This window comes from Phoxinus phoxinus (assembly GCF_949152265.1).
Source record: "Phoxinus phoxinus genome assembly, chromosome: 20".
Classification (NCBI taxonomy): domain Eukaryota; kingdom Metazoa; phylum Chordata; class Actinopteri; order Cypriniformes; family Leuciscidae; genus Phoxinus; species Phoxinus phoxinus.
In genome coordinates, this window is record NC_136895.1 from 21,344,309 (window position 1) to 21,405,256 (window position 60,948).

Sequence of the window (60,948 nt, forward strand, 5' to 3'; positions counted from 1 at the left end):
AAAGGTAAAAACTCGAAAATATATTTCTTTAAACTGGTGCAAGGTAAGCTCCATCCCCACACAAAATAAAATAAGATTTTTTTAAGCCACTACAACACCTCATAATGGGAGTGGGGGAACGGATTCCAACAGCTGTTTATTTTACAGGGGGAACAGAATCCGACGGCCAAAAAACAGCCGTCGAAATCCGTTCCCCCTGCATTTTTTTACACAAGGAGGATCTTCTAATATCTATCAAAGTGCTTTGAATTCCAAAGTTTCCACAGCCTAGTGGTCCAGACATTAATAGCTGAAGATTTTTAGGAGACACAAGTTCAAATCCCAGCTCGCTGGCTTTTTTTAAATCCAATATTTTCTTTTCACAATAAAAGGTAAAAAAATCGAAAATATATTTATTTAAACTGGTGCAAAGTAAGCTCCATCCCCACACAAAATAAAATACGATTTTTTTAAGCCACTACAACACCTCATAATGGGAGTGGGGGAACGGATTCCAACAGCTGTTTATTTTACAGGGGGAACAGAATCCGATGGCCAAAAAACAGCCGTCGAAATCCGTTCCCCCTGCATTTTTTACACAAGGAGGATCTTCTAATATCTATCAAAATGCTTTATTTTCAAGGTTGCCACAGCCTAGTGGTCCAGGCACTGACATTTAGAGCCAAAGATTTTTAGGTGACCCAAGTTCAAGTCCCGGCTCGCTGGCTTTTTTTTATCCAATATTTTCCTTTCACAATAAAAGGTAAAAACTCAAAAATATATTTCTTTAAACTGGTGCCAGGTAAGCTCCATCCCCACACAAAATAAAATAAGATTTTTTAAGCCACTACAACACCTCATAATGGGAGTGGGGGAACGGATTCCAACAGCTGTTTATTTTACAGGGGGAACAGAATCCGACGGCCAAAAAACAACCGTCGAAATCCGTTCCCCCTGCATTTTTTACACAAGGAGGATCTTCTAATATCTATCAAAGTGCTTTTAATTCCAAGGTTGCTACAGCCTAGTGGTCCAGGCACTGACATTTAGAGGTATAGATTTTTAGGTGACCCAAGTTCAAGTCCCGGCTCGCTGGCTTTTTTTAATCCAATATTTTCCTTTCACAATAAAAGGTAAAAAAATCGAAAATATATTTCTTTAAACTGGTGCAAGGTAAGCTCCATCCCCACACAAAATAAATTTTTTAAGCCACTACAACACCTCATAATGGGAGTGGGGGAACGGATTCCAACAGCTGTTTATTTTACAGGGGGAACAGAATCCGACGGCCAAAAAACAGCCGTCGAAATCCGTTCCCCCTGCATTTTTTTTTACACAAGGAGGATCTTCTAATATCTATCAAAGTGCTTTGAATTCCAAGGTTGCCACAGCCTAGTGGTCCAGACATTAAGAGCTGAAGATTTTTAGGAGACACAAGTTCAAATCCCAGCTCGCTGGCTTTTTTTAAATCCAATATTTTCTTTTCACAATAAAAGGTAAAAAAATCGAAAATATATTTATTTAAACTGGTGCCAGGTAAGCTCCATCCCCACACAAAATAAAATAAGTTTTTTTAAGCCACTACAACACCTCATAATGTGAGTGGGGGAACGGATTCCAACAGCTGTTTATTTTACAGGGGGAACAGAATCCACGGCCAAAAAACAGCCGTCGAAATCCGTTCCCCCTGCATTTTTTACACAAGGAGGATCTTCTAATATCTATCAAAGTGCTTTGAATTCCAAGGTTGCCACAGCCTAGTGGTCCAGACATTAAGAGCTGAAGATTTTTAGGAGACACAAGTTCAAATCCCGGCTTGCTGGCTTTTTTTAAATCCAATATTTTCCTTTCACAATAAAAGGTAAAAACTCAAAAATATATTTCTTTAAACTGGTGCCAGGTAAGCTCCATCCCCACACAAAATAAAATAAGATTTTTTAAGCCACTACAACACCTCATAATGGGAGTGGGGGAACGGATTCCAACAGCTGTTTATTTTACAGGGGGAACAGAATCCGACGGCCAAAAAACAACCGTCGAAATCCGTTCCCCCTGCATTTTTTACACAAGGAGGATCTTCTAATATCTATCAAAGTGCTTTTAATTCCAAGGTTGCCACAGCCTAGTGGTCCAGGCACTGACATTTAGAGGTATAGATTTTTAGGTGACCCAAGTTCAAGTCCCGGCTCGCTGGCTTTTTTTAATCCAATATTTTCCTTTCACAATAAAAGGTAAAAAAATCGAAAATATATTTCTTTAAACTGGTGCAAGGTAAGCTCCATCCCCACACAAAATAATTTTTTTAAGCCACTACAACACCTCATAATGGGAGTGGGGGAACGGATTCCAACAGCTGTTTATTTTACAGGGGGAACAGAATCCGACGGCCAAAAAACAGCCGTCGAAATCCGTTCCCCCTGCATTTTTTTTACACAAGGAGGATCTTCTAATATCTATCAAAGTGCTTTGAATTCCAAGGTTGCCACAGCCTAGTGGTCCAGACATTAAGAGCTGAAGATTTTTAGGAGACACAAGTTCAAATCCCGGCTCGCTGGCTTTTTTTAAATCCAATATTTTCCTTTCACAATAAAAGGTAAAAACTCGAAAATATATTTATTTAAACTGGTGCCAGGTAAGCTCCATCCCCACACAAAATAAAATAAGTTTTTTTAAGCCACTACAACACCTCATAATGGGAGTGGGGGAACGGATTCCAACAGCTGTTTATTTTACAGGGGGAACAGAATCCGACGGCCAAAAAACAGCCGTCGAAATCCGTTCCCCCTGCATTTTTTTTTACACAAGGAGGATCTTCTAATATCTATCAAAGTGCTTAGAATTCCAAGGTTGCCACAGCCTAGTGGTCCAGACATTAAGAGCTGAAGATTTTTAGGAGACACAAGTTCAAAATCCCGGCTCGCTGGCTTTTTTTAAATCCAATATTTTCCTTTCACAATAAAAGGTAAAAACTCGAAAATATATTTCTTTAAACTGGTGCCAGGTAAGCTCCATCCCCACACAAAATAAAATACGATTTTTTTAAGCCACTACAACGCCTCTCATAATGGGAGTGGGGGAACGGATTCCAACAGCTGTTTATTTTACAGGGGGAACAGAATCCGACGGCCAAAAAACAGCCGTCGAAATCCGTTCCCCCTGCATTTTTTTACACAAGGAGGATCTTCTAATATCTATCAAAGTGCTTTGAATTCCAAGGTTGCCACAGCCTAGTGGTCCAGACATGAAGAATTAAAGATTTTTAAGGAGACACAAGTTCAAATCCCGGCTTGCTGGCTTTTTTTAAATCCAATATTTTCCTTTCACAATAAAAGGTAAAAACTCGAAAATATATTTCTTTAAACTGGTGCCAGGTAAGCTCCATCCCCACACAATATAAAATAAGTTTTTTTAAGCCACTACAACACCTCATAATGGGAGTGGGGGAACGGATTCCAACAGCTGTTTATTTTACAGGGGGAACAGAATCCGACGGCCAAAAAACAGCCGTCGAAATCCGTTCCCCCTGCATTTTTTACACAAGGAGGATCTTCTAATATCTATCAAAGTGCTTTTAATTCCAAGGTTGCCACAGCCTAGTGGTCCAGGCACTGACATTTAGAGGTATAGATTTTTAGGTGACCCAAGTTCAAGTCCCGGCTCGCTGGCTTTTTTTAATCCAATATTTTCCTTTCACAATAAAAGGTAAAAAAATCGAAAATATATTTCTTTAAACTGGTGCAAGGTAAGCTCCATCCCCACACAAAATAAAATACGATTTTTTTAAGCCACTACAACACCTCATAGTGGGAGTGGGGGAACGGATTCCAACAGCTGTTTATTTTACAGGGGGAACAGAATCCGACGGCCAAAAAACAGCCGTCGAAATCCGTTCCCCCTGCATTTTTTTTACACAAGCAGGATCTTCTAATATCTATCAAAGTGCTTTGAATTCCAAGGTTGCCACAGCCTAGTGGTCCAGACATTAAGAGCTGAAGATTTGTAGGAGACACAAGTTCAAATCCCGGCTCGCTGGCTTTTTTTAAATCCAATATTTTCCTTTCACAATAAAAGGTAAAAACTCGAAAATATATTTCTTTAAACTGGTGCCAGGTAAGCTCCATCCCCACACAAAATAAAATAAGTTTTTTTTTAAGCCACTACAACACCTCATAATGGGAGTGGGGGAACGGATTCCAACAGCTGTTTATTTTACAGGGGGAACAGAATCCGACGGCCAAAAAACAGCCGTCGAAATCCGTTCCCCCTGCATTTTTTTTACACAAGGAGGATCTTCTAATATCTATCAAAGTGCTTTGAATTCCAAGGTTGCCACAGCCTAGTGGTCCAGACATTAAGAGCTGAAGATTTTTAGGAGACACAAGTTCAAATCCCGGCTCGCTGGCTTTTTTTAAATCCAATATTTTCCTTTCACAATAAAAGGTAAAAACTCGAAAATATATTTCTTGAAACTGGTGCCAGGTAAGCTCCATCCCCACACAAAATAAAATAAGATTTTTTTAAGCCACTACAACGCCTCTCATAATGGGAGTGGGGGAACGGATTCCAACAGCTGTTTATTTTACAGGGGGAACAGAATCCGACGGCCAAAAAACAGCCGTCGAAATCCGTTCCCCCTGCATTTTTTTACACAAGGAGGATCTTCTAATATCTATCAAAGTGCTTTGAATTCCAAGGTTGCCACAGCCTAGTGGTCCAGACATGAAGAATTGAAGATTTTTAAGGAGACACAAGTTCAAATCCCGGCTCGCTGGCTTTTTTTAAATCCAATATTTTCCTTTCACAATAAAAGGTAAAAACTCGAAAATATATTTCTTTAAACTGGTGCCAGGTAAGCTCCATCCCCACACAAAATAAAATAAGTTTTTTTAAGCCACTACAACACCTCATAATGGGAGTGGGGGAACGGATTCCAACAGCTGTTTATTTTACAGGGGGAACAGAATCCGACGGCCAAAAAACAGCCGTCGAAATCCGTTCCCCCTGCATTTTTTTTTACACAAGGAGGATCTTCTAATATCTATCAAAGTGCTTTGAATTCCAAGGTTGCCACAGCCTAGTGGTCCAGACATTAAGAGCTGAAGATTTTTAGGAGACACAAGTTCAAATCCCAGCTCGCTGGCTTTTTTTAAATCCAATATTTTCTTTTCACAATAAAAGGTAAAAAAATCGAAAATATATTTATTTAAACTGGTGCAAGGTAAGCTCCATCCCCACACAAAATAAAATACGATTTTTTTAAGCCACTACAACACCTCATAATGGGAGTGGAGGAACGGATTCCAACAGCTGTTTATTTTACAGGGGGAACAGAATCCGACGGCCAAAAAACAGCCGTCGAAATCCGTTCCCCCTGCATTTTTTTTACACAAGGAGGATCTTCTAATATCTATCAAAGTGCTTTGAATTCCAAGGTTGCCACAGCCTAGTGGTCCAGACATTAAGAGCTGAAGATTTTTAGGAGACACAAGTTCAAATCCCGGCTCGCTGGCTTTTTTTAAATCCAATATTTTCCTTTCACAATAAAAGGTTAAAAACTCGAAAATATATTTTTTTAAACTGGTGCCAGGTAAGCTCCATCCCCACACAAAATAAAATAAGTTTTTTTAAGCCACTACAACACCTCATAATGGGAGTGGGGGAACGGATTCCAACAGCTGTTTATTTTACAGGGGGAACAGAATCCGACGGCCAAAAAACAGCCGTCGAAATCCGTTCCCCCTGCATTTTTTTTTTACACAAGGAGGATCTTCTAATATCTATCAAAGTGCTTTGAATTCCAAGGTTGCCACAGCCTAGTGGTCCAGACATTAAGAGCTGAAGATTTTTAGGAGACACAAGTTCAAATCCCGGCTTGCTGGCTTTTTTTAAATCCAATATTTTCCTTTCACAATAAAAGGTAAAAACTCAAAAATATATTTCTTTAAACTGGTGCCAGGTAAGCTCCATCCCCACACAAAATAAAATAAGATTTTTTAAGCCACTACAACACCTCATAATGGGAGTGGGGGAACGGATTCCAACAGCTGTTTATTTTACAGGGGGAACAGAATCCGACGGCCAAAAAACAACCGTCGAAATCCGTTCCCCCTGCATTTTTTACACAAGGAGGATCTTCTAATATCTATCAAAGTGCTTTTAATTCCAAGGTTGCCACAGCCTAGTGGTCCAGGCACTGACATTTAGAGGTATAGATTTTTAGGTGACCCAAGTTCAAGTCCCGGCTCGCTGGCTTTTTTTAATCCAATATTTTCCTTTCACAATAAAAGGTAAAAAAATCGAAAATATATTTCTTTAAACTGGTGCAAGGTAAGCTCCATCCCCACACAAAATAAAATACGATTTTTTTAAGCCACTACAACACCTCATAATGGGAGTGGGGGAACGGATTCCAACAGCTGTTTATTTTACAGGGGGAACAGAATCCGACGGCCAAAAAACAGCCGTCGAAATCCGTTCCCCCTGCATTTTTTTTACACAAGGAGGATCTTCTAATATCTATCAAAGTGCTTTGAATTCCAAGGTTGCCACAGCCTAGTGGTCCAGACATTAAGAGCTGAAGATTTGTAGGAGACACAAGTTCAAATCCCGGCTCGCTGGCTTTTTTTAAATCCAATATTTTCCTTTCACAATAAAAGGTAAAAAAATCGAAAATATATTTATTTAAACTGGTGCAAGGTAAGCTCCATCCCCACACAAAATAAAATACGATTTTTTTAAGCCACTACAACACCTCATAGTGGGAGTGGGGGAACGGATTCCAACAGCTGTTTATTTTACAGGGGGAACAGAATCCGACGGCCAAAAAACAGCCGTCGAAATCCGTTCCCCCTGCATTTTTTTTACACAAGCAGGATCTTCTAATATCTATCAAAGTGCTTTGAATTCCAAGTTTGCCACAGCCTAGTGGTCCAGACATTAAGAGCTGAAGATTTGTAAGAGACACAAGTTCAAATCCCGGCTCGCTGGCTTTTTTTAAATCCAATATTTTCCTTTCACAATAAAAGGTAAAAACTCGAAAATATATTTCTTTAAACTGGTGCCAGGTAAGCTCCATCCCCACACAAAATAAAATAAGTTTTTTTTTAAGCCACTACAACACCTCATAATGGGAGTGGGGGAACGGATTCCAACAGCTGTTTATTTTACAGGGGGAACAGAATCCGACGGCCAAAAAACAGCCGTCGAAATCCGTTCCCCCTGCATTTTTTTTACACAAGGAGGATCTTCTAATATCTATCAAAGTGCTTTGAATTCCAAGGTTGCCACAGCCTAGTGGTCCAGACATTAAGAGCTGAAGATTTTTAGGAGACACAAGTTCAAATCCCGGCTCGCTGGCTTTTTTTAAATCCAATATTTTCCTTTCACAATAAAAGGTAAAAACTCGAAAATATATTTCTTGAAACTGGTGCCAGGTAAGCTCCATCCCCACACAAAATAAAATAAGATTTTTTTAAGCCACTACAACGCCTCTCATAATGGGAGTGGGGGAACGGATTCCAACAGCTGTTTATTTTACAGGGGGAACAGAATCCGACGGCCAAAAAACAGCCGTCGAAATCCGTTCCCCCTGCATTTTTTTTACACAAGGAGGATCTTCTAATATCTATCAAAGTGCTTTGAATTCCAAGGTTGCCACAGCCTAGTGGTCCAGACATTAAGAGCTGAAGATTTTTAGGAGACACAAGTTCAAATCCCAGCTCGCTGGCTTTTTTTAAATCCAATATTTTCTTTTCACAATAAAAGGTAAAAAAATCGAAAATATATTTCTTTAAACTGGTGCAAGGTAAGCTCCATCCCCACACAAAATAAAATACGATTTTTTTAAGCCACTACAACACCTCATAATGGGAGTGGAGGAACGGATTCCAACAGCTGTTTATTTTACAGGGGGAACAGAATCCGACGGCCAAAAAACAGCCGTCGAAATCCGTTCCCCCTGCATTTTTTTTACACAAGGAGGATCTTCTAATATCTATCAAAGTGCTTTGAATTCCAAGGTTGCCACAGCCTAGTGGTCCAGACATTAAGAGCTGAAGATTTTTAGGAGACACAAGTTCAAATCCCGGCTCGCTGGCTTTTTTTAAATCCAATATTTTCCTTTCACAATAAAAGGTAAAAACTCGAAAATATATTTCTTTAAACTGGTGCCAGGTAAGCTCCATCCCCACACAAAATAAAATAAGTTTTTTTAAGCCACTACAACACCTCATAATGGGAGTGGGGGAACGGATTCCAACAGCTGTTTATTTTACAGGGGGAACAGAATCCGACGGCCAAAAAACAGCCGTCGAAATCCGTTCCCCCTGCATTTTTTTACACAAGGAGGATCTTCTAATATCTATCAAAGTGCTTTGAATTCCAAAGTTTCCACAGCCTAGTGGTCCAGACATTAATAGCTGAAGATTTTTAGGAGACACAAGTTCAAATCCCAGCTCGATGGCTTTTTTTAAATCCAATATTTTCTTTTCACAATAAAAGGTAAAAAAATCGAAAATATATTTATTTAAACTGGTGCAAAGTAAGCTCCATCCCCACACAAAATAAAATACGATTTTTTTAAGCCACTACAACACCTCATAATGGGAGTGGGGGAACGGATTCCAACAGCTGTTTATTTTACAGGGGGAACAGAATCCGACGGCCAAAAAACAGCCGTCGAAATCCGTTCCCCCTGCATTTTTTACACAAGGAGGATCTTCTAATATCTATCAAAATGCTTTATTTTCAAGGTTGCCACAGCCTAGTGGTCCAGGCACTGACATTTAGAGCCAAAGATTTTTAGGTGACCCAAGTTCAAGTCCCGGCTCGCTGGCTTTTTTTTATCCAATATTTTCCTTTCACAATAAAAGCTAAAAACTCAAAAATATATTTCTTTAAACTGGTGCCAGGTAAGCTCCATCCCCACACAAAATAAAATAAGATTTTTTAAGCCACTACAACACCTCATAATGGGAGTGGGGGAACGGATTCCAACAGCTGTTTATTTTACAGGGGGAACAGAATCCGACTGCCAAAAAACAACCGTCGAAATCCGTTCCCCCTGCATTTTTTACACAAGGAGGATCTTCTAATATCTATCAAAGTGCTTTTAATTCCAAGGTTGCCACAGCCTAGTGGTCCAGACATGAAGAATTGAAGATTTTTAAGGAGACACAAGTTCAAATCCCGGCTCGCTGGCTTTTTTTAAATCCAATATTTTCCTTTCACAATAAAAGGTAAAAAAATCGAAAATATATTTCTTTAAACTGGTGCAAGGTAAGCTCCATCCCCACACAAAATAATTTTTTTAAGCCACTACAACACCTCATAATGGGAGTGGGGGAACGGATTCCAACAGCTGTTTATTTTACAGGGGGAACAGAATCCGACGGCCAAAAAACAGCCGTCGAAATCCGTTCCCCCTGCATTTTTTTACACAAGGAGGATCTTCTAATATCTATCAAAGTGCTTTGAATTCCAAGGTTGCCACAGCCTAGTGGTCCAGACATGAAGAATTGAAGATTTTTAAGGAGACACAAGTTCAAATCCCGGCTCGCTGGCTTTTTTTAAATCCAATATTTTCCTTTCACAATAAAAGGTAAAAACTCGAAAATATATTTCTTTAAACTGGTGCCAGGTAAGCTCCATCCCCACACAAAATAAAATAAGTTTTTTTAAGCCACTACAACACCTCATAATGGGAGTGGGGGAACGGATTCCAACAGCTGTTTATTTTACAGGGGGAACAGAATCCGACGGCCAAAAAACAGCCGTCGAAATCCGTTCCCCCTGCATTTTTTACACAAGGAGGATCTTCTAATATCTATCAAAGTGCTTTTAATTCCAAGGTTGCCACAGCCTAGTGGTCCAGGCACTGACATTTAGAGGTATAGATTTTTAGGTGACCCAAGTTCAAGTCCCGGCTCGCTGGCTTTTTTTAATCCAATATTTTCCTTTCACAATAAAAGGTAAAAAAATCGAAAATATATTTATTTAAACTGGTGCAAGGTAAGCTCCATCCCCACACAAAATAAAATACGATTTTTTTAAGCCACTACAACACCTCATAGTGGGAGTGGGGGAACGGATTCCAACAGCTGTTTATTTTACAGGGGGAACAGAATCCGACGGCCAAAAAACAGCCGTCGAAATCCGTTCCCCCTGCATTTTTTTTACACAAGCAGGATCTTCTAATATCTATCAAAGTGCTTTGAATTCCAAGTTTGCCACAGCCTAGTGGTCCAGACATTAAGAGCTGAAGATTTGTAAGAGACACAAGTTCAAATCCCGGCTCGCTGGCTTTTTTTAAATCCAATATTTTCCTTTCACAATAAAAGGTAAAAACTCGAAAATATATTTCTTTAAACTGGTGCCAGGTAAGCTCCATCCCCACACAAAATAAAATAAGTTTTTTTTTAAGCCACTACAACACCTCATAATGGGAGTGGGGGAACGGATTCCAACAGCTGTTTATTTCACAGGGGGAACAGAAACCGACGGCCAAAAAACAGCCGTCGAAATCCGTTCCCCCTGCATTTTTTTTACACAAGGAGGATCTTCTAATATCTATCAAAGTGCTTTGAATTCCAAGGTTGCCACAGCCTAGTGGTCCAGACATTAAGAGCTGAAGATTTTTAGGAGACACAAGTTCAAATCCCAGCTCGCTGGCTTTTTTTAAATCCAATATTTTCCTTTCACAATAAAAGGTAAAAACTCGAAAATATATTTCTTTAAACTGGTGCCAGGTAAGCTCCATCCCCACACAAAATAAAATAAGATTTTTTTAAGCCACTACAACGCCTCTCATAATGGGAGTGGGGGAACGGATTCCGACAGCTGTTTATTTCACAGGGGGAACAGAAACCGACGGCCAAAAAACAGCCGTCGAAATCCGTTCCCCCTGTATTTCTTACACAAGGAGGATCTTCTAATATCTATTAAAATGCTTTATTTTCAAGGTTGCCACAGCCAAGAAGGTCATATTTTACCCTTTCTGTCTATACTCTCTCTCCCTCTCTCCCTCTCTCTCTCTCTCTCGTGCGCATGTGCGTGTTTGGCTTGGTGGGGAGTGTGAGAGGAGTTTGATTGATCTTTTGTTTTTTCCTTATTCAATACTTTATGGCTTTTTTTTCTCACCTTAGTCAGGAATTAATTGTGAACTGGTAAGAAAGTGTTATTTTTGTAGTTGCTCGCATCCATTTGCGGAAGATAAACATGGCCTCGCCTTCCAATGAAGGTACGCCGGTTTTCTCCATTGGAAATGGATGCAAATGTTTTCCAGATCAAATTTGTACGGTGGAAGATGTACTTATGGCTATGGGAAATGTTGTTGGGCATGATAAGATTATTTCAGCGTCTAGAATGAACAAGGCCGTTGTTGTGTTTTTGGAAGATGAGAAGTTTGTGAATGTGCTTGTAGAGAGTGGATTTGAAATGTCAGACACTTTTGTGCAGGTGACACCTTTGCGTTCGCCTGCGACGCGTGTCATAATCTCGAACGCGCCCCCGTTCATAAAAAATGAAGCGATCTTAAAAGAACTAAGTCGCTTTGGAAAATTCGCGAGTGCAATTAAAACTGTTCCGCTCGGCTGTAAGAACAACGCGCTGAAGCACGTAACGTCTTTTCGGAGACAGGTCTTTATGTTTTTACAAGCACCGTCGAAGTTTTTGGAAGTAGCCTATCTTTTCGCATACAACACGGCGAAGGCTCTTATATGATCTTTGCAACAACGGAAAGCATGCGATGTTTTGATTGTGGGGACTTAGGTCACAAGAAGTTGTTTTGTCCTCACAGAAAACAAAATGAGGAGAAAAGTGCAGAGACTGAAAATGAAATGATAAATCAGTCGGAGCGCGGAAAAACTAGTGATAAAATCGAAAAAAGACCCACGCTGGTAAAGGAAACGTCTGCACAACCGAAAAATAAAAAACAAAAAGTACAAAATGAAAAACAAATTGAAGAGACTCAGGATAAAAACCCTAATAACACTGGATGTACTCATTCCCTTGAGAACGCACAGCTTTCAGTACAGGCTGAGACAGACAAGGAGTCAATGTCAAGACCAGAGGTGAGTGACTCTTCTTTCCCGAAAGTGTTTGGTGTTTCAGGAGGAGCTGATCAGGGGTGCGTTTCCCGTACAACTATATAGCTCACTGCTTAACTACCATAGTACGATGCATCGTTGGAGAAATCAACTAGCTAGTCACGAGTGTTTCCCGAAACCGAATGTCGTAAAGTATCGTTCAACCACGTTGGTTTATGACGTCTCGCACGTGGTGGACTAATAACTTTTTTTAATTAATCTGTTTGAGATCGAATTAACGCTAGATTTCGTCATATAAGTTACATACATGGCATCTGAAGACCATTTCAAATTTTTCTCAGTTACTTTGCTTTATTACCAGACTCAATATTTGGCTCGTTCTTACATAGTTGAGCACGTTCGCACATGCGCAGTCTTCAAAAACGGTGCTTTAAATCTCTTCACAAACTAAAAGATGTAAATTACATTTGTATGTATTCTAAATAAAAAATACGGGTTGTACTGAATGTCAGCTTGCTTATTTTGCTAAAGATAAGGATTTATTCAGTCTACATCTCATGTAAACTAGGAACTATGCTTCTAACCACAGCTCCAGAGCTGTCGTTGCAACCACACAAGTTTGTGATGCTGTTTGCGAACGTTCGTTGGAACGATGGTTTCGGGAAACACCAAATCGTTGAACTATACTGATAACGACGGAACTTGCGATCATAGTTGGCTAACGATGCTTTCGGGAAACGCACCCCAGAGTAGTATTAGTGGCAATGATATGGAAATTGAAAAGGCTAGTGGAAGTGGTTTACAGTTCGTTGAGAATGTTGATGACGTGTGTGTAGATGAATCAAGATGTGATAGTGACAGTGGTTCAGAAGTTTCTGAGTTTGAGTTGAGTCAATCATCTGGGGATTTGTATACTGCAGAAGAAGTGAATGACTTTCTGGATCAAACAAAAGGACAGAAAGTAGATGTTCTGAAGTTTTTTCCTGATCCCATCAAATTCTTGAGGTCAGTCATGAGTGTTCAGAAAAGTGTAGGATGTGATGTCATATCAAAACAAAAAAGATTTCGTTTGAAAAAAATGGCTACAGTAGTTCGTAAAAGTTTAAAAGGAAAGAAAAAGAATAAATAGGTTCACATGGTTATGGGTGCTGCTCTTATATTTTCCCTTCTCTGTCTTTTTTCTTTCTTGTTTCTTTTCCCCTCCTTTAACATGCAAATCTTAAGATTTAGCTCTTTAAACGTTAATGGTGCGAGGAATAGAGAAAAACGAGGATTACTAACTGAGTTTCTTAAGCTTAAGGAATCGCATGTAACTTTTTTACAAGAAACTCATAGCGATGAGAGTAATGAGACAGATTGGGGATTGTGTTGGGAGGGCAGTTACTCTTTAAGTCATGGTACAAATTTAAGTGCTGGGGTAGCCATACTCTTTTCACCTTACCTCAATGTTGATATATTGTCAAAAGTAGAATTAGAAAAAGGGCGCCTTCTTGTTGTAAAAACAAAAATTGATGAATATAATTTCATATTTGTTAATATTTATGCTCCAAACAGAGGTGCAGATAGAATAACTCTATTTAAAAAACTGAGTGAATATTTGAAAAATGTGAATGCTGATGATTTTCTGATATTAGGAGGTGACTGGAATTGTACAGTTGATTTTACTTTGGACAGGAATAATGCTGAACCAGATTTTGAATCGCCTGCTTTGTTAAAAAATATCCTTTTTCAAAATGATTTGTTGGATGTGTGGAGAGAGAGGAATTTAAAAGTTAAACAATATACTTGGATAAAAATGTCACAAGAGAGAATTAGTGCTGCTAGATTAGACAGATTCTATGTTTGTAAAAAAACTAATAACAGGATTGTGGCTGCGAGCATTGTACCATGTGGTTTTTCAGACCATCATTTTGTTACTTGTAATTTGATTTTGTCACAGACACAGTGCAAGAGTCCTTACTGGAAATTGAATGTACGTTTATTACAGGAGAAAGACTTTAGTGAAAGTTTTAAATACTTTTGGGGGTCTTGGGTCTCTCAGAAAGGGGATTATGAAAACCTGATTCAGTGGTGGGAATTGGGAAAAACACAAATTAGAATCTTTTGTCAACAGTTTTCTTCTTTCTCTACAACACAGATTAAGAAAAAAGTTAATGAATTAGAAAAAGAAATAATACAGATTACATCTAATATGGTGCTGCAACCAGATACTGTGATGGCTGAGAATTTATGTGAGAGAAAGAATACGCTTAACTCTCTATTACAAGTGCAAGCAAAGGGGGCACTTATAAGGTCACGTTTTTTGTCAGTCCATGATATGGATGCACCAACTACATACTTTTTTAATCTTGAAAAAGTCTCAAAAAAGCAGAGTGTAATGCATTGTCTGACATTCCCTGATGGGTCTAAAACGTCTGACCCTAAAAAGATGAGGAAAATTGCTGTGGACTTTTACTCAGAACTTTTTAGAGCTGAAAAATGTGATTCACAGAGTACATCGGACTTGTTTGATCAACTTCCTACTCTTAATGGAAAACAACGTGAACGTTTGGACAGTATTTTTTCTTTTCAAGAATTGACTGAAGCTGTACAACAGATGAAACCTGGTCGTGCACCAGGTATTGATGGTCTGCCGGGGGAATTCTACAAAGTCATGTGGGGAACTATAGGACAAGACTTTTATGAGGTTGTACAGAAATGTTATGAGGAACAAAAACTTCCTAAGAGCTGTCAGAGGGCTGTGCTTGTTCTTATTCCAAAAAAAGGAGACATAAGTCTCATGAAGAACTGGAGACCCGTTTCCATTCTCACGACTGACTATAAAATTTTGGCAAAAGTTTTGGTCAATAGATTGAAGTGTGTTTTGGGAGATATCATACATAAAGACCAATCATACTGTATTCCAGATAGAACTATATATGATAACATTTTTCTAGTGAGAGATTTACTAGATTATTGTAAACTAAACGGTGTCAATTTAGGTCTTCTATCATTAGATCAAGAGAAGGCATTCGATCGTGTAGATCATGAGTATTTATTTAATACACTAAAAGCTTTTGGTTGTGGTGATGGTTTTCTTTCCTGGATTAAGACTTTGTATACAAATGCTTCTTGTTTAGTAAAAATTGGAGGAGGTTTAAGTCCACCAATACAAATGCAAAGGGGAATCAGACAGGGATGTCCTTTGTCTGGTCAGTTGTATGCAATGGCAGTTGAACCTTTGTTGTGTCTTTTTAGGAAAAATGTGTCTGGTATATGTATAAGTAACAGTATTCATAATGAAATTAAGTTGACAGCATATGCAGATGATATCACTGTATTTGTTAGGAACCAAACAGATGTAAACACGATTAAGAAGTGTCTTTGTTTATATGAAAAAGCATCATCTGCAAAGTTAAATTGGAGTAAAACGGAAGCTTTGTGGTGTATTGAACATTCAACAGAGGTCTTACCAGTTATTCCTGAGAATGTAAAATGGGGAAAAATAGGATTTAAATTTTTAGGGATTTATTTAGGGAGTGAAGAGTTTAAAAAAAAGAATTGGGAGAATGTAAAGGATAAAGTATGTGCTAAGTTGTCTAAATGGAACTGGTTGCTGCCTCAGCTATCGTATAGGGGAAGAGTGCTGGTCATCAACAACTTAGTGGCATCCACCCTGTGGCACAGACTAAATGTTCTGGACCCACCAATGGACTTTTTTGTGGACATCCAGAGAGTTCTTGTTAATTTTTTCTGGACTGGAAAACACTGGGTGAAAGAAGCAGTTTTGTATCTACCAGTTCATGAAGGTGGGCAAGGCCTAATTGAATTAAAATCCAGGTATGCGGCTTTTCGTCTAAAGACTGTCCAAAGGTTTCTTTACCATCGAGATCAGAACTGGATGGAAGTGGCATGTGCCCTCTTGAAGAGGGTTGGTCGGTTGGGTCTTGACAGACATCTGTTCTTAATGAACTTGAAGAATATGGACCTTAATGGACTTCCATCTTTTTATGCTTCAGCTTTACAAGTGTGGCAGATTTTTTCTGTGGAAAGAGTTAACGTCTGGACGTGGGAAGAACCTCTGTTTTTTAACGGACTTTTGTCTATTGAACTACTGAATTCAGTCACGCTACGAAATAATCTGATAAAAGCTGGCATTTGTAAAATTGGACATTTAAGGATTAACAACGAGTGGATTACAGCGGAAGAATTACACCTTAAAACAGACATTCGGTCTCTTCGAGTTCTTCAAAGATTACTGGAAGAAATAAAGAATCTTTTGCGTCTTCAATTGTTACATCTGGAGAACTTTGATGGATTATTCCCTGAATTACGAGTGTCTGCAGAAGTGGGAGATTGGGAAGAGACTGAAGGGAGTCTATTGACTTTTAGAACACCTGAACTCGGAAACTTTGAACTCTTTTCCAAGAAAGCCCTGTACATGATTTGTGTTAAAGCTCTTAATTTAAGAGCTCTGGACAAAGTGATCGAGTCCAAATGGATTGCAGTGACTGAGCAAGGATCTTCCCCGAAACGTAGTTGGAGGTGCCTGTATAAGAAGCCCATTGAAAAAAGATTAGGGGATTTTCAGTGGCGGATTGTACATTGGGCAATAGCCACAAACAGATACAAAGCGCATCTGAATCCTTTGCATAGTGTAGATTGTAGTTTTTGTGGGGACTCTGAGACTGTTAATCATCTTTTTGTTGAATGTTCAAGATTAAGTGAACTTTTTTTGTTGTTGAAGGATGTTTGCCAAAGGTTAGGTTTTTTGTTTACTAATGGGTTATTTATATTTGGCCCCAAATATAGTGCTGCAAATAAACAAAAAGTTGTACTATTGAATTTTATTTTTGGTAAAGCAAAGATGGCAATTTGGTTAACTAGGAAAAACAAGACTCTTAATTTAAGTGGAGTAGATCCAGTGCATGTTGAAAGGTTTTGTGAAGGGACGTTTGATGCTGGAGTTTGCTTATTATGAAATGGTAAATGATATTGAGACCTTTTTTCTGATGTGGGGAACAGAAGGTGTGTTGTGTAAGCCCAGTGAAGGGCAAGGATATCAGATAAGTTTTGGAGTGTTATAAAAGGGAAGTTGTGTTGTAATTTATTATTATTGTTTTTTGCTCTTTTTTTCTTTCCTTTTTTTTCTCGTCTTTTCTTTTTTTCTCTCTTTCTTTTCTCAGTATTTTAATGTATTTGAACATTGTTTTAAGGTGTTGGAATATATTTAAATTTTTTTGTTTAAGCTTTGAATAATTTAATGTAAAATAAATCAGATTTTAAAGGTCAAAGGTCTCTCTCTCTCTCTCTCTCTCTCTCTCTCTCTCTCTCTCTCTCTCTCTCTCTCTCTCTCTTCCTCTCTGTGTGTGTGTGTGTCGGTGGTGTAGGATGTGTGTGTAGGCGTGTATGTGTGTGTGCAATATAATTTAGAAAAATTAAAATTCATGTTCATGGTGATCTTGTAGTTTTGCTTTCTTTCTAGAGCAAATTTTTATGTGTAGGGAGACAGGCACAGGTTAGTCACCTAGTAGAAATCAGGAAAATGTTTGCAATACTGCAGATGTTTGCATTATGTCAATTATATGAAAAATGGTACCAACTGGTAGCCTGGGTTCCCCCATGCTGCCTTGCGCGCAGCGCGATTTTATTCACGCTGCTGGGCAGCCTGGATACCATGGACTAGATTTTCGCCTCAGCGAGGGGACCAATCACAGAACGGGGAGGGAGCAGCAAGGCGATGACGACATCTATGCGACACAACTAAGCAGTTTGTTTATATCAACATGTGCACTGCAGATTTACCTTCTACCCTCATGTTTGTCTTGGACAAACGGCAATAGTCGCTGAACACCATCGTGTACACATAAATCTATGACCCATCGTCTTCTTCCTCGTCAAATTTCTGTCACTCTACATACGTCATCTGGTATAATTGAAACGATTGGCTATGAGCTACGTACAGGCGCATTTGATAGACCTTCGTAGCGCCCAATAAACGGCTCTGGGCATTCGTACACCATGCTAGGGATGGCTGACGCGAAACACTCGTTCCGAAGCTTTGCGAGATCCCGAAGCGCAGATGTTTCGAAACACTGATCCGTGATTCAAAACACCCATGTGATTCAAAACACCCATGTCACGTGACTATGGCCAAACGAAGCCTCGAAGTGTTTCACTAAGTGTTTCATCAGGTGTGATCCGCCGAATCAGCGTTTGATTGACACGGTCGGGAACAGAACACACAATCGCACATCTGTAAAAGTGAAATCAACGCATATTGATCTCTTGGGTTTTTGTGAGAGGAGTTTGATATTGAGATAGTGCGACATTTATAGTGCGATTTGTTTAGTTATATTTAGGCTTACATTTAAATTTACACAACACATTGACTGATAGGCTAGAGACACAGAGTAGACATAGTGACACATTAATAGATACATAGATATAAATATATATAGACAGCTAGATTAATAGATAGATAGATACATAGATAGATTAAAGATAGGGATAGAAATGTCAACATCAGACCCATCAACATCATCAACATCAACACCAGTAGAAACACAGGACAGTTTATGAGAACTTTTTGATACTCGTATCCATCAAACCCAGATGATACACAATGCTACAGCTGATGCCACAGTGGAAGTGAAAAAATACATCAACGATGCGTATTTGTCCAGAACTCATGATCCACTAACTTACTGGAAAGAGAGAGCAGTAGGCTAATGTTTCCTCTATGTCATGGTTAAAAAATATCTTTGCATTCCAGCAACAAGTGTCCCTTGTGAGAGGATTTTTTCAAAGGCTGGAGAAATTATCTGTAAAAAAAGAAGTAGGCTAGTCCTTCCACAGCAGAGAAATTAATATTTTTGAATAAAAATATCTAAAAAAGTGAGACATTGTGGCTTGATTTATTTTATTAATATTCATTTTGCAGGACCAAAATAACATTATGCACAGTGATGAGCCTATATGTTACAAGATTCACATATTAGAAAAGTACAATAATAAAAAAACAACAACAATTTTAATGGCTCGTCAAGGTTGTTTCAGATCAACACCTGCAAGTGACCACTAGGTGTCACCGTGGAGACGGGTGTCGGATTGATTCGAAGCCTCGAAACAATATGGACCATTTGGTTCAACTGTTTCATTGCTTCACGAAGCCTCGATCTGCCCATCACTACACCATGCCTCAAATACGAGTAAATTAACATGTGGTTCCCAGGCTCCCGTTGTCACAGTGTCTGGTTTGTGTATTCCTGGTGTCCACTAGATGTCCTCTTCCCCACGGTGTCATCCACATTATAACTACATTTCCCATACTCCTTTGTCTGTTACCCATTAATGTTCATTTCACACAGCTGTTCCCTGTCTTCATTGTTCACAGCTGTTCCTTGTTAGTGTCTGTGTATAAGTACCCTGTCTGTCTCAGTTCATGTCACGGAGTCCTTGTTTAATGTCCCCACACTTCTGTTCCTGCCTGTTACTGTTCATGTCTTGTGTTTTTGGATTGCCTTTGATTTCGACCCTTGCCTGGACTGTTGTGAGTACGGATTACCCTTTTAATAAAATACTGCAATTGGATCTTCCTGTTCCTGTGTGTGATCGTGACAGAAGGACTCCGTCACAATTAAAGATCCAGCAGTATGGGGTTTCGTATCCTTCCCCCTAAGACGAAGGAGGAGAGGAGGGGACGGGTCAAAAATCTAATGGACCTACGCAAGCAGGGTCAGACGGTGGATTGTCTGGCTCAAATTTTTTGGACCCTGTCTAGAGGTTTGGGCTACAATGACTCAGCATTGAAGGAACTCTTCAATGTCTGTCTGGATGACCCATTACCTGGCTGGGAGATAAAGGGGCTGGAAATCCTGGATTTTTGGGGGTTTACCAGCTACCTTCATCATCGGAACCAGTGGGATGTACCAGAGCCTCGCTATGCCGACGCCGCCCCGAGCCCGGTGGTCCCTGTTCCGGTGGTCCCGAGTCCGGTGGTTCCTGTTCCGGTGGTCCCGAGTCCGGTGGTCCCGAGTCCGGTAGTTCCGGTAGGAGGAGAAAGGTCGCTTCAACGACTTGTCAGGTGGCTCCTAACCCAGAGACCATCCCAGAGGTGACTGCCATCCCTGACGCGCCGGTCAGGCATGCTGCTCTGCCGGCCCCGCCCGAGCTGCTCGCCCTGCCGGCCCCGCCCCAGCATCACGTCACGCCCGCCGAGCCTGAGCTTCACGTCACCCCCGCCGAGCCTGAGCTTCACGTCACGCCCGCCGAGCCTGAGCTTCACGTCACGCCTGCCAAGTCTGTTCCTGAGCCGGTGGTGTCTGTTGCAGTTCCTGAGCCGGTGGTGTCTGTTGCAGTTCCTGAGCCGGTGGTGTCTGTTGCAGTTCCTGAGCCGGTGGTGTCTGTTGCAGTTCCTGAGCCGGTGGTGTCTGTTGCAGTTCCTGAGCCGGTGGTGTCTATTGCAGTTCCTGAGCCGGTGGTGTCTGTTGCAGTTCCTGAGCCGGTGGTGTCTGTTGCAGTTCCTGAGCCGGTGGTGTGTCTGTTGCAGTTCCTGAGCCGGTGGGGTCTGTTGCAGTTCCTGAGCCGGTGGGATCTGTGACTGTTCCTGAGCCAGGGTCTGTCTCTGTTCCACCTTGGTCTTCACCGCCGTGGCCGCCCGAGGGGTCTTCACCGCCCTGGCCGCCCGAGGGGTCTTCACCGCCCTGGCCGCCCGAGGGGTCTTCACCGCCCTGGCCGCCCGAGGGGTCTTCACCGCCCTGGCCGCCCGAGGGGTCTTCACCGCCCTGGCCGCCGCTTAAGCCATTCCCCCTTGTTCCTGTTCCCCTCCATGGACCTGGCCCCCCATCCCACCCCCTGATCCTCCACCTTTCCTCCTCCCGCCTGGACTCTTGTTTTGTTTGTTTCTTGTGGTCTTGGAGCGTCTGGTAGCCGCTCCGTAGAGGGGAGGTTATGTCACAGTGTCTGGTTTGTGTATTCCTGGTGTCCACTAGATGTCCTCTTCCCCACGGTGTCATCCACATTATAACTACATTTCCCATAATCCTTTGTCTGTTACCCATCAATGTTCATTTCACACAGCTGTTCCCTGTCTTCATTGTTCACAGCTGTTCCTTGTTAGTGTCTGTGTATAAGTACCCTGTCTGTCTCAGTTCATGTCACGGAGTCCTTGTTTAATGTCCCCACACTTCTGTTCCTGCCTGTTACTGTTCATGTCTTGTGTTTTTGGATTGCCTTTGATTTCGACCCTTGTCTGGACTGTTGTGAGTACGGATTACCCTTTTAATAAAATACTGCAATTGGATCTTCCTGTTCCTGTGTGTGATCGTGACACCCGTTAGCCAGGCTAACCAACTGGTGTAAAACAGTAAAACGAAAATATTTTACCCCAAGGCTTGGTAATGACAGGGTATTTGAATATAAATTCAATTATAAGATCAAATTTGTCCTTAACGCGCGATGTGTGGTTTTGGAAAAAATCTGACATGGCACAAAAAATAAAAATGCACCAAAAATAATTTTGCTGTTAATCTTTGACATATTCAAGACTGTGATAATCCAAAGCCAAGGTTTTCACTTTTCATTTAGTATATGTAAAATAATACAATTTTTGTGTTTTTTCCTCTTATACAAATGGATGGTATCGTCACCAAAACTGGAATTTAAAGGGTTAAAATCCTGAAATTAAATAAATATTTGGTAGTTATGATGAGGACTGATGCTGGTTAAAAGATTTAACTCAGTAAAAGTGGAAAATAATAATATATAATATTTTAGGCAGTGTTTAATATGCAACCATTTTTGGTTCTTAACGCGCTAAGTGTGATTTTTTTTATTTATTTATCTGACATAACACAAAAAATAAAAATGCGTAAAAATCCATGTTGCTGCTAATCATGGACATATACCAGGCTGTTATAATTCCCTCCCAAGAAATCCACCTAGCATGTAGTACACAATTGTTTTTAATTTTTTTAATGTTTTTTTTCCATCGATAAAAACAGTGGCATCATGTAAACAAATTGCATTTAAGGGGTTAAAATTCTGAAAATTAAATAAATATTTGGTAGTTATTTTCAGGACTGATGTTGGTTAAAATATTTAACTCAGTGAAAGTGGAATTTTTTAAAAATATATAATTGTTTTATGGCAGTGTTTAGAGTGGACATTTTTGTCCCTTAATGCACTCAACGTCGTAAAATATATAATGAGGCATAAAGGTTAAGGTCAGGCCATCAGAAGCACCTCATCCACCCACACTGGTACCACACATGCACACGCCATGCACGCATCCATTTCTCAAACTCATTGTTGTGTACACCTTGCACATTCCACTGGTACTAACCACACGTTTAGCACACAACTTATAGGTAGCCTACAGTACCATGACCTAGATTATGTCAGTGATTATATCACATTTATTGAGGTGATTAAACTGGTTAAACTAGTTGCACAAATGCAATATATATTCTTTGAATTGTTCAGAAAACTTATTGGACTTTATTTGCCAATTACATTTTTTTTATACGTAATTCATGCATGTTTGTGATTAAAGCATGACGTGCAGTGCAAGATACAATCTAAATGATAAACCATGTTACATTCTAATGATCAGTGCGGTTCTCAGCTCTTCTCTGAACCTGAAGCCCCTTCCTCTTATTTTCCTCTCTGCGACAAAACCCAAAGCGAACTGAGGCCTCTGATCTGACTCAACCATCAGAGATCTCAATGATGTCTTTGTGATGTTCGCAGAGAAGAAAGATGCAGAAGCTCTCACAGCTCCGGGCTAAAAGTCCCCATCCGTGCAGTGCGACTCGCAATAGATGATTCTGATAAATATTATAGCAATAATCAACGGTGTACAAAAATGATCAGATCGGCACAACCATAAACCTAATTATTATATAGGTTACAGTGGCTGAAGCGTCGATGAAACCGTGTCTTGCATCACGTTCAGAGTGACCATTTCCTGTTGAGATGCAGGGGGGGGGGACAAAAAAGGTCAAAGCCAAAACGCAGTGTGCATACAGTCGTCCTTTTTCTCACGAATTAGTCACCCTTCTGTGTTAACTTCAACGTTTGTCATTTACGGACACCAAAAAGTTGTGATAGCAAATGACACAATGTGTGTAGATAGTATTTAAAAATGTAAATGAAATTATTCAATGAAAAATTTCACCAGGTTTTGGATTATTCGTAATAAAAATAAATAAATAATTCAATTCACTCAAAGTTTACAGTGAGATTAAAAATGGTGTCTAATTGAGGTGGTAAAAAAGCAAATAATATATAAAGTGCATTAATAATCATCATGGTCACTGCTGATGTCAAGCAAAGCTCTTTTGACAGTTAAGATGTAGTTTAGTGATAGCAGAGCTGTATACTGTAAATATGTTGTGCCGACAGTGTTTTAAGCAGTTTTAAGTCACATGATTCCCTAGTGATGCATGTTGTATTTTGCTGTGGGAAAGGCATACTCAATGGTTGCAAAATACTCCTACGCACAATATGCCCTTGCACAAGAATGAAACAAGTTTACTAAACTTATTCATTTCCATGCTGCTATTTGCACTTTGCTATACTCCACCTTATATGTGCTGCAGTGAAATACCTTAACCTGACTATATTTTGAAACTCTGTGATAGTCTGGTAACTGTAAGTTCACTGTAGGCCATATGCTATGTTGATCTGTCTATCTGTTGAATATCTATTTTGTACTTGTTTAGTGGTGTCCTATGTTAACTTATACTTAGTATGTGTCAAGTTTTGTTTTAATATTGCACATTGGAGTATGGGAGAAATGCAATTTCAGTCTGCTGCGTAATGTACTGTTGTATGGTTTGATTGACAATAAAGTTGACTTGAACTTGAACTTTTAATTCACGTCTTAAAAAGATTTATAAATCTCAGGATTATTTTGTCGTTTACAGACAAATGCTAATAGTCTCAGATGGATCTAAAAAAGAGCTGAATTTTGTAAAAAAAAAAAAAAGTTCACACGTTTTTCACACTTTGGGTTCTGGTAGGCCACCGTTTCCTGCAGATCAGAGATATGGTGTTCTACAGTCCTATTAGATTTACACTGAGTAATCGAACGTAATTTAAAAGAAGTTTAAAGAAGTGATCTTTTGCCTTTCAAAATGTCCCTTGTTCCTACACCAGTTCCTAATTTTAAGACCTGCTTCTTTCCTTTCAAACTGTCGACTTCCTAGTTCACTAATGGATCTGTCTGTTCTGATGTCATCGATGCGGCTGAATCAAAAATGAAACAGAATATTAGGAAATGTGTGCGAGGTACAGGAGAAACTGCAGATCTGAACGTGTGCATCAATAGGAGTTTCGTATTTTTATCTTGGTCTGTCACCGTTTCACTAACGTGTCAGAGGTCTCCAGGCAGACCATGTGAAGTGACGGTGTGTCACGGTGTGACATGTTTGTCCTTTCCTCTACAAATATTGACTTCAGGGGCCTGTTTCAGAAAGGAGGTTAAGTGAAAACTCTGAGTATGTTAACCCTGAAATGAGGGAAACTCTGGGTTTTCCGTTTCAGAATGGGAGGTAAATCAAACCTGAGAAAGCAGAGTAAGTCAAGCCCGTTTCTAAAAGAGAGGTAACTTATACTCAGAGTCAGTTACCATGGTAATATATTATAAATATATTATATTAATAATGTTATATTAATAAACATTATATTAATAATATTATATTAATATTAACATTACCTCTGGCCTCTCGGTGGCAGCAGAATCTGTTTCTTCATCCCCATCATCCTGTGAAGATGAGCATTTGGTTGACTACACTTTATAATAGGCCTAGTATTTGTCATAATTTCTGGTGTATTGAGTAGGCTATGTACAACTGCCTGGGGTTCTGTTGGGACAGGAGGCTCCAAAAGACAAATATTAGATATTATTATCAGAATCTGTTGGGACCAACCAAAAATACCCAACCCAAAGTAAAATAAATGGAAATATCAAAAATACCCTTTGTAGACCTCTTCCATTTTATGAAGGCCCTTGGATCTTCGGGAGTGACTGACTCTGATGAAGGAATTCCCTCAGCCAAAAATGCTGCTGCACTGCTAGACTAACACAGTCTCACCCCAAAACGTCACATACTGACGGGTCTTGACCATACGTCAACATACGACGAAAAGGGTACCCCTATAACGTCAATATGAGACGCAGACATAAGCGCACCAGCAGCGCCTTCTAGCGGTACCCTAACGCATACCTAAACCCAACCATAACCCGAATCGTCACACATGGACGTTAAAGGGTACCTTTTCGTCGTATGTTGCCGTATGGTCAAGTTAATATGTCAAATGTTTGTAAAGTCAGGCTACACCCATTATATGCTCAAGCCTTACCTGATTATATGCTCAAGCCTTACCTGATTGAATTATGTTTTTATATTTCATTTTCAGCTGCTGCCACATTCTTTTAATGCCTGCAGGATTGCACATAGCCTACATGCAAATTAAAATCAGGTATAATAACTGTTCTTCCAGTGTCACCTCTGATATTATAACAGTTGGGTAAGTTACTCTAAAATAGTTATTAATTACTAACTACAAATTACATCTTCAACAGTGTAATTGTCACGGGACGGGGGAATCAAAGACGGCAGGCAGAGTTGAAGGATCCAAATGCAGGGAGATTTTAATGAAAATAAACAAACATAACTTACTTGAAGAACTAAATAATACTGAGAAAAACAAAGAAACCACAGGGAACTGGAGACACCTGCATGACATGAAACAACATGAAACAACGACCGACAGAGAACCAGAGAAAACAAGGGCTATTTAAACAAAAGGGGTAACGAGCTTAACGAGGGAAAATGACACACCTGGAGCAGACTAATGAAAATGTAAAAGACTACAAAACTACAACCTGGCCACAGGAAACAGGAAAGAATACAGAAACTAGACACAAAGAAACTACAACATAAAAGTCCCACAGAGCACAAGACACAGAAGCAGATCTGACAGTAATTAGATTAATGTAATAATTACTATATTTAGAAAGTGTTGGTCTACTTATTAATAATTACTAAATCCCATATCAACATCAACCACTTGAACAATACAAGGAGAGACAAGAAACTGCACTTTTAATGCTTTCAAACTAACAATAAACAATTGCATTCTTGAATTGACCAAATTATTCTTGAATTGACCAAAGTGTGTAGAGGGAGAAGGTTACATTCAAAATATACCTTTTAAAAATGTATGTTAAATCCACTATTGTTTTATAAAGAATTGTTCTATAGTCTATGCAGTAGCCTATTTAATGTAATTATAATACATCAGATTTTATTTTTAATTACAGAAGAATTAAGAGTAATCCCTTTAATTAAACTACAATATTTAGATTACTTGGTAATTAATTACACAGTAATTGTATAACAGTAATTCCTCTTTGTGTCTGGCGCTGTTGCCATGGTGACTCATAATATCTGCGCTCCATTGATAATGGCTTTTTATAGTTGTGGTTCACGCGCTTAACTCCGAGTCAGTCAACTTAGAGTTGATTGAACTAACTAATTTCAGCTGATCTGAAACCGAAAACTCAAGTTTTAACTCAGAGTTGGTTGAACCTCCTTATTGAAACAGGCCCCAGGTCTCTGTTCAAAGAAACACACCTGTAACCGAGTGAACAGTGAAGTAGCCTACGTTAAACAGTCAAAAGACTATCACATTTCTTTCTCTACCCTCCCCCTCCTTTTCAGTCTTCCGTGCAATGTTTATCTCCTAAACGCAGGGGAAGACGGATCCGGGGAATTTCCATGAAAAAAAAAAAAAGTGCAGCTGCATCATGTGAAACTACAGTAAGTGGCTGAGGCGTTCTGATGCAAGCCATGAAACCTCAAGCTAAGAAACAGATTAAAGAACAGAGATTCTCAATTTAAAGGGAAAATTCACCCAAATGTTTTAATTCTGTCACCCTTATGTCATTCCAAACATGTATGAGTATCTTTCTTCTGTTGACAGCCTGTTCTCACCCAAATGCGTCTCTATAGCACGCAGTGTGTTTATCGTGCAATTTATACGCGAAAATGAGTTTTTACGTGGATATGATACGCAGTTTTGCGCGTGCATATGATACGCACTTAATTTCGTGATATACACACGCACCCCACACCACTAATCCTACCCAAGCGTATAATACACACGCACCCTACCCCACCCTAAACCCAACCATGTCCATGCGTAGCCTATACTATGCACGTAAACACTCATTTTCGCGTATATATTACACGATAAACACACTGCGTGCTATATAGACGCATTTGATATTTTGAAGAATGTTGGTAATCAAACAGTTGATGGGTTCCTTTGACAATGACTTCCTTAAGCCCCATTCACACAGCACTTTGAACCCGGCAAATTGCCGGCAAATTGCCGGAACGCCTTCTGTGTGAACGCAAACACGACCCGGGTTTGATGCCGGGTTGGGGACCTAGTAACATTGCCGTGTTCAGACCCGGAACGCGCGCTGTGTGAACAAAAGCCAGGACAAATGCCGTAAGGGGTGTGTCGTAGTGATGATGCACGAGTCTTCTCTTCGAAACACCCAGTTGCATGAGCCGTGTACAAAGAACTGTAGCTTTTAGCATCCGATGGCGTCTCCGTGCTTTACGTCTCGCGGCTTCATTTTCTTTCATACTCTCCGCCAATTTAACTTCCAGCGTATTCCGTATCGAATTAACACGTTGAAAAGAACTCAAAATCGAAAATAAAATTGTGATTTGACCACGAAACATGTTGTACATAAACAACAAAGTTTGAACAGCAACATCTAATGCCTGATCAGCTGCCATGTTGTTCAAAGCAATGCAAACACTTCCGCTTTTCAACGCGTACCTTATACCTCACATCATAATAACGTCACGCGTCTATCCGGGACATACCCGGGTTGTGTGTGAACGCGCTCTCTGATTCCGGCAAATCACTGGCAGTGTGAATGAACCATTTTCAAACGAACCCGGGTCAAATCCCGGGTCACTTTATCCGTGTATTTTCCGGAATCTCTGTGTGAAAGGGGCTTTAGTGTTGTATATATTTTTTTTTCCATACTAAGGAAGTCAAAGGGGCCCATCAACTTTTTGCTTACCGAAGTTCTTCAAAATATCTGCTAACTTGAGGGTGAGTATATGATGACAGAATTTTCATTTTTGGGTGAACTATCCCTTTAAGAGCCTGTGGCGTTTTCTTTGCTTTCAAAAGCAAACAAACTAATTTCACATTTATTTGTATAGCGCTTTTCACAATACATATCGTTTCAAAGCAGCTTTACAGAAAATGCATACGTCTACATTAGGCTACAATTTAGAGTGATCTGTGTCCAAGTTATGTAGGTCATTTCAGAAATGTATAGGCCTATAGCCTAGGCTACATACAAATCACAAAGTTAGCTAATAATGTATTAATTTAAACTATGTGTTAATTTAAGGCAGAGACAATGAGCTCATTGAGGCAATGAATACATGTTAACAAATGATTATGATATATAGAACAATTTAGCATTTGTGAAAAATTTGTGGTTGATTCACTGGCTCATCATCATCAGATTCAATAGAAAAGCGTATCTTTAGGCTGCTGCCTACTACCGTTACTGACTGAGGCGTTACCTCGCAGATCAAACCATTTTACAAAATATAGGCGAGTCATAAAACTTATGTATGTGATGTAGAAGCTGTTTACTTGTACAACATGTGCCACAATACGGATTGTAATATGAGATGTTACTTTTTCACGTTTCGTACGATGACTTAAGGAGCTGCCTCTTGGAAACCGGGAAAAAGCTCTATATTTTCCCGCCGCCGTCATAAACACCCCCGCGATCTCTTTGGTGCGCCCCGTCAAAAGCCTGCAGTGTCTTAACGTTCATAACGTAGAAATTTAAATATTTTAAAACATTTCTGCCACCATGTGGTCGTTAGTGGTAGGCCTATATTATTTATTCAAAGTGATGATCAGGACAGAAATCTGAATAACGTAAAAAAAAACTAAAAACAAAACAAAGTTTATGTTATTTATTTATTTATTAATGAATGCAAACATTTTTCATGATTAATAATAAGTACATTTTAGATTAGTAAAAAACTAAAAGTAAAATCAGCTAATATCTTTATTCTCGGTCAACCATTAGGCTATGGCTGGGTAGGGTTTTGTGAGTTGATGCTATAATAATGAACTATTTTCATTGGCAGAGAGAGAGAAAGAGAAAATACTACTGTAGGCATATAGCCAAATTTGGACGAAATTGTAAGTTAATCAGCTGCACCCAATTGTGTTCGTTAAATGATATTTCTTATAGGATGATCAGAACAGAAATCTCCCAATAGGAAATTTCAACATAAGCTGAGAAGAATTAAGTAAATAATGAGTATATATATTCATGAATTGAATATATTTTGTATTATTACTCTCAACATTACATAATTATTTCAGCTAAGAGCAAAAAAAAAAAAAAAAAAAAAAAAACCTAAAATAACGTGGTTAGCTTATTGTTAGTAATGAGTTAGTTGATCAAATATCATTCTATTTTGTGGAGCGGGAAACAGAAAACCTGTGGAGTTGCAGCTGAATAATTTTAGTGATAGCCCTTTGAGTAGTGAGGGGAAATTCTACACTCACACACTACCAAGTTTTCTCTATAGTTACTCAATAATAACTTGTGCTTATGTCTATCAGTGCAACAGCACTTCTGTGAGTGTGATGCTTCTTAATCATAGTGTGTCGTGTAATTTACTTCTTTAATGCCTTATGGCCAATGCTTGGTCCATATCAGCAAACTGAATCACACACATCCAATACAACAGACATGCAGGCTCATTATGACTTATGAACAGTCTCACAATTATAAAAAAATTCTGCTATTATTAAAAAAATTCTGTATTTAGTGCGGGTTAAATATATAATTATTTTTTATTTTTACGTTTTTAAAATGTTGTTATTGTTGCAGAATATCAAAATAAACAGGATAGTTTAACTTTGACTTTGCTGCCAACAAGTGTAATACTTAAGCATGTAATAACTAGTAAGATACAGAATCAAAGTAATCTTCATTTAGTTTTGCAAATGTTGAAATTGGAATGATGGTAACTTGTTATTTGAATGCTTAACACCTTAGACATTTCTATTTGAAATTTGTGCTAAATAGTAAAAATAAAAAAGTAAAAGGATCATGAATTTAAATAACCGCAAATGTATATTTAAAAATAAATAAATTCTGACATGTGCTTTGGAAATGGCATGGGAGAAATGTCTATCTGCAGCACAAAGGGATGGATTGTGATGTATCTGTGGAGGATGAACTGTCAATCAAAGGTCGTTGCTCATTATCAGCGTTGCGGTCTGTGGCGTTACTGGATGCCTCTGTTAGAAAAAATGAACAATTCAAATGTACCATTATAATATATATATATATATTTTTTGTATAACTGCAATTTCCTTGTCTAACCTGGAGGGGAGTTTTGACTGGTCACAGTTTGACTCGCAGCCTCTGTTAAACACACACATTCATCAAAATGATCATGAGATCTTCCACTGAGTGACTGGCAGGCTTTAATGTCATCATTTATTCTTATGTATATATTCTCACATTTATTACATATATCCAATTCTGTACTTTCTCATCAATATCTAGTACTCTTTGAATGGATAGCCTCATTATGTGATGTCCAAAGCTGCTAAATGTTGCTACAACAAAAAAACTAAAATTACAAAGGACAAAAAGACTGCAAAAAAATATTGTGAACATAAGAACTGTCACAGTGGTCAAGTTAGTTTTGCACAAAAGACATATATCAGCTGTAGTAATACTTGCCATCTTGTCTTGCTTGTTTACGCTTGTAGAGACAGAGTCCCAGAATTGAAGCGATGACAACAACAACAGCAGAAGACAGACATATTATCAGAATGAGATTGTTGCTCTGAACTGGAATGAACAAAAAGAAAACAGTAATTAGACAGTGATCCTGCCAATCTCCTTTCAAGATAAAAAAGCAATAGCATATCTTCAATAAATACAGCAGGAATTATTTGACCAAGAAGGCATCAGTGGCAACTTTAGCACCCAAGACAAGCATGAAAATTTACACAATTAACATTTATTATGAACGTCTCAAGATTATCTGACCAAAATGAGGTAAACATCAGATAAAATATAACTAAAAACTATATAGGATAAAATAGGATTCATAAATGCTAATTTAAAATGTCACACTTCACATAAGTTTATAACACTTGACTGAATTTGTTTCTCCCGATCTTCAAGGTTTGTTTCCAAACCTGTAAAATCATATAAAAAGGCATCCTGAGAGATCAAGTCAGGGCAAATGCTATAGCATACCTGAACAAAGTTCACTGATGATGAGATATTTAGTCTCACTGATGAACGAATTGGACACCACACAGCTATAGTTGCCATTATCCTCATAATCCAGATCCAGACATAAATAGTTGCGATCAGATACACTGATGCTGGACAATAAACGGTTTTCTTTGTACCAGGCGAGGTTGCCCTTAGTCACATTCTCCACGGAACACTCCAGCACACATTCTGAGCCTGACGACGGACAATGATGGGAGTGATTGGAAATTTGAGGACTGGGCAGAGGTTCTGGGGAACATAAGAGAAAAAAACGAAACGTTTGATCTCATGAACCATCAATGAATAAATGAGCAGTAAAATGTTGGTGTACAACATACGTAAATAAAAACAGTGTAGACTTTTGCAAGATGGTTTATGGTAGCCTAATAAAGCAGCCCAAATGTCACTTCTTATACCAGGGCAAAGTATAGTTGCACCATGTTCACTACTAGTTACTCAAAACCCTTGCTGAATTCAGAACCGCATACTAGCATACTACACTTTCTGTTATATCATTATATGGCAGAAATTGTAATTGTAGTAGTATGCTAGTATGCGGTTCTGAATTCAGAAAGTGTCTCTTCCATCCATCCTGATGCTTACTTTAATACACATTTCCACCACTATTGGACCACACTGTGAATAAATAAAAATGAATAGACTGTATATAGACAGTCTGTATACACTAAACTAGTCAAAAGTTAGGAATAATATTTTTGAAAGAAGTGTCTTCTGTTCAGCAAGGCTGCATTTATTTGACCAAAAATACACAAAAAACAGCAATATTGTGAAATATTATAACAATGGAAAATATATACCGGTAATTTAATATGTTTTAAAAAGTAATTTATTCCTGTGATCAAAGCTGAATTTTCAGCATTCATTACTCAGTGTCACATGATCCTTCAGACTTGCTGTTCAAGAAACATTTCTCATTATTATCAATGTTCACCAGTATAGAGATGGGCCACTGGTATTACAATGATTGGGAGAAATTGGGATACAATTTAGCTATAGGCTAGTAAAAGATATTGGCAATCTGTAAAGTCTTTACGTCTTTTACGTGAAACTTGCGCTCAGCATTTGATCTACACTGCACAAGCACAATGGGACCAACTTGAATATACAGTATTTTTAGAAGGCTATTATTTGAGAGTATGGATTTTTTTTTTTATAAGACAGTCCATGCCAGACTTCTCTGCTGATTTTCAATTTGTTATTAAACAAAGTCTGACAAGTAGTTTTGAGATTATTATTGAGATTATTAATATTTATGAGCTGCACTGGAATGACTGAAAATTGTGACCCTCACAAAAAAGTTTACTTCTAGTTAATTTTATTAAGTATACACTTAAGTAAATTATTAGCATATTTTAAGAAGGCCTATAATGTAGTAAGTACACCACTTACAACTTTTTATTTGCACTACAACTAGTTACAAGTGAACATATATTGATAGTTTAGCTACTAGTCAAATACTTTTAGCACATTCTTAGTTTTTCTTTAAGTGAACTTAACATCATATTTTTAGCCTATTTATTACTTTTGGACGCTGGCATTTCCATAGATAAAATATGCGGACTGCACTCCACTAAGGTGAAATCCACTCTGCGATATTAAAGTGGTGTTTGATTTCACTTTTCTAACTTTAGTTAGTGTGGAATGTTGCTGTTTGAGCATAAACAACATCTGCAAAGTTACAATGCTCAAAGTTCAAAGCAAAGGAAGATATTTGCTTAAAGATAAGGACTACAACAAACTGGTATGGACTACACGACATTCCTCCGGGTTAGTGACATCAGCAACCCTAAAATGTACATAAACCCCGCCCCCGGGAACACGCAGTCCATGTTGAGAAGAGGAAAAGTTGTTGTATAAAGAGTACATTTGTGAGTCAGCTCAAACTTTAGCATCCATCTTTTCACATGCAACAGAAAGTCACTCTGTGTGCATCTCACAACAGTTCCTACGAGCGATTTATAGATTACCATGACAGAATATCCTAATTGAAGATAGTTAACTCCACATCAGCAACATATATTCATCAACTAACCCTTCAGAGACGTCCTGTTGCATTCTACATGTTGTCACTTCTTCTTGAGTCTCTCCATCTTTGTCTGACTCCGTTTTAACATTAAAGACAGAACAGTTTCTTCATGAACACCATAGACAGTATATAAACTGGACACATAGGTTTCAACGGAGAGAAGTGAAGTCAATTAGAAGCACTCACTTCCTGATCGCAAGGCGAACTGCGCAGGCTCAAACTGAGCTTGACGACGTAGATGTGACGTGAGCAACCTGTAAGTCTTCTAGTAGCTGTGCCGAGAGAAATCTGAATCATTCCCTTCCGAATCTCGAGAGACGGAGAGCGTGAGTATTAGCTGTCCATGAGCAGCGGGAGCAAATTTATCTCTCTCTATGGGCTTCTCCCTTGACTTTATGCCTCCACGTCCTCCCGATTGCTTGCGAGCTTCTCTGCCTGTCCATACGGTAATTTCTCGACTTGTGCGACAGAGTCGCGCGGTTATGACGCAATCGTTAGCCTATTTTTACAAAAACTGCTTCTACGGGGCCATAACGTAAGATACAAGGTAATGGAGCCTTTTATACATTTTCGTGTTTCTTTAGAAATAAACAATGGACAAACGGTGTCTTTAAACGCCTCAGATGTAAAGTTATTCGCTGTCAAAGTGACGCCAAAATGAATGGAAGTCAATGGAATGCTAACAGCAGGTGGGGGTCCGCTAGCCAATGGCGGCGCCCGGGGAAGCTTCAGTGTCTTCCGGAACACTGCCCCCCTGATGAACACCCATGAGCTCTTGAAACCCCGCCCTCTGCAGCAGCTCATTTGCATTTAAAGGGCCAGGCACAAAACGCTGCGTTTTTGCAAACCCTCAAAAAGTGACTACTTTAACATGCTATATACAAATATCTGTGGGGGTATTTTGTGCTAAAACCACACACACACACACACACACACACACACACACACACACACACACACACACACACACACACACACACACACACACACACACACACACACACACACACACACACACACACACACACACACACACTTATTTTACATCTTGTGAAAATGGCATTTTACCACCCCTTTAAGGAATTAGACAACAACCCCCAATCCCGTGACAGGATTTGTTCCGTTTACTCACCACTGAAAGTAACATTGAAACTCCAGCAGGTGGAAGATTTATTGTTAATCTGTAGTTTATAGACTCCAGAGATTTCTGTGCTGGTGTTTGTGATGGTGAGATCTCCAATTTGACTGTCCAACAGGAGTCTCTCTATGAATGTCCCATTACCATAGCCAAATATGTAGACATGTATTTTAAGGATTTCAGCAATGAGAATCTCTTGAGGTCCAAACATCCATAGTATTTGATCCTTGATCTGTATGTTAGTAAAATTACTGTGCAGAGTGACAGAATCTCCCTCCTTCACTGACACCAGTGTCTGTGTTGCAGCTGTTCCAAAACATTACGGGACCATAATAAATATTTACATCAGTTGATTATATTCTGACAGATCCATGAGAATTAATTAAACACCTTCTATTCTTTGTCTTAAACAGAAAATAATAAATAAAAAGAAATGTTTTTAACGTAAAACAACAGGAAAAAAATGAGTGAATTTTGTGAAACAAGGCAATAAGTTCAGTAAATAAATGTTATCACCACCTGAACATGACTGACAGAGTTCATTGATATCCAGATGTTTGGTCTTGTTACTGATGGGATTGTTGAGCACACAGCTGTAGTTGTTTTTATCATGATATTCCACCTCCAGAAGTAGAGAGAGAATCATGCTGACATCAGAGATTTTGATGATGGAGAATAAACTGCTCCCTTTATACCAGGTTAGAGCCGCATCTGGAGCATTACTCGCTGAACACTCCAACAGACATTTTGACCTTGATGATTTTAGTGGAGAACCTGGTAGATATTTTCTGATAATCGTAGGAGTTGTGAGCTGGAAATGATGAAAGAATCTTTAAAAACAGGGATTGCATTAATAAAAAAATAATAAAAACAAACTGAAGCAAATTGACCTGTGAATATTCACAGAAACGTTCAGTCTATATTAAATAATATTACATTTGTGTCGAAATCTCCCTCCTTCATTTCATTTGCCTCTGCACCTAAAGCACCTGAAACAGACAAGGACAGTTAACAAAACTACTCATATTTACAACAGTTTAAAAAAAATAATATTTTACGAATTAAACTATTTTGTGGTTAACACAGCACAAACTAAAACATTTAAAACAAAACATTTACCACAGGAAAGCCATAAAAAGAGCAAAGTAACCGAGCGTTCCATGCTCGCCTATATAGGAATAGCACTGTAAAGAAAGAAAAAGCAATAGACTTAAATCTCTCACGAATAAAATAAATAAATAATTATAAGTAGGCTATATATAGATTTATATATATATGGCCTATATATAAATAACGAATAAATGTTGAAACCATAATAAAAATAGCTAATAGTCCTCAGAATTTTAAAAATCCGGTGCTCTTGTGGCAAAACTAAAAATGTTGTGAAGCGATAGCGAAGTAGCCTACCCGTGTTTATCAATAATTAACGTTAGTTCGTCTGGAAATACAACACTGATTTTTAACAGCCCATCTAACACAAAGAAAAAAAAGCCCCAGTCGTTTTGAAACGAAAGTGAAAATCTTTTTGCTTTGTCACAAAAGTTATGCCAGTATTTGATCCGCAAAATTTTAACCCAAGTCACAAAGCCTAGGCTACCACATCTTCCGCTTATTGTGTTCAAAAGGGAATAAAGCTTGAACTAGTTAGGATATGTGGCTGACGACAAGATTTCTCTGTATACTGTAGGCTATGTGTTGTAGCCATTAAAGAAAACGTAGCCTATTTAGTTTCATATTTATGTTTGAAATATTAAAGGCTAATGTTTTATTTATTTATTTAGGCTAATCAAAGTTGATTATGAAAGTGAGTGCGGCTACTAAACGCTCATCCTGATCGGAAGGATCAGAACAGCATGACAAATTCAAACTTTATTTCATTTTCTCCGTAGCTTGAACAGTGAATACTCACTAGTCACTACATTATCAAACACAGTATGTTATGTTTATTTCACGTTTTTAAGTACAATATTATGTTAGTCCACAGCCCCCCACCAGGGGGTGCTCATGCTATGACGAGGGGGGCTGTCTTCTCAGACAGACATGCATTTCAGATGTGACCCAGCAGTTACAGATTGAGCACTATTAGCACAACTTTTACTGCTTAAAACTGTATATTATAAGAACAATTATTTCTAAATCATTTTTTTTTAAATGTAGCTTTCAAGTGTTTTAAATTAATTAAACGTTTAATAATATAATGAAAAACAAGGAAACAAATGACAAAAAGTGATTCAGTGAAAGCTAATTAAAATGAAAAAAAAAAAAAAACAGTGAGTGGTTTTCAAACAGGAAATGTCAATAAGTGCTTTAGACTGCTTAGTTCCACACCAACAGCACACACACACACACACACACACACACACACACACACACAGCTAGTTCACACATCTAGCCACACACCCATTTGTTTGAATAGAAAATCAAATACCAAGAAACAGCAGGGACTTTACAGGTATTATAGCGGTTAAACTTCCTCTGTGTTGAGCTGGAGACACCAGTAAACATTTGCTCAATTTGCTCCAATAGCAAAAAACAAAAAAATTGATGCTGAGCTATAGATAACCTGATAATGTTCTCTCTTGAGTTCTTCAACACTTGAAATATAACATTAAGGTAACATTTTTTACAAGAAGTTTGTAATTAACTTGAAATACTGTATTATTATTTTTTCCTCAAGAAAGACTGATTTTGCAGTTGGTACCTTTCAGAAATGACTTCAAAACAATAGTAATTTCATAGAACACACTTCTGCCATTATTACAGTTGTTCTCGATTGCTTAAAGCAGCCCTCAGTAAGATCGGGATTTCTTTGTTGTATCCTCGCGTTTTGCTCGGAGGTTTCTCTCTAGAGCTCCCCCCGCAGCTTCGGAATATAAATTTGACAACAACTGTTAAAAACTCGCTGGCTATTCTCAGACACTAGAGGCTTAGTAGATCAACGACATCAAAGCAGATGGGAAACTCTTTGCAACGTCGTCTTCATTCGGGTTCCAACAGCGTGAGGGAGCGCAATAATGACAGCATTATAGCAGATTTCTTTTTGCAGTAAAGCAATTCTTTACCTCGCGAGACTTGGGATCACACGACACTTCCAGACGAAGAGGCCGGCGGGCCGCCGGCCCAAAGTTGCAAACGCTGTTTTTCCGCTCACGGGCACCAGGGGGGTGCGAAACCACCACCATTCAACCCAAAATAAGTAATATAACCATTCCAGTGACTCCGAAGTTGATCAGATAAGGTAAAAAAGTTACTTAGTTCACCTTTAAACACATTTGTCCACTCTCACATCACATTTTCAAAACAGTTAACACACAGGCTAAAACTGAAGCTCAATGGCCAAAATGACTAATTTTGATAGCAAAATTCTCTAACACTCAAAACGTTAAAAGCATGCAACACAAGCAAATATTTCCATCAAACACCACAACTTGTGGTCAAATTAATTTATTCTTTCAATCAATCATTATACACAATGAACAACAAAATACAAAAAACAGCCATCAATATGAAATGATGATACTTTTCAAACTCAATTGCTGGATACTTCAAAAAAAAAAAAAAAGAAGCTACCAAAGGAAACTTATGGGTGGAAATACCAAAAAAAAAAAAAAAACTTTCACATTTACTCCATCCGTTCTTGACGATAATGCCACAGGTTCTCATCAACATCGCATTGAATGTTTTCCCTTGCAATGCACCGGGGGAAATATCTCCTTGCATGGCGTATCCATCCCTGGCAACCATTCATTGCCTCCAGGAGGGACATCTGCTCATATGGCCGGTGATCATACACCTTCCATCTCCAAGCAGAGAAGAACTCCTCGATTGGGTTCAGAAAAGGAGAGTATGCAGGGAGGAATTGCATCATCATACGAGGCTGTGCTGCAAACCATTCATTCACAAGGCGAGAGTGGTGGAAGGCCACATTGTCCCAAATGATGACATACAGAGTCATGCCAGGCCTCAACAGCCCTCTCTCTTCTCGTGGAACCAGTCTTTCATTCAGTGCATCAAAAAATGTGATGAGGCGTTCTGTATTACAGTATATGGGCCGATAGTTGGTATGTGGCAAAGGACAACCACATAAATTAATTTGTGATGATTTCCGGTTGAGAAGCTATGGAATAGGTAGCGACTTTAGGTGCTCCTGCAGTGTTTAACCATATTTCAATCTTTTCGTCTATTTATTTCCACCACCCAGTGTAAAAATGTTGAACTAATTTCTATTTAAAATATTAGCCTTTTGGGCTGCAATATGAAGAACAAATCCAGTAAAGCATCTAATGCGTCGTCGTCTCATCAGCGGCCGCGCCCGCGCCTCCTAGTTCCTCAGACAACACAGACACGCAAGTGGAGACATCAGCTGTCAATGCAGCTCTGAAATCCGAACTTTTATTGAAGCAAGGTCGTGCCGAAATAATAGCAGAATTGAGGGTGTCCCTGAGGATACACCAGCCACCATTTCCGTAGTCTCTGAGCTACTCCGAGATGCACCTTGATAAAGATATCGTTGTGGACAGATCTCATTGCACATTGCAACCAAAACCCAAACCCAATGAGCGGCCCCGCGCCATCGTTGCTAAGCTTGATTATCATACGGACTGTGTTGACATTCTTCGTCAAGCAAGGGAGTCCAGGCATTTCAAAGTAGGGGACGTGGCAATGTATGTCAATATCATTCTTCCCTGATCTCACCTCTAAAGTAACTAAGGGAGATTCCTGGAATTAAGTTTGGATTTCTGCATCCAGCCCGCTTGCGTGACACATACGATGGCTTGGAGAAGCAGTTCAATAGTCCTATTATCCTATTATCTAACGTTCACTTCTATACTGACACTGAGTTAGGTAAGCCAAATGGCTTTTTGATCTTCTGACTGGGTTCAATATACATTGTGTATATTATTATATCTTATGGTTGTTTTATGTGTGTATATGTGTGTATATGTGTATGTGTCAATACATCAGCAATTGTTTTTCTCTCTCTCTCTCTCTCTTTCCGTCTCAAATGTTTATTGTTTGTTTTCTGGCGACTGGGTGGCTCAGAGTTTATATTGTTTGTTTTTGTGTATTGTAATTTGATTTACTGCCTGCAGAGCTCCATCGGTTGGTGGTAGTTCTCTAATCGTGAGCCTTAGACATCCAATGTGACTCCTATTGGAGTCTGCACAGTGGGTTACATCGTTTGGGGATGTGGACTCTAAATGTGCAGGGGGGTGGGACTTGTTTCCGGGGTTCGTGAATGTTCATGTGCAATATTTATGTTGTTGTTGTTTTTTTGGGGGGGATCCAGATTTACTATAATTTTGTCAATAAGGTTTAGGGTAAAATACATAATAAATGACTGACACTATTGGTCACTCCAGAAATTACACCAGGGGTTCTTCCATCAGATTTCTGAGTTGGAACGTTAAGGGTGTCTGTAATCCGATCAAGAGATCAAAGATATTTTCTTATCTGAAATTCCTTAATAGTGACATTGTCTTTTTGCAAGAAACCCTTTTGAGAAATGAAGACCACATTAAGCTCAGGTGTTCTTGGGTGGGTGAGGCTTTTCACTCAAACTTCAATTCAAAATCCAGAGGGGTGGCAGTGTTGTTTAATAAAAGAGTCCAGTTTAAAGGTCCAGGTAAAGATCAGATGCTCTCTGTATGCCAGCTGTAGTTCTTTTCAAAACAAATAGCAACCTTTTATAATACTTTAACTCCCTTAAAACTTTGCCTGTTGACTGAATTCCTTTAAATCATCACCACCCCCCATTGTTTTTTGTTTGTTTTGTAGTTTTTTTGTTTGTTTATTTTTTTGCTGCAAAATTTAAAAAATGTGGACTGTCTTCACTATGTCTGATGTTTCAATTATTATGTCTTTCACTTTCCACTCAATAAAAAAATAATAATACTGAATAATTTGTGATGTGCCCTTTCAGCTTCAAGCTCCATTATTCTCTAAGAAATGTGTATAAATGTTTCCAGTTTTGTGAAAAAATAAATAATAATAATCTGTTTAGACCATATTAAAGCACATTAAAATATGCTTATGCCCATATGTACCTATTTTTATTGGCCACAAACAGATTTTCACTGTAATATATTTTCCATATTGTATTCATCTACATAAACTTAGACATTTGAGGTTTTTTGTTTCATTTCTCAAAAACAGAGCCCTCATGTATTTGCTCCCTTCTCTTCCGTTTCACTCCGGATCTGATGTCATAAACCACAGTAGCAACAGTAGCCACGCCCACCAGCACTGAGAGGACCAATCGGATTACAGCTTCAGTAAAACCACAACAGTGGACAGAGTCTGAAGGAAGAAACAGAAGTCGTTCAGACTCTTCGTTGGGTGTGACATAAAACAAGCCACTAAACAGTGAATCTGGGAGAGTAAAAAGGAATATTTTATGCTGATAACCTTTATAAAGAGCAACTCAACAGAACATAAAGCAAAAATGAAAGCATAATTTTTTTTTAAATACTTTTTTCAATTTATTAAAAATCTGTAATTAATCTGATCATTTTTATTCATGAAATAAATTTAGCAGAAAAAAAGATAATCAGATAATAAACAGATAATCTCTATAATCAGTAAATAAATAATACCTTCACATGTGTGACAGAGTTGACTGATGTCCAGATGTGTGGTCTGGTTGCTGATGGGATTGTTGATCACACAGCTGTATGTGTTTTTATCCTGATATTCCACCTCCAGAGGTAGAGAGAGACTGATGCTGAGATCAGACACACTGATGCTGGACAATACACTGATTCCTGCGTACCAGGAGAGAGTCACATCACTCACATTCAATACTGAACACACCAGTGAACATCTGGACTCTGATGATGAAGAGCAGGTTGAAGAGTTTCTGGTGATGATGGGAATGGCTAGGTCAGCTAAAAGAGAAATCAGAGAGCTTTCACAAAAGTGTGTTTTTCTTTCACTCAGTAGTACTGGAATCAAAACTCAATGCAGAGACCTTTCTGTTACCAAATATATTACACACAAGTTATTAACACAAAAATTCTCACCATAGACAGAAACATTGAATCTCTTGTATGAAGCTCCTCTATTGGTGAAGACCTGTAGTTTATAAAGTCCAGATTGTTCAGTTCTGATGTTTCTGATGGTCAGAGATCCAGTTTGACTGTCCATCTGGAGTTTCTCTTTATTGTTATATACAGATATGCTCTGCTTATAGAGTTCAGCTATACGAATCTCTTGAGGTCCAAACATCCACAGTATCTGATCTTTACTTTGTACTTCAGTAACATCAGTGTTTAGAGTGACAGAATCTCCCTCCATCACTGACACTGACTTCACTTCATCTGTACCAGCGCCAAATACTCCTGAAATAAAACTGCATCTGATCAACAGGAGCAACTAAAGATGAAGGATTTATTTTTAGGGTTAATTGTATTGTTAACAAGTGTAGGTAAGACAACGCATAAGAAACAGAATGGTGTTTAATGCTTATCTGGACTGATGTACTAATCATTCAAAGTCATTTTTTGTTTAAAATTTTAGTTAACATGTAATGCAAAAACCAAGAACAATAACCATTGCTCTTAGTCATAGAACTAAAAAAATAGAAGACAAAAACATATTATTAAACAGAGTTTTCGAAAATCAGTAGCCTATACATAAATAGAAATATCTTACCCTCCAAACAAATGAAAAATATGATGCCAATCCACATGCTGGAAATTGTAACGACTAGTATAGCTGTGAGTCTCTGGTATTAGTTAAGCAGAGGGAAATTCAGCCAATGATTGGTGACGTCATCGCTATGGGGTGGAGATGAAAAGCAGCCCTTGATACTGTTTAGGTTTCGTTTACTTTTTTACGAAACCTGCAAGCAACCTTTCTACATACAAAGAAAAAGTAATTCCCTTCTTGTTGTTTGTTTATGTTTTACAAACATAAGAAATAAAGCATCATATTAATATATTTAAATTATATAGGCTATTATAAACCTGTTTATTTTGGTTTGCATGATAAAGCTGGTAGAGGTTTGTATGCAGCTGCGAGCGAAACAGGATTTAGCGGTTAGATCTGATACCTTCTGTCCACATGTGTTGCCACAAGTGTTTTTTTCCACTTAATGTTTATCCAGGTCATGTTGTTAACATAATGAAAATGGGCCAAAAAGGTGCAATGATTGTAAAGCACACAATCCAGTAAATTAATGTAGACTGTCATCATGTAATTCTCCAATTCAAACAAACTAAAAGGACAGAAAATATAATTTCAACAAAATAGGCTACTTGTTAATGCTAACTAAAGCGACTAGTTCTCATGAATGTGCTTAATACAGCTTATAAAACCATAATGAATTGGTGTAGTTATATGAAGAGGCAAATGTATAAGAACTTGAGGCTGGTGGAAGCAGCTTGTGTTTAGAAACGGCCACAGTGCCAGGAAACAAAATGTCTCTTGGCTCAAAGGCCACATATGCGCATTGGGTTATATGGGTGCTTATAATATGCGCCCTTCCCATGTAACACAGTCTCACCCCAAAACGTCACATACTGACGGGTCTTGACCATACGGCAACATACGACCCTTTAACGTCCATGTGTGACGATTCGGGTTATGGGTAGGTTTAGGTATGCGTTAGGGTACCGCTAGAAGGCGCTGCTGGTGCGCTTATGTCTGCGTCTCATATTGACGTTATAGGGGAACCCTTTTCGTCGTATGTTGACGTATGCTCAAGACCCGTCAGTATATGACGTTCTCTTACGTAGAGTTCTCTCGTACTGCGTCGAAAGACGCTACGGGAAAGATTTCTTTTCCGAGATTGAAGCCTAAAAATTAATCCTTAATTTTGTAAAATTTGTAAAACGCTTTTCTGTAGCATACAACATTAGACGGAGCAATTCGCGCGCCTATTGGCTGCTCCGCCAGAAAAGCACAGCCTATGCGAGGCCAGTGACGCTTGACCAATGAGGCGAAACGGGCGTGGTCTTGGCCTATAAATACGAGCATAGCTGTCTTCCACTCTGATTTTCTTATTCTTCACGAAGCTACACGCATCGTAGGACTGGATTCGAGCCGCCATAGCCGTCTGATACAAGCACCTCAGCAGGACGAGCCCCTTTACCTGAAGCCGCTGGTCTTCGCCGCCTTCAGCTGCCGTTCCCTGCTGCGCTTCTCCGGCGTGAAATATCCTTTTCAACTTTGTGTGTGTTTTGTGTGTGTGTTCGCCGCTGCGTCACACATTTTTTCATCACAAAAGAGTACAAGTGTCTTTATCAAGATGCCTCGTGATTCCTGCGGCTCCTGCCGAGCCGCGCTCATCGACGGGGACCACCACGTGTAGTGTGTTTCCTGCTTGGGCGAGGAACATGCAGCTATCGCTCTCGGTGATGGCGGCTGCCATCACTGTGATATGATGCCCATCGCGACTCTGCGGACTCGCCTCGCATCATTCACCGAAGCTGCTCCACCACCCCCTGTAGCGCCGCGCCGTAAAAAGCGCCGCGCTCAGCGGGTCCCGGAACCTCCCTCCACGAGGAGCTCGCCGCCGCCGCCGCTAGCTCCTCTCACCGCTTCGTTGGAATCGCTCACCGTAGGACAACGGCCGCAGCCTGCCGCCTTGTCCGTCATGGACGACGACCAGCAAGCCTTATCTGAGGGGGATGACGACTGCTGTTCGCTTCTCGCTTCGGGAAGCGAGGGATGGGCGAGCTCCGTGGACCTCCCCTCCCCCGATGTTCCGGAACGCCGAGGAGGGAAGATCAGCATCGAGGCAGAGCTGATGCGTCTGCTCTCACAGGCCGTGTCGAGCCTCGGCCTCGATTGGTCGACGCCCGAAGAGCCTGCTTTCAACCGGCTGGATGGCTGCTTCCTCTCTGGAGACCGCGCTTCGCCTCCCTCCAGACACGCCCCGTTTCTTCCTGAGCTTCACGAAGAGGTGGCGAAATCCTGGAAGGCGCCTTTTTCAGCCAGGGAACGTACCTCTGCCTCGCCAGCATTCTCCGTTGTGGACGGATATATTTGGAAATATTTGGACGATTGGCTGATTCTTGCTCAATCACCTTCAGAACTCACTCGCCACAAGACCCTAATACTCAATCACCTCGAGTGCTTAGGTCTGAGAGTCAATTGGGAGAAAAGTTCACTGTTTCCCAGTCAAAGGATCTCCTTTTTAGGACTGGATCTGAACTCACTGTCTATGACAGCACGGCTGTCATCACAGCGCAGGCGAAACACCCTGCAAATGGCGAAATCCTTCCGCAGCGGTCATATAGTGCCGCTCAAGAGATTTCAAAAAATGCTAGGCCTCATGGCCTCAGCCTCGGCAGTACTACAGTTGGGCCTGCTGCGCATGCGCCCACTGCAGTTCTGGCTGGGAGCGCGTGTACCGCGCCGAGCATGGGTTCACGGTCGTTATCGCCTCAAGGTCAATCAGGAATGCATTTCAGCCCTGACACCATGGAGAGCGTCAGACTGGTACCGGTCAGGTGTAAGCCTGGGGACTTCCTCGAGCCTGAAGGTGGTGTCCACGGACGCGTCCACCTCAGGCTGGGGAGCGCTGCTGGAGGGCAGACCGTTCTTTGGCCAGTGGGCAGAACGAGTCAGACTACCGCACATAAACTGCCTGCAAATGATGGCAGTGGACTTTGCGCTGAGGCGTTTTCATCCTCGGATAAAAGGGCACCACGTCCTGGTCCGTTCGGACAACATGTCGGTAGTAGCCTATATAAACCGCCAGGGTGGCGTGAAATCCCGAAACCTCTTCAGGCTGACGGAACGCATCCTGGTATAGTCCCAGGACAACCTGCGCTCGCTGAGAGCAATGCATGTGCCAGGTCACCTGAACGTAGGACCAGACAGACTCTCACGGAACAACGTTCCGACAGGAGAGTGGTCGCCACACACACAGACACGCCTTTTGTGGAGAAAGTTCGGCAGAGCGGAAATAGACCTGTTCGCAAACCAGAAAAATGCTCACTGCCCAGAATTCTTTTCAAAGAGCGTGAACGCGCTGGCCAGTGTCTGGCCCCGCCGTCCGCTCTATGCTTTTCCTCCTGTCTCACTCCTGCCTCAGGTGCTGGAGCGAATCAGGGAAAGCGGATGCTCAGTGCTACTTGTTGCTCCATACTGGACGAATCAACCTTGGTTCCCAGTTTTGATGCGGCTGAAGAGCACTGCCCTGTGGCCGATTCCAGTGAGGAGGGACCTCCTCTCGCAGGCCAAGGGCTCGATTTTGCATCCTTGCCCGGATCTCTGGTCCCTACATGTGTGGGCCATAAACGGGTACCCGCTAACCTCCCAAAGGGAGTGTTAGACACGATCGAACAGGCTAGAGCTCCGTCTACTAGACGGCTCTACGCTTCCAAATGGTCTGTGTTTTATGGTTGGTGTTCAGACCAAGGTCTGTCACCCCATCAGTGCGGGGAAACAGAGATTCTCTCCTTCCTGCAGGAGCTATTGGATAAGGGTAGAACCCCATCCACGTTCAAAGTCTATGTGGCAGCAATATCAGCGTTCGTTAATCCAACGCTTGGCCGTTCACTGGGCAGAAACGACCTGGTGGTCCGTTTCCTTAGAGGAGCCAGGAGGTTAAATCCTCCAAGGCCTCCTTCAGTCCCCGTTTGGGACCTTTCTACGGTGTTGAACGCTATGAAAGGGGCCCCTTTCGAGCCTATTCACTCAGTTGACATGAAACACCTGTCTTTCAAGACCGTGTTTCTTTTGGCTCTTGCTTCAGTGAAGCGTGTGGGGGATTTGCAAGCACTCTCAGTCAGAGCCTCTTGTATGTAATTCGGGCCTAACGACTCTGTAGTCGTGTTGAAACCGAAGCATGGGTACGTACCTAAGTCCCTCAACACACCGTTCAGGGCTCAGGTCATCTCCCTGTCGGCTCTGCCGGCCTCTAAGGACGGAAATAGCTCCCTTTGCCCGGTCAGGGCATTAAGAGCTCACGTGTCCCGCTCCGCTGTTTTTCGACAGACGGAGCAGCTCTTCGTTTCGTTCAGTGGGCGCTCTAAGGGGCGAGCCGCGACGAAACAGAGTCTGTCTCGGTGGGTGGTGGACGCCATTGCGTTGGCCTACGCATCTAGAGGTTTGAAATGCCCTCTGGGAATCAGAGCACATTCTACGAGAGGCATGGCCTCTTTGTGGGCTTGGTATAGCGGGATCTCGTTACAAGATATCTGTATGGCGGCAGGCTGGGCCTCCCCGTCTACATTTAAAAGGTTCTATAACCTAGAGGTTCCTGCGTTGCAGGCTAAACTGCTCTCGGTCTAGAATACTATGTATGGTGTTCCTGCCCCGCGCTGCGGCCCAGGTCATTCTAAATGTTTTAAGCATCACTCAATCACAATGTGTCCCATGAGCATGCTATGACCCCTCATATATATCTATTTATTTACATATATATGTTATTATGCCCTCAGGGGCACTATTATGAAGGGATGATGCTAATTCTAGCCGCTCTCCCTATACATTCTTGGTGTAGGCGCTTGTATGCCGGGGCGCCTTGGGTGTCTTGGGTGCGCACTGTTGACGTCGACAGCAGCGCAGATTGATAGAAATGGAAAGAAAATAGTGTGATTAAAACTGAGGTATGAATTTTGTCTGGCGTGTTTTTTGTGATGTAAATTAATCAAGCTTTGAAACGCAAATAATTTTTTCACGTAAAAACACACAGTTTTGTGGCCCCGGAAACTAACCAGGACTAGGCCTACTTTCTTGAAAAACTTCCAGCGGCCAGAACTCTGACCAGGGAGGTGACCTCAGAATGGGTCAGTGTGTATGCACTATAGTGCTGGTAAGGATTGCATACAACCTCATGTCTTAAATGGGCGAACTAACCCTTTAAGGCATTTTAGCGTAATAAACTTTTAATTTACAAGAAAACAAAACTATGTTGTCTTTATCTTGCCTTTAGTCTTGCATTATATTATTAAATTTGTCTCCCTCAGTGCCGATTGATTTCTATTTTTAACTTTTTTTGGAATATTGGAACATACATATGCAATGGATTGTGGGTGATTGGAGGACGAGAAGGATACTTGATGCATCCTTTAAAATAGGTCTAAGCCAAATGAAGGATGTGAAACGAAGGCTGTCTTCCAAGGATCCTTTAAATCTAGGTGGCCTAGATGGAGCTTGATGACGGCTGTCCAGATATGCAGCCTTACCCCTTACGTGTGCGGCGTATTACCCATTGACTTCTGGGTCCCATTGACTTCCATAGTAGGAAAAAAATATACTATGGAAGTCAATGGGACCTAGAAACTGTTTGGTTACTGACATTCTTCTAAATATCTTCCTTTGTGTTCAGCAAAGGAAAGAAATTCATACAGGTTTGAAACAACTTAAGGGTGAGTATATGATGACAGAATTTTCATTTTAAAGTGAACTATTCCTTTAATTGCTTCTAATAAACCTATATTTGCCAAGCCCTGCTTAACACCACACAAAACAAGGACAAAAAATTTATAAAACACACATTTTACAAAACCTGTAATACAAAACCACTTTTAATGAAAACGTTTGCAATTGTTTGGTAAAAGGTGTCATTATGCATGTTTTGTGTCAACAGCCCGCAGTGTTTCAGGCACACTCCAATTCCACGTTCAATCGACCAAATATCAAACGGTGTCGGATAGAGTCAACGGTGTAGAACACACCATATTTTGATGCAAAAAAAGAAAGAAAAAAGTACCATACTGTATTGCCACCAAAGTACTGTGAATGTGCTGAATATCAATATGAGGATTGAATATTGCAATATTTGATATGCTGCTGCTGGCATGAATAATATAATAACTCTGTGTTCACTATATTCACACTGCAAACTCATTTAGAGACAAATTACCTGCTGCCATTTCAGTGCTGTTTCTTTTCTGAATGACCTTGAGCAAAATGTTTTAAATAAACTAAAAATAAACTAGGTAGCCAGTGACCAATAGGGGACCTCATCAAACATACAAGGGGGACATAATAATTCTTCAAATTAAAATGTAGTGTTGTTGTGGCAAAAAAACATCATCACACTCAGAGACACTCAGAGTCAAATTTATAAAAAGAGAAGTATTTATTCTTGCAAGAAGGTTCAGTCGCCACACAGTTGTTACACTGCAGGGTGAGTGAGACATTAGACAGGAAGCAATGGGCAGCCTTTATACCATAATCAAGGTCTTTCTCCAGCAGGTTTCTTTCTGCCATGCATATAGATAAGAGACCCATTGTTAAATAAGTTTCTGTTTATCACTAAGTTGTCACTTAAGACCACCAAAAGTCAATACTAGGGTCAAAGTCCCATATGCTCCTAAAGTGTCACACTCAGCCACTTCCCCAGGTAAACAAACATGCATTTTCCCATTCACACACAATACGAACAATAGAAACATGCGACTCACACTAATATCTAAAGATCAATGAAAATAAATGTTTTCCATAACAGTGTATATTGCTGATTTTTTTCAGATGGTTTCAGATGGGGTGTGTACTTGCCACAAACCTGTTTAGCTACTTTCCAACATCACATGATCTCCCACTGCACTGTCTGTGCAGAAAGCTGCGTGGTTTGATGAAGGACTGACGTTTTCTTTTTTACTCACTGGATATTTTATTTTATTTCCAAATGAAAAGCAATTTGATTTTCTATTGTACTCTCTGGTTTCTGTGCATAGGCCTGTTGGACATGTATGGTAAGAATAGTTTATTTTTATGATTTTACATAAAAGCTTTGATTCTGAATCATTAGATTTTCAGCAACTATCTTGTTTGTGATTCAGGCAACATACATTGAATTTGATATGAGATGTGTGTTTCACATAATAGAGAGAGGTAGATAAATGAAGCTTTGTTATGGCATGTTATCCCAGTCACAACGCCAAAGATAGCTATACGGGTTAAGAATTAAACCGCTTTTAATCACACGTCTTTGACAGTTCTTATTTACCTTGAAGTCACACAGTGTTGGTGTTAGTAATACGCGCTGGTGCATGTTTTGTTCTCCAACAAGCCTTGCGAATTATTACAGAAGATACAGTTGATAGAAAAAGTACTAAAACAAAAGGACTTGTGTCTCTTAAAACTTTAATAATCCATGGGGAGGAGGAACAAAATGGCAACACATCAGCTATCCGTGTTTTGTAACAGATAAAAAAAGAAGAAAAAAAAGCAACTCATGAACAAAAAAACCTGAACCAATACATCCAAAAACAACCAAAAAATTAACACAGGAAACACAAGGGCTTAAAGTAACGACAGACTAACAAGACGCACACAATCAGGAAATAATAAAGGAACACGAACAGAACAACAAAACAAGAGGATACAGAACAGAACACAGTTGTTTAAAGTGAAATATAATAAATTAGTTTAATTGTTCAGATCATGTGATTTGATTACAGTTTTTTTTATAGCAGTGTTACCGACACATTTTAGAAACACTGCACTGGTCCTTGGATTCACTGGCTTTCATAAAATGGCTGCCCATGAGTCAGCACAGATTTATTACTTTTTTAAAATGTTGGCAGCAGGCATAATTTACACAGCCTGGCTGGTAACCGCCTGTGTTTACCGCCTTTCTGCTTTGGAGCAAAGACAACTGAACACATCACGTGTCTGTGTTTTGTGTTGTATTATGTTGTCTTACATATTAGCCTTGGTTACAAGCTATTTCCAAGTGAAACCCATTTTAAGTGATTCATGTTGATGTTGGTGACTCACTTTGTTTCTATGATTTTTCAGGGATTTGTAAATATTCGTTTTGATGAAATTTCCTGTTTTAAATGCTTTTATTCACAGTTTTTACTCACAATTTTTTAGCACTATACATATTTTTTTTGTTCCCTGCTGCATAGAGTTACTGGCAACATGTTAGGATATGAAAAACAAATGTAAACTTAATAATAGCTATAGCATTTAGCCAGAATTATGGCAGCTTTGGAGTTTTACACATATTTAATGCAAACAGTATCTTGGCAAATTATATTTGATTTTGGTCCTCAGCTGGTAGGTTCACAAGGTTATTGTCTCTTGTAGAAAAGTAAACTTGAATCTGTTTCTTGCTGTGTTTTAGATGTTTTTAGTGCTGGTACAGATGAAGTGAAGTCAGTGTCAGTGATGGAGGGAGATTCTGTCACTCTAAACTCTGATGTCACTGAAATACAGAGAGATGATCATATAGTGTGGATGTTTGGACCTCAAGAGACTCGTATAGCTGAAATCCACATGCGGGACATTGATATGTTTGACAGTAATGTGACATTTGGAGACAGACTCCAGATGGACAATCAAACTGGATCTCTGATCATCAGAAACATCAGAACTGAACACACTGGACTTTATAAACTACAGATCATCAGCAGCAGAGGAACTTCATACAAGAGATTCAATGTTACTGTCTATGGTGAGTAAAGCCCTTTATTTTGTCTTGTGCACATGTAATAACTTTATATTTATTTACAGAGCTCAATAAGAAAATGCCTTATAATCAAGTGAAATAAGTCCTAAAAGTCACATCTTATATTTTAAGTAGCCTATAACTTTGCCTTTGTGTCTTATTTTTGTTTCAGTAATTAGGATGTTTTATGATGGATTTTCTGTCAGTTCATTTGTATTGCATTATTATTGTGTCACCCTGAGTGTGTGTGTGTGTGTGTGTGTGTGTGTGTGTGTGTGTGTGTGTGTGTGTGTGTGTGTGTGTGTGTGTGTGTGTGTGTGTGTGTGTGACCCTATAACTGTGATGAAGACTCAGACGCGTTCGGATCCATGTGCAATAACTTTAATGATAACACAAACAGACAGAAACAAAGGCAGCAACAGGGCTGTTGAATATACAGGGGCAGTCCAAACTCAGAGTGGTTACCAGGCAAGGGTCGTGGGCAGGCAGCAAACGTTCATAGAGTAGATGGGGATACAGGCTTGAATCGAGGAACCAGGAATGCACGGGAATATGGAGAATAGCTCAGAGTAGCACGTAGTGGCAGTATCAAGACCTCGCAGGGAACAAAGGAAAGCGAGGTCCTGATAAAGAGGATCTAAGTGGGAACAGGTGGCAGAGATAATGGGAATGAGACAGGGATGGAAGGAGGTGATGAGTGATGGGGGTGATGGGAAGTGAAGTCCTAGAACTCAGGAGAGAGTGATCTGGTGAAGCCAGGAGGAGGCGTTGTGGAGTGCATCGTGACAATAACATCTATATACTGTATGAGTATTGGTCATGTTTTGTGCACAGGCTTACAATTAACTCTTTCATCATGTGACTTATATTTTACCACCTGCATTATCGTAGTGGTTATCAGTAAATAGGGTACAAAGCAAATTGGTATATTAACATTACGCATGTATCAATGCGTAATGCAACCGACACACAGTGGACTTTTCCCTCCACAGACGCACGTTGGTAAATTAGGTGCTATTTTGCAGTTTCAGAAAACATCTCCGCCACTTAGCAAATGTTTAGACACTTATTCAGATGCTATTTTAAAAGCGCATGCTTGGCCATAATGTAGCGTGTGCACAACAGCATACATTTTGCTTCTCTCATCTACACAGACGCATCAGTTCCCATTTTTGCAAACCATACATAATTACAAGGAAAAATATTAACACACGAGGGAAGTCATTGTGGTGTCCATGAAGATGTGAAAAAATAGGCATAAATCTAGCTTACACATTTACTCAAATTATTATACGCCTGTTTAACCGAAGCTAATTTGGGTGGGTTTCTCCCATCCTCATACAATGTCACTTCTCTGTGTTTTACGGCCCTGACGAGAACGTCGGTCTCCTCGGCTGTGAACCGCTCCTGGTGTGCGCCTGGCAAATCCGCCGTTATAATAGCAATCCGCCATGGAACAAGCGCGCCTGCTCTTAAAGGGAATGTGAGAGGACGCCCTGATTGGTTTATTTCACGTGACACCCAAACCACACCTATGAATAATGAAGCTACTTCAGACCAACCCATTTTAGATTTGCGTCGAGATCCACCCACAAAGTTACCTGCGTTTCGCGTTTGATACTTGCGTTTCAGATTGTTAAAATAGGGCCCTATATCACTTGTGACATTTCATAACTAAGTATTTAAAATAAACTCTTTTATTAATCTGCTTTTTTTAAATAAATGTTGTACATCCTGGAGCTGTAATCTTAGAACAGGCATGTTTCACTAATAAATAATATTTTTTTTTACTAAAGTGGGGCTTAAAATCTTGCTAATACTATAATTGTGATTTGTGTTACTTATTTGAGAGGTTCTAAAAAAACACAAAATCATAACTATTTTGTCTCATGTTGGATCGAATCATTTACATTTTTGTCATTTTGCCACTCATGAATCAGGTTTTAATATACTGTGGGCCTAAATGTTTAATGATTAAGAAGGTAAATAAAAATTGCTATGTGAATGTAGTTTTTTTCTTTCTTGTTTTCCAGCTTCTCTGCCTGTTCCTGTCATCACCAGTAACTCTTCTCAGTGTTCTTCATCAGAAAGATCATCAGGTCAGAATTGTTCACTGCTGTGTTCAGTGGTGAATGTGAGTCATGTGACTCTCTCCTGGTACAAAGGAATCAGTGTATTGTCCAGCATTAGTGTGTCTGATCTCAGCATCAATCTCTCTCTACCTCTGGAGGTGGAATATCAGGATAAAAACACTTACAGGTGTGTGATCAACAATACCATCAGCAACAACCAGACACAATCTCTCATTATGGATCTCTGTAAGCAATGTCCAGGTATGTCAGCAGAGATCAATATCTATTTACCGCATTGCTCTGTTTCATAAAATATCACATAGATTAAATATTTTCTTTGTATCTTTGGTATTGGTTCTATGAAGACAATGTTGATATGAGCCCAAAGTTAATTAACCTCTTTCCATTTTAGATTATTCAGCTGTATTCTATTTGATTTATTCTCCACTTCTTGCACTTGCTATCTTTGCTCTCTACTGGAAATACAAAAGAACGCCACAACAAGGTAAGATTTTCCTTCAGATTCTGTATAGCAGGAATAATTGTATTAATGCTTTTTCATTGAGTACTTATAGTTGACATTAACAATTGAGAAATAATCCTCTCCTAACTAACTTTTTAGGAAAACAACTAGGCCTATGTGCAAATACAGGGGAACAAGCTCAGACAGTTGTAAAAGTTCCAATTCAGGCTGAACCGGATTCTGAGAAAAGGTAAGATTGATTCATGAAGCTCCATGATCCATCTATCACTGTTGTTGCTGGTGCTTGAGTAAATGAGTGTGAAATAGTATAGAAACAGCAAGGAGAGCAAGTATCCCTTTTCTCAACTTTGATACATTTAAGATTTACAAAAGGACTTGACTGCTGTATCTGAATGATGTCAGCACTTTTTTTGTTTTGTTTGTTATTTACATTTTTTTCTTTGTTTCAGGATGCTGGACGAGAAGAGCTCACTTTCTTCTGATGAATAAAGGCCCATTCATGCAAACTATCTGGGTGATAGTTTGTGGTATGGTTTTCTTTGGTTTGCTTTTCAATATTTAAGTGCTTTCTGTGCAAAGGATATGATGTCATATGATGTCATATTCTTTTTTTATCAATTGAGGTAAAACTTATCAATGTTGTCAGACTCGATGAGTCTTGATCTTTATGATCTATGAGTCCAGATCTCAATATTGAGGCTGGAGAACAACAATTACTTATAAAGAATGTGCAGCAAATATTCCCGTGTAGGAATGTAGTAAAGATTTCTTCATAGATTGTGAATACTTGAACGTACAGTATTTATTACATAAAGACTCAATGAGTCTTGATCTTTACGATATACGATTCCTAAACTCAATGTTAAGGCAACAACTGAAATGTTCAATACATTGTTGGCCTTGCATGGAAGGAACAATTTGCTTTATTTAAAGCAACTATCATTGCTTTTAAGCATTTGATTTGTTTTTAAACAGTTTGTTTGTTTAAATAGTTATGTATTTATTTTACAATTTAACTAATTTAACAAGCACTTTCACTGAAAGTGAAATTCAACTAGTCTAGTTCTAACTAGTGTCAAATGATAGAAAATGTGTATGTTTACACGTTGAATTCTTGCACCCGGGAATAATAGTCAACATCATTGTGACTAAACATTTGCTAAGAAGTATTTTCTACTAAAGCAAGGTGGTATTTGACTCCGGTAAGCGTATCTAGCAGACTGGTGGGTGTGGCCTTGTATGGCATCATGCCCAGTGCATTATGGGTGTTAAAGTTTCCAAACTAATTTGGCAAAAGAGAAGACTTTTTTTCTCTATTTTCTTTAGTCAGTCAGCACCGATATAAAAAACGGGCCTTTCTACCACATCTATTTAATTGAAATCCCATTTTGCCAGTGGTAAAATACCCCTTTAATGAGCTGTCTTTGTAATGCTCATTATTATTATTACTATTAGATCCAGCAAATGCTGTGAAATGCTCTCCCATGCAATATATAAGCAGATTATTCACTTAGCATTTAGCACAAAGGGCCCTACCATACACCCGGCGCAATACAGTGCCAGGCAATACAGTGCTAGTTTCAGCCCTACACAGTTATCATTTTCACGTCCTGCGCCGCGTTGTTAAAATAGCAAATGCATTTGCGCCCATTTGTGCGCCCATGTGCTGGTCTGAAAACGAGATGTGTTCAGGCGCATTGTTGGCGCATTGCTATTTTGAGGAAACTGAAATAGACTGAGCTATTGACCAACTAAAACCTGGTCTAAAGTCAATGGCTCAATATTTTTTTTTGTTATTTAAAATGCGCATTAGTAGATGCGCCTATAGGCGGGTCCACAACGTGCACTTTGTCCCGTGGATCCGTTTCCTCACTACCGAAGCGTTCAGTCTTTCCGCTTGCAAATTCTGCCATGTAAATAGCGAATCTGCCACGGCACGAGCGCAACTGGCTTTTAAAGGGAATCGGAGATGAGACTCTGATTGGTTTATTGCACATTACGTAACAGAATAACTGCAACTGGGGTGCATTTGAGACATAACTCGCTGCTTGACTATCATTGTACAATGCATCGTTGGAGAAATTAGTCATGATTTTTCCCCGAAACTGCAGTAACTTTGTCACACATCCGTCATTTGAACTATAGTGGTTCAACAAAATAGCACTGTCATTAAAGACGGCATGCAAGTGTTGGAGTAATGTCAGATTATTGCTATGAACATTGCATCTGATGACTGTTTTGCTGTTTTACTTCTCATTTACTTTGCTTTAAACTCCCCTCATTATAAAACAAATACAAAATATTTTTTACTAAAACCTATTTTTCCTTGTCTGGTGGCCATTGAGACCCTCCCTATTGAGTCTTTTTTCTTGATATCTTATGTATGTAAATGTGTTTATGAACATACAGTTTGTTCCATGTAGAGCAGTGGTTTTCAATCCTGTGCTGCATCCCAATTCACATGTATGCCCTGAAAGTATGTACTACTTTTCTTGTGAAGAAAATGTTGATGCTTTTGACAATATAGCACAAGAGTAGTAGCTTTGGGACATACTACTGACATAAAACTATGTTTTTTAGAGGAATCCTCCAAAATATCAGCCGCCACAGTGTGAAGGGATCCATACCTTGGAAATTTATCCAAAATAATAGACCATCCGAGGAGTTTTGGGATTCTCTTTTCTACATACTATGCTTGAGGGCATACTTATTTTAATCTCACTATTTAGTGTGCACATTGGGACACAGCCTAGGGTCCAGGACTGAAAACCACTGATGTAGAGCACATTGTTTTTTTCCATGCAACACTTTTTAATTAAATTCATCACCAGATATGAATATGATAAAAAAAGCTGTGTAAACTGTAATGACACTTGCATTGGTTAATTTGTTTGTGAACTTTATCCAATTGATAATTTGGTAACACTTAAATTTAAGGTGACGTAGTTACATGTTACTACATAGTAATAACAGTTAATTATGCATAATTACAAACCAAACCTTAAGTAACCAAAACTATAGAGTAACTCTATAGTAAGTACATGTAGTTAATTATTATTACTCAGTACTTACTGGAGTAAGTACAATATAAATATGTCACCTTAAAATAAAGTGTAAAAGATAATTGTTGTGTTGTGACATCCAGCATGATTATGATCCCTAATAAAGCTCTCAGAGCATTGCCTTGATGCAAAATATGTGTAATACAGATGTGTAATTGATGGGTTTCCGCAGGAAATCAAGGTAATATAATGTTACATAACATCTGGAATGATGAAATTATGTACATTCCGATGTGTGCTTGGGAAACAGTAATGGAGAAATGTCTCTGTAACTATTTCCACAAATTAGAGAAACGGCTTTTCCCCATTATATATCTCTCAAGGTAGTACTGGGAATCAAATTGGCATCTTCCGGTACTTCATGGTTGGTGTCTGTCCTCTCTGGATGGCACTATTACAATAAATAAATAAAAAATCAAATGTACTGTTATGATAATATCATTTTAAACTTGTGGTTTGTATTGTTGGCATTGAGTGTGTGTCAGGTATTGGCTTGACATAAGAGCTGATGGCATACCTAAAAATGTATGTCACATATCAGCTAATTAAATAAATACTATCAACTCAAATATAAAATATCAACCGCTGGCAAACCTGAACAAAGTCCAGTGATTTAGACTTGTTGAGTCTTGTTGGTGAATGAATGGGAAACCACACAAACTTTTGATCTGATTGAAACTTATTTCATATGCAAAGACGTCAGCCAATCACAGTAGTGGGCGTTTACACTGAAGTCTCACAGCAGACACACCCCTTTAAACAGAGCATTGAAAACAGAGGCTAAAATCAGGGTAGGAAATGGCCTTTTATTTCTAAATTATGACCATTTTTAAATAGAAAAATGCAGTTCATGACCCCTTTAATGAATTCTTCCTGGTGCATTGAAGGAAACAGTCTGTTAGATGCCAGAGGTGCAATTCCAATTTTCCAGATGTGGCAAAAATACTTTGTTTTTAGTAATAAAGCATATACATTTCTTCATAGGATGTATCTTTGACTGGCAATGTGAGTAGTGTCAGGATTATGTGAAACACAATTTACAAAAGGAATTACCAGCACTAAATGAGGCGTTTGAGGCCACAACACACTTACACTTTAGTTTGCTAACCCTCAAAAAGTGACAACTTTAACATGCTATATAAAAATATCCATGGGGTATTTTGAGCTAAAACTTATACACACTCTGGGGACATCAGAGATTTATTTTACATCTTGAAAAGGGCATTACACCACCCCTTTAAAGATTTCCAACGGTGGCATGTTGTAGTTTTAAATGTGTAGGCTGCTATTTTTCATAACAAATGCTATAGATAAAAAAGAAGAAAAAAGTTAATATTAACATTAATGAGTGTCACAGAACGACCTCTATCGCCTCCCTCTGGCGGCATCAGATCACTTTCCCCTGAGTACTAGGACTGCACTTCCCATCTTCCACCTCCTCACACTCATTATCTACCAGCCCTGTCCCATCCCATTATCAGCGCACCTGTTCTCACTCTGACTCTCTCAGCTCCCTTTATATGCACACTCCCAACTCACCTTCATTGCGAAGTCTTGATTCTGCCACGGCGTTCATTTCCAAGCGATCTCTGTATCTACCCTAGTATTCCTGGTTCTCCGACCCCAGCCTGTGTTTCCAAGGATCCTTCACGAACGTTCTCTGCCTGCCCTGACCCACGCCTGGTAACCACTCTGATTCCTGGATCTCCCTTGCCTGTTCCTAGTCTGCCTTGTCTCTTGCTTCATTGTGTGTTTCAATAAAATTACTGCAAATGGATCCGAATGTCTCAGACTCTCCATCACAGAAGACTTCGCCAACACTGGATCCAGCAGCCCTGCATCAGTTTTCCACAGAACTCTCTAATCAAGGTTCAGTACTGGTGGTTCATCAACGACAGCTGGAGAAATTAACTTCACTCACCGAGGAACTGGTGAGATCCATGCAGTCACTTTCTCCTCAATCCACCGCGGCCACACAGGTCGCTGCACCCCCAGCTCAACCCATGCCCAGTGTGAGTACATCCAATAGTCTCCGTTTATCCCTTCCTGAGAAATATGATGGATCTTTAGCTACGTGCAAGGGGTTCCTGTTGCAATGCACACTGTATATTAATCAACAACCTCACCTCTTCACTAGCGACGATGGCCGTGTGTCCTTCATATGCTCGTTGCTGACTGGAAAAGCCCTGGAATGGGTGACGGCGCTGTGGTCAGGAGGTAATCTCGCTTTTCCCTCTTATGACGATTTTCTCATCCAATTCAGAGAGGTGTTCGAACATCCCGCCGACGGAAAGGACCCGGGTGAGCTGTTGCTGTCTCTTCGTCAGGGAGGATCCTCCGCGGCGAATTACACTCTCACCTTCCGCACTCTCGCTGCTCAGACGGGCTGGGAGGAGAATCCATTACGTCTACTCTACCGTAAGGGACTCAATTCTGATCTACAGGGAGAGCTCGCATGCCGAGATGACGGAAAAACCCTTTCTCAACTCATGGACCTTACCATTCGTCTGGATAACCTCATGCGCGCCCGCCGCACGTCACTCAAACCTCGCATCGCCGAATATTCCTCCGCCAATGCTGAACCAGAACCCATGCAAATCGGCTTCACGCACCTAACCACTGAGGAGCGCGACCGGAGAATGCGCCGGAACCTCTGCTTGTATTGTGCCAAAGCCGGCCACCTGAGGGCGACATGCCCCGTGAGACCCAGCTCTAATATCTCTCCTGCGGTGTTACGTTCCACGTGCGTTCCGCTGGCGTGGGAATGTTTTTGTTGTTTTGCTCGCTGATGCACTACACGTGTGTTGTGCGTTCATTGAGTTTTCTTTCTGTTTTGGCCCACCTCTAGGTCGCTGTGACTGGCTGACTCATCTGCCAGTCATCATTAGGGCGGAGTCCAGAACCAATCAGAGGCAGTCCAGCTGGTTAAGAGAGACGGCGGGTTCATTCATTGTGGAGCTCTCTCCCTCTCTCGTGGCAGCAAGTTGTTACGCGTTGTGCTGAGTTTTTGTATGCTCCTTAGCGAGTTTGTTTGTCAAATCTTGTCTCTTCGGAGAAGTGTGCTATGTGCCTTGGGGTTTGTTTCTAGTTTGTAATTTGTTTAGTATTACGTGTGTATCACTATACGAGAATATACATCTCAGCTATAGCCTAAAGTTTTCCTGGGAAGGAACGTTAGGTCAGTATATCGCGATATACATTCTGCCCGTAGCTGTTTTTGTGTATATACACACCAGGTAAGAGGTGAGCGCCACCCCTTGTATTTCTATTATTAGTTAGGTTATTTAGGCGCCGGATGCGCGAAGTTATCGGTTTGTTTTCTGCATTTTCCTTTGGTTAGGCTTAGGGATCAGGTAAGGATTGTTTTGTTATGTTTTGTTCTTTTCTTTGGCGCCACTTAAGTTCTTTCCCATTTTTCTTTATTTATTTGTTGCATTGTACATAGCGCACAGACATATAATTGTTTTGACTGGATTCAGTGGCTTCGGCTTTTTGTATAATAAATACTCCAGTCAAATTTCTCTCTCAGAAGTTGTCTGTCATGTTTCCTTCCACCACATTTTACCCACCAGTAGTATTTTAATATCCTTAATGTTATGTATATTTCCTAGACACTTTAATATCGTAACATGCGGTGAGCCCCAGTCTCCTCACTATGCATTCTCTCACTGTAAAAGTATCTATCAGCACTGATAATGAGACTGTTAACACCATTGCATTGATTGATTCTGGGGCAGCGGGAAATTTCATTGATATCACTTTTGCTAAAGCTCATCATTTCCCTCTCGTTTCATGTGAACCTCAAGTGGCAATAGCAGCCTTGGATGGGCGCCCCCTGGGGTCCGGCAAGATTCAATATATCACTCAACAGTTAACCCTCGATACCGGTTTTCAACATTCTGAGTTAATTCAACTGCTCGCCATAAATTCACCTCAACATCCTGTTGTTCTAGGATTCCCCTGGCTGGAGAAGCACGACCCTCATATCTCGTGGTGCAAGAGAGAAATAATTCAGTGGTCCCCGTTCTGCTCCGCGAACTGTCAGTCCGCTGTCCATGGTCCTGAAGCTGCTCTCGGCCAGTCAGAGAATCCTGATCTCAAGGGCGTTCCCTCTGCCTATCACGACCTCGCTTTGGCTTTCAGCGAGAAGGAAGCATCTCTACTACCACCTCACAGACCAGGGGATTGCGCCATCGAGTTTCTTCCAGGAGCTGTAGCACCCCGTGGGAGAGTCTATCCTTTGTCTCAGCCAGAGACCGACGCCATGAAGGCCTACATAGACGAACAGCTCGCCAAGGGTTTCATCACACCTTCCACTTCTCCAGCTTCCGCAGGGTTTTTCTTCGTCAAAAAGAAGGACGGAGGTCTCCGCCCCTGCATAGACTACCGCAATCTTAACGAG

The 60,948-nt window shown here is 39.9% G+C and overlaps 3 protein-coding genes across 4 annotated transcripts; 1 reads left to right on the forward strand and 2 right to left on the reverse strand.

The window, feature by feature from the left end:
• Positions 1–29,054: 29,054 nt before the first annotated feature.
• LOC306988406 (uncharacterized protein) lies at positions 29,055–36,063 on the reverse strand. The gene is made up of 9 exons (XM_079593375.1): positions 35,976–36,063; positions 35,688–35,752; positions 35,505–35,557; positions 35,088–35,379; positions 34,563–34,874; positions 31,363–31,632; positions 30,838–30,948; positions 30,472–30,513; positions 29,055–30,386 (listed from the first exon to the last, which is right to left on the reverse strand). Exons 2-9 carry the CDS (start codon positions 35,728–35,730, stop codon positions 30,277–30,279), a joined length of 1,233 nt encoding a protein of 410 aa, XP_079449501.1. The 5' UTR covers positions 35,731–35,752; positions 35,976–36,063; the 3' UTR covers positions 29,055–30,276.
• A 4,306-nt stretch (positions 36,064–40,369) lies between these two features.
• Positions 40,370–42,315, reverse strand: LOC306988435 (SLAM family member 5-like). Its single transcript, XM_079593437.1, has 4 exons — positions 42,222–42,315; positions 41,591–41,908; positions 41,165–41,455; positions 40,370–40,868 (listed from the first exon to the last, which is right to left on the reverse strand). The coding sequence occupies exons 1-4, from the start codon at positions 42,256–42,258 to the stop codon at positions 40,708–40,710; spliced, it is 807 nt and encodes a 268-aa protein (XP_079449563.1). The 5' UTR covers positions 42,259–42,315; the 3' UTR covers positions 40,370–40,707.
• A 6,769-nt stretch (positions 42,316–49,084) lies between these two features.
• Positions 49,085–60,073, forward strand: LOC306988426 (SLAM family member 5-like). 2 transcript variants are annotated; one of them, XM_079593421.1, is made up of 7 exons: positions 49,085–49,225; positions 50,605–50,934; positions 52,962–53,261; positions 53,413–53,505; positions 53,623–53,713; positions 53,934–54,011; positions 59,395–60,073. In XM_079593421.1, exons 1-6 carry the CDS (start codon positions 49,159–49,161, stop codon positions 53,971–53,973), a joined length of 921 nt encoding a protein of 306 aa, XP_079449547.1. In that variant the 5' UTR covers positions 49,085–49,158; the 3' UTR covers positions 53,974–54,011; positions 59,395–60,073. The 2 variants fall into 2 exon arrangements, with proteins under 2 accessions (XP_079449547.1, XP_079449546.1); XM_079593420.1 differs by lacking the exon at positions 59,395–60,073 and having other exon boundaries at positions 49,091–49,225; positions 53,934–56,675.
• The last annotated feature ends 875 nt before the right edge of the window (positions 60,074–60,948 follow it).

Coding starts and splice junctions, on each gene's coding strand:
- LOC306988406 (XM_079593375.1), bottom strand. CDS start 35,730: ATGGAACGCTCGGTTACTTTGCTCTTTTTATGGCTTTCCTGTG. Junction 35,380..35,504: donor AGGGAGATTTCGACACAAAT/GTAATATTATTT, acceptor CATCATTTCCAG/CTCACAACTCCTACGATTAT. Junction 30,949..31,362: donor CATCAGTGAACTTTGTTCAG/GTATGCTATAGC, acceptor TGTTCATTCCAG/TTCAGAGCAACAATCTCATT.
- LOC306988426 (XM_079593421.1), top strand. CDS start 49,159: ATGAAAAGCAATTTGATTTTCTATTGTACTCTCTGGTTTCTGTGCATA. Junction 53,262..53,412: donor TCTCTGTAAGCAATGTCCAG/GTATGTCAGCAG, acceptor TTTCCATTTTAG/ATTATTCAGCTGTATTCTAT. Junction 53,714..53,933: donor GAACCGGATTCTGAGAAAAG/GTAAGATTGATT, acceptor TCTTTGTTTCAG/GATGCTGGACGAGAAGAGCT.
- LOC306988435 (XM_079593437.1), bottom strand. CDS start 42,258: ATGTGGATTGGCATCATATTTTTCATTTGTTTGGAGG. Junction 41,909..42,221: donor ATTTTTCATTTGTTTGGAGG/GTAAGATATTTC, acceptor GTTTTATTTCAG/GAGTATTTGGCGCTGGTACA. Junction 41,456..41,590: donor ATTCAATGTTTCTGTCTATG/GTGAGAATTTTT, acceptor TTTCTCTTTTAG/CTGACCTAGCCATTCCCATC.